The sequence below is a fragment of the Centroberyx affinis genome, unplaced genomic scaffold (assembly GCF_046629955.1).
Source record: "Centroberyx affinis isolate AG114_WGS23_722 - 3 ecotype Tasmania unplaced genomic scaffold, CSIRO-AGI_Caff_v1 ptg000532l_1, whole genome shotgun sequence".
Lineage (NCBI taxonomy): Eukaryota > Metazoa > Chordata > Actinopteri > Beryciformes > Berycidae > Centroberyx > Centroberyx affinis.
This window is the reverse complement of record NW_027279180.1, coordinates 1-55239: the sequence shown is the minus strand read 5'-3', so window position 1 is coordinate 55239 and position 55239 is coordinate 1. Positions and strand designations below refer to the sequence as shown.

The 55239-nt window shown below is 39.2% G+C and overlaps 3 protein-coding genes and 1 non-coding gene across 5 annotated transcripts; 2 read left to right on the top strand and 2 right to left on the bottom strand.

Annotated features, from left to right (window-relative positions):
* The first annotated feature begins 10724 nt into the window (after positions 1-10724).
* Positions 10725-10796, top strand: trnat-cgu (transfer RNA threonine (anticodon CGU)). Its single transcript has one exon. It is a non-coding gene; the product is annotated as a tRNA-Thr (tRNA).
* Positions 10797-19260: 8464 nt separating this feature from the next.
* Positions 19261-22429, bottom strand: pla2g10 (phospholipase A2 group X). Its single transcript, XM_071517871.1, has 4 exons — positions 22288-22429; positions 21022-21190; positions 20238-20344; positions 19261-19419 (listed from the first exon to the last, which is right to left on the bottom strand). The coding sequence occupies exons 1-4, from the start codon at positions 22322-22324 to the stop codon at positions 19271-19273; spliced, it is 462 nt and encodes a 153-aa protein (XP_071373972.1). The 5' UTR covers positions 22325-22429; the 3' UTR covers positions 19261-19270.
* A 5151-nt stretch (positions 22430-27580) lies between these two features.
* On the top strand, positions 27581-46040 carry zc3h7a (zinc finger CCCH-type containing 7A). 2 transcript variants are annotated; one of them, XM_071517865.1, is made up of 23 exons: positions 27581-27694; positions 29056-29159; positions 31867-31906; positions 32084-32287; positions 34477-34635; positions 36788-36868; positions 37014-37067; positions 37162-37201; positions 37298-37632; positions 37756-38005; positions 38453-38481; positions 38592-38736; positions 38866-39024; positions 39815-40020; positions 40257-40357; positions 40593-40774; positions 41583-41656; positions 43055-43188; positions 43936-44041; positions 44160-44268; positions 44374-44507; positions 45053-45216; positions 45309-46040. In XM_071517865.1, exons 2-23 carry the CDS (start codon positions 29092-29094, stop codon positions 45496-45498), a joined length of 2964 nt encoding a protein of 987 aa, XP_071373966.1. In that variant the 5' UTR covers positions 27581-27694; positions 29056-29091; the 3' UTR covers positions 45499-46040. The 2 variants fall into 2 exon arrangements, with proteins under 2 accessions (XP_071373966.1, XP_071373965.1); XM_071517864.1 differs by having other exon boundaries at positions 43052-43188; positions 45309-46039.
* Positions 46041-46204: 164 nt separating this feature from the next.
* Positions 46205-48431, bottom strand: rmi2 (RecQ mediated genome instability 2). The gene is made up of 2 exons (XM_071517866.1): positions 48083-48431; positions 46205-47465 (listed from the first exon to the last, which is right to left on the bottom strand). Exons 1-2 carry the CDS (start codon positions 48354-48356, stop codon positions 47305-47307), a joined length of 435 nt encoding a protein of 144 aa, XP_071373967.1. The 5' UTR covers positions 48357-48431; the 3' UTR covers positions 46205-47304.
* Positions 48432-55239: the final 6808 nt, after the last annotated feature.

The following is a 55239-nucleotide window of genomic DNA, read 5'->3' as shown; positions in this document are numbered from 1 at the left end:
AAATAACACACCAATGAATAATTTGCATGTCTCAATGCCAAAATGACTGCAAAAATAATAGAAAAATTATTAATAACAGTAATAATTGAAAAAATGAATAGTAATAATTAACAGTGAATAGAAAGTGCGCAAGCACGCAAAGGTTTATTTCCAATTGTAGACGCATTGCATTTACACTGTGATCGGATTGTAATCAGATAGCCCTTAACACATCTGCATCCACAATCCAGATGTAGGAGTTATGTTAATGGTAATAACCTTTTGGGTAGAGATCCAACCAGGAAGCACAAGCAAAACAAACAGGCAGCAGTCAGCTTGGACAGTAACATATTACCAAAAATGGATTATCACGATATTTGTGGATGGGGAAGCAAGATCAAAGTATTTAGAGTCAGTAAGGTATTGTTAAGTCTTGTTATGCGTTTTTTACTTCTAAAACCAAGCTTTTTTTCTGTTTTTTTATAATAATATTTTCTGTCTCAGGAAATTGAAAAAATATACCAGACAATTACTTCAGATTGATCTGAGGTGAATTTTCCTTCAATAATCACAATATAATATCACAAATAAGCATAATGCATTCTATTTTGTATCTCTTAACTGTGTTGATATGTATGCTTCTGAGCTGTGAGCCATAACAAAGACAGTTAGTGACCTGAAGCTGTTCTTTTGACTTCCACTGGCACCCCTTTTATATCTACCCTTAGGAACATCTTTGACAGTAAACTGCTATAACAGGAGGTTTTGATAGCCTAAAGGTCAGAGAAGAAAGCTTGTGACCGGAAGGTCACTGACTTGAATCCCTTGAATGGCTGGGAAATCCTGGGTGGGGAAAGTGAATGACAAATGCCCTCCCTTTCCTCAACAACTACCATCAAGGTGCCCTTGAGCAACTTCCCCAGTGGAGCTGCTCAGCAGACAGTAGAACAATAAAAACTGTGCAGCTCCCAAATGTGAATGTGTGTAACTCTGTCTGTGAACCTGACCAGGGCATTGCTGAAATTTGCAAATCTTATGTAAAAGCCATATTTTGAGTCAGAATAGTTAAAGAAATGTAGTGGACACCGTAGGTAATACTGTTATTGAATATTAATATTTTTTCTGTTCATTCATTCACTGATCTGTTATAATTACAGAAAAATGCAAAATCCATTAGTTGTAGTTAGTTACAAGAGCTGATGTAATCATTCCTCTAAAAAAAGGAGGAATCAGAATGTTTGAATTATTTCACAGCTAAACTCTCACTATTAGGAAATATGATTTTTAAAAAGTAGTTTCAAACCCTGTAGTATCCTGTTGTAAAGTCTTCACAGAGAAAGACTTCATATATCCCAGGCCTTTCAGTTGTCTTTTGTTCCACCTGTCAGTGTGGATTTACACCCCCTTGTAGGCCTTGGTTGAAATAGGCTTATCTTTGTTGAGGACTCTCCGATTAACAAAAGCCCATTAAGACATTTAAGTGAATGCTTCTTTTCTGAGTGCACACTATAGAGATTTCTGTTTTTTCAAACTGGTTGTCTTTAAAGAATTCACTAAAATTTGAAAGGAACAAAAGGAACAACAAACAGGACAATTTTATGTTTCAAAGCCCTCAAAAAGACACAAATAAAAATAAAGAAATTACATAGGACGTCTAGCTGAACAAATCTGACAAAATTGATGCTCTTAAAACCCTGCATATGATTAATCAAGTAACCAAAATAGAGAGGTTTTGAATGAAACTTTGTCTTTGGCATAGGTTGTATGCTGTTTTGTAAGTTCTGAGAATTCTTCAGAGAGTAATATCAAAAGACTGTCAGAAAATGTATTCTGGAGTCCTGCTGATGTCCTTTGTCCTGGCTGAATATATCATGACTAACAAGCCCAGGAGTGGATTAGGCACAGAGGATTTAACAATTTGCAGACTTGAGTTTATTTTGCAGGATATGCTGGCTCATAGAGCACCATATTCTTACTAGCATGGGAAAAACCTTATTTAAAGGCCCATATGTCTTATGGTGGCATAATAGAAATGACATACTTCTGTATCCATGCACCAAATAGTGAAAGTACCTTATCAGAGATCTGTTGGCTTGAAGAAATTCAAACAAATGTATCCATTGAGCCTATCATGGTCTTCACTAGTTTGGTCAAAGGATGCACATTAAGCAGTCAAATCAAATGATGTGCTTTGCCTTTGACGAGAGGCAGGACACAACAAAAGCAGTACGGCAGTAAAATGAAGAACGATTACGGCCACAGAGACATAATAGAACGATAAACAATATCATTTAAAGTTATTAGCAATAGCAGATTTCATCCGTGGTGATTCAAAAGCAGACATCATACCTGCTATCTTCATTTGGATTTACCTTACTCTGTGGATCTTGGTTTTGTTGTGCTGAAATGCAGACTACTCCCACCGTTTGTCTATGGATCGAGTATAGTCCTTCGCAGTCTGCAGTATGAACTGCCGCCATCTTTAATCACAACGGAGTCCATCTGTCGATGGTTCTTCCCTTTCTACCCTCTCTTTCTCTGTTCCAGTCTCTCTGTTCCAGCCCTCTCTGTTTGTTGTGGGGGGTTCTTATTTTCCAACCAACATCAAACTACCATATCGACAGGCTCATGGGCCGCCCAGTAGGGGGGCAGCATGAACATGCTGCATTGGCTGTTGTCCTTTTCCAAGCCGCAGATTTACTGACCACACTTACTTTTCTCAAAATCATATGGATAGCAAACAAAAAAATATTTTAGCTCTCAGGCCTTTGATTTCAACAAGCCTGGCCTCAAAGCTCCTCCATGGTGGCCACTGAATTCATCTTTTCCTCAGATGTCCCGAGTAATGAGATTTAGAGCACTCTGCTTATTGAGGCCAAATTTGTATAACTAGTTACAGAATCGTAAATTCATAGGTACGATAGTATTACATTCTGAAAAACTTGAACTGAACAAAATGACTTTGTTTTGCAGTTCTTCCATCGTATGTATTGTGAAAGCAGCATCTTGATAGTAAACAAGAGCTCAGCTGGAATTCTTTGATCACACCAATTGAAACTAAATTTGAAGTGAGCAGCCTCTGGCTACATTTTTTTTAAGTACGAGCACACTCCTTTTCTCTGCTTTCATCCAACTAATGCATTTCATTTAAATTGACACTACCTTTTTGTTCATGCTGGTCCCTTATTATGTTCAAAGACTGAACGCTAAGGCGGATCTTGTTTACTGTCACTGTTTTGTTCCGCCAAACACTCTCAATGAACAATAAGAGGAGTTGAGTTTCAAAATGGTAGACGCTCTCACCTTCCTCTCCTGCTGTGTGGGTCGTCGGATCTTGTTTCTGTGGTCCGCCATGACTGGGCGCAGTCCCCTGCTTGCCACTCTGCAATACTTTCTCATACTCATGAACCTGTTTCTGTTTCTTACTAGTGTGTTGCTGACAGATGAGCATCTTTACTTTATATTGCAGCTTCAGCCCTGCAACCCTATTGGAGGAAACAAGGACCAGATGATTGTCTGCAGAATTGTATTGTAACTATGGTAACAGACCCAACAGGCATGACTGATATGCTCCTAATTGCTGTGTACACATTTTCTGAGTCCAATTAATGAATTTGATCATGGTTCATTAGGATTTAAGTGTGTCAGTAAAACAAAAACAAATTCGAAAATACAAATAAATAAAGCAGTGCAAAATCAAGTCAATTTCTTAGAAATTACACATTCCAGCAATAAGGAGTCTTTTCAATCATCTGCATGGCAAAAACTGATATTTTGTTAAAACTTACATCCATTTGCTTTATGAAGTTGTGGAGAAAATAGCCCCAGCATCAATAAGCAGAAGAATGCAAACAAAGAAGGAGATAGAGGGGGGGAAAGAAAATTTGGAGAAAGGGGGAGAGATGATATTGCCTTTGTTGTGTAGCTTCATCAGCTGCTTACCGTTCAACTGGATTTCACACTTGCGTGTCTTGCTGTAGCCAGGGTCAGATCCAGCATACCCTTCTCACAATGACCAATTTTCTCCTCACACTGAGGCGTAGACCACTGGTGTTGGTTGCCACTTGCATTTGTCTTGATTGTGACACACTTAAACACATTTTATTTTCAGATGTTAACTTGTCAGTGGTCTTTCTGTCACATACACAACTGAGTTGAAGTTAAAAAATGTATTTTGACAAAAACAAAAATGCTGCTCAGATGCATATGTTAACATTACCATTTCTCTAAGAGACTAGCAGGAGGGAGATCACAAGACTAACAGGATAAACAGCAAGTTGCCAAAGGGATGATCCCTAAAAAAAAAAACCTCAAAGCTTATGGTTACTTAACTAAATTATCAGAAAGACTAAAACATAGACTATGTGATATGTTACGATGGATAGCAAGCACATAATGTATATACATAAGCATACATAATACATATTTGTAATTATTGCTTTAAGGATTTTTCAGTTCATAAATCCCCAATCTTGGATAAACTCACCAGTTATAATTATTTACTTGTAGGTTTTTAAAAAGGAGTACTAGTAGAGAGAAAATAAGGTCATCACAACAGGTTCTGTGGCTAGGTGCAAAGAAAATGTTAACAGCATCCCAACCTATTTAAATGGAAGTACTGCCAAGTTTAAGACTGTAGATGTGTTATTCTTATGCCTCAGAAAAAGGCTGGTCCAGCGCAGCACAAAACATTAACAAGTCTCTTCTTCTGGAAAATGCATTCATATCCCATGTTATATTCTGGGAGCTCTCACAGATACCTAGCTATACCTCAAGATGACTTGAGATGAGTTCTAAGATTTCCTAAAAAAAAATCATAATGAAGATATCTAAAGATAGGTTTCAAGACTGTCTTGAAATACTCTAAACTCCTGTGCAGATATGTCTTATAGATGTAACAAAATCAATAGTGTGTTGAAAATGTCTTATGAGGTATTCTTTTTTATTTATTCAATGATGCATATACACTTTTTTTATTTAAAATGATCTGAAATTATAAACATATACACTGGCATTATTATTATTATCATTAGTAGTATTGGTGTTGTTATAACTATGTATAGCACTTTTCTCAAAGTTATTTAGTGCTGTAAAATAAAGGGAACAAATCAAATGTATTAAACATCAGCTATTGAGGAAAGACTGCTAAAGCCATTAATGCCAATAGCTCATGAAGGCCAACTTAGCAAAATTTTAATCATATTAGACTCCCAGTAAACAAATAAGAAATACTGCTACAGCATAAAAAGAGCAAAAGCAAAGCGTCAAATCACGTTAAATGCACGCTCATAAAAATGAGTTTGCCGTTGTGATATAAAAGTAGATGCAGAGTTTGTTTAAGTTGTTTGAAAGTTTAGTGGCTCTGATCACAAATCCACCTTTCGTGTGGTAGTTATAAGAGGTTTTTCTGTAGATCTACAACTATGCTCCTGTACGTAGGGAATTTATTGCTTTAGAAATAATCAATGAAAGCAAAAAATCAATTCTACATTTAACTGGAAGCCAAATGGGAGTTTATATGATCTTTCCTCTTATGTCCAGCTGCTGAATTCGGAGCTCAATGCAGACAAGAAGGAGCTATAGAGTTACAGTAGTCAATGTGAGATGAAATAATGCCATGAATAACGCTCCTAGTCAGAAAGGGATCAAAATGACCTAATTTAGAGATATTTCTCAACAAACAAGACTTAACAACTCATATTTTTAATGACATATTCTGCTAGTTGGACTATACTTGCTGAGGTATAGAGCTGTTCTGTGAGCTAGATTGGATGGGGCTGATGATGTCACAGTTCTGTCTAGCATGAGCTGAAATCCATCGTAGCCAGTGCACTTCATTTAGCTGCTTTTGAAGATTGTTTTGATGCTGTTCCTTTTTAAGTGATTTGATGATAATAGCAATATAACAATTTAGGTTTTTCAAAAAAAGCATTGTAGTATGCATTTTTACGCTGATGATACAGTCTTATATCCCGTGGGCTCCATTCCAAACCAGGCTCTTACCAGATCACAGTCTGCCTCTGATGCTCTCCAGATATTCTCACCAATCTCAAACTTGTTTCAAACTGACAAAACAAAACATGTTATTCACTTGGACTTTTGCTACTAATATTGATAAAAGTGCACTATACTCAAACCTCTTACAGCGGACACATACCATAGGTATCTGGTTGCAAAGTGAATTGTTTGAATATGAAAAAATCTTTTCAATATGTACATTTTAAGCCATATTTGTTTTAATACTGCAGCCATTGGCTGTCATACAACTTTAATGGTTTCTAGAGGGCAAAGTTACAGCCGCAAAGAGTCTTTAAATCAAACTAGAAACTTTAAGGATTTAGGTGATTTCAAGTATGTTATCTTTCCAGGAAAGGTATCTTTCCAGGAAATGGAGTTACAATGGCTCTAAATTCATCAGAATTCCCCATTTGTCATAAATTGTAGATTTACCATTACACAGGATTTGATGTTGCAATCCTTTGTGCCATAATCCAAGATGAGCATTTAGAAGCCCAATTCAGATGTCAAAAGAATGATGTACCAATCCACAAATGGCAGCTATAGAGGACATCAGGCTCTGCTGTCATAAATCTACAGGACCATCAGACAAGCCACACCATTCACAAGCCATCTAATCTAAATGTTACAGGGTTGAGTGTGTGAGTGCAGGTACTGTAGGCTATGTCACTGGGGTTTTCAAGTGGACACGTCCCATCACAGATGTTTCGTTAAACAATTTCTTAACTCACGATTGATTTCGACAACAACAGCAGGCTAATGGGACAGCTGATTCCTCTGGCTCGGAACGACCCACTCAGCAGTTCGGAAATTGAATTATAGGCTAAAGCGACAGCTGCTTCTGCTGGCTCAGCAGATCAGAAACCAAATTGTATCAGAAAGCCAACATATCAACACTCTAAAGAATAAATATACCAGCAATCATGCTACTAACAAACAGCCACACCAACCAGATATGCATGCATTTTAAATTTGTAAAATTTGTAAAAGTAAAAAAACATAATTATTAACTAACCAGACATTCAAGGGGCTACCTGACTCCCAGCATGTTATTTGATGTGGTCAGTCGGTAGTGCTGTTGTACATCTGTCATCGGGAATTATTAGTCAAACTCTGCTGTCTAGTAGCACTGGAATACTGTCACAAAATAAACGTAACCCTCCTGTCATACATGAGACTTTAATGCTATGAACTGTCGGATCATTTCATGTCTCCAACACATTTAGAAAAAGTATACTTTAATGAAAAGTGCATGTTGCATGATGCACACACACTGCACACTTAGATCCATGGAGAATTTCACTTATTGCCAAGGTTTCAGTCTCATAAGACCTTTATCAAGGCAGACTTGGCAAACAAACAACATAACAAGAATACAGAGTCTTATATTCTCTTAATTTGCCAAACATCTGGGTAACCCAGTCATTGTAATATTTCTCCTCCACCTCACCTCACTGTAAACTCAGCTCTCACTGGATATTGGCAGTCTCCGCTCTTTGATTGAATCTGTAATCCCAATACACTTCAGGACCCGTGCAGACATCGGGTCGTAAATATCACACATTTGATCTAGCCCAGATCATTCTACCAGTTGATCAATGTGGTTCAGATTGAATCCGTAAACCCTCCCACACTACCAGATAATCTGTGCAGGCCATCGGTCCAGACCAAGCCTTAGATTGGGGATTCGCCTCCCGATTGTTGGGATGTCCAAATATGGTGTTAATCAGCCTGATAATCCTCTAGTGTGCCCGGGGCTTTAGTGTGACTCCAGCAGATCTAGAGGGATCTGGATGTAGATTCCTGCCCTGATGGTAAGTATAATAAAAGACCAGGGGTAAAACTGGTATCTAATTTAATCAATGGATATGTGCTGATAGACACTGCAATGGTTGCTTCTAAGAAATGCACAGTTCCATGTGTATAACCAGGCATTACACTTAACATAATATCACCAGTGGCTAAAGGACTATTCCATGCAGATATAAAGAGAGTTTATTAGAAAACACCACATAGAAAGCATGTTGCAGAAATCTGACTGTTTTCAAATTCTGCATACTAAAACAGCCTAGTGGTCAGCAGGTGCTTAGAGTCCTCAAAATTCAAACAGAAATAGTATTTCTTTCTTTACTGTTTACAGATGTTTACATAATGAAAGAGTAACTTGTTAAATATATATACTAAGGATATACTACGGTCTACATCTAACAATAGACTACGTAAGCCTTTAAACATGTAGCTCTATGTAGCAAATATAAATGTGTCTTTGTTCAACAAACAGTTAAATATTATTCTCATGGACTCAGTGCACAAGAGTATTCTTCCACATGCACAGCAAAACAAGCTGATTTTTCAAAGAGAGTCTATAAAACAGACTAATGAATAATTTAAAACATAGCTACATTAATACTTATTCTCTCAGGGAGTGAGCTGCTTGGTGCTCACCACATGAACAAAAATGCCCCAGAACAATGTGATCTCAGACTGAAAGATATCTCTCAGGTTACGGTGCTGGAAGGATTTACAATTTAAAAAAAGAAAAAAAAAAGAGGCAGAGCCACTCTACTGAACAAAAAAAAATCACTGCTGTATATGACATTATAAATTCCACCGTAGCACATCCAGAAATCTAAAAAATCTCCTAGATTCACTCAACAGAGAATGCACATGATTTTTGATAACTTTTGCCTAAGACAGTTGGCTACATATATTGTCCAATAAAGCTTCACCTTTAGGGCAAGGCTTTTATCCTGCAAAAAAAAAACCATTTACTATATACAATATGTTCACTCTGTATCACAATGACACCTCAACAATCAGCATTCATACTCCCATAAAACCTTGAGATTTGGAAATAAACTCCACAGAATGTAATTCAAATCACTACCCACAATTCAGCAAATCAACAACACAATAAGCATGAAATTGTCTGAAAGTTTCAAGTTGTTTGGCAAATTCCTAAGTCATCTCTAGACATCAAATCACAGCATAAACCTATCACATTTAACTGTTCTAGCTTTTGTTAATGTTCATGTTAATGTTCAGTATAAAAATAAGTTAACATCACCTCACTAGTTTGAGTTTCAGCCAAATGGACCTATGTTGTGCTTGTTCTGTCTTGGTGAGTATATGCATAAAAGATTGGACTTTTATGGAAACAAACAATGTCCCATCTTTGAATTAGCTGCAGCCGCCTATGAGCGGCTTATGCAACAGAAACCCTTCTTCTGGTCTGTGTGCTGCTGATGACTTGCTGTAAGCAGGTCAAGGTGAATACTCCACATCTGTGATTTTCAACGCTAACTCATTCCCAATGGAAATGAGTCTTATTCATTTTTCAAACAGCCTCTAGGATATCTGATCCAAAAAAAAAAAAGCCCCTCAGGCGAGCATTCATCTTTGATGTTTTGAAAAGAAAGACAGTGAAAAGCTCAGTCTGGCCTCATGCATATTGTATCGCTTGGAAAGGAATTACAGACAGCCTACCGGTTCTCATAGATATCAGCTATTCAAGCCCAATTTATAGAGTAATGTTCAGAGTTTATTATAAAGAAATTGACAAGACCATTAATTAAAACTTTGATTTGATCCCACTGCAAAATAAAGACTGGTTTTAGCAAGTGAAAAGCCTTTCTCCTTCCTCCGAGCACAAGCAATTTCTTTATTCTTCTCTTTAGACTTTCCCATTAATGTACAAGGGGAGATGATAGAACAGAAACTGACAGCAAGATTAATCATGTCCTTCTACAATATGTTACTAACTGCATGTTTAAACTGTTGAATAATCATCAAGAAGGCAGGAAAACATAACATGATCATAGCCAGATGGAATAGAAACAGAAAACTTGATCAAACTTCTACTAGTTTATAGAAAGTTTCACTGAAACTCAAAATAAGTGAAAGTAGACTGAGTCGGTGGTGAGGGACAGTGGGCTTCTCAACATTTTCTTCATTTTTTTTTTTTTAAGTTTCACATTTCTTTTGTTAAAAAGGTTGTTGAAAAGGTTTTTTACACAAACAATCATGACAAACAAAATAGATCAATATTTGGGAAAATGGACAGAGCAAAACACATTCACAAGTTGTAACTTACCACCATCGAGGAAATGCTAGGCTAGACATTTGAAAATTAAGGGTCAATAAGGAGACAGTAAAGACAAGAAAATGTCGATAAAATAAATACGTTGGGGACATCAAAGATAGTATATAGATTATTACAATAACAAATTGTATGTGTTATACAGTTCTAGAGCCTTTTTGTCACTCATTAGTTTTAAAGATTTCACATAGAATCTTAATTCAATTAGAAAGATTACAAAACTCGAAATAAGTGAAGGAAGACTGAGTTAAAGTGGGTTTCTTTACATTTGGTGAGAGCTCGTGCCCTTCCCCTCAGTTCCGGGTTCGAACGTCCCTTCGTTTGTAAAACACTCAGCGTTTCAGTGCACGGGCTCTTCAGGGTGGGACAGGGACATATGTGGGCCTGCTGCTTAGGTTTGCACACATACGTTAACAGCCTCCCCTTGTGGCTGAATGGAAAAGATGCAGCATCATTTCAGCAGCTTCTCTGGCAATATGTGGAGCTCGAGCCGTGTCCGCATAGGGACTTAGCTCTTATGCATCTTCGTGTTTTCAATATATCATTCCGACCAAACAATATAGCTAATCCCAGCTCCATTGGAGTGTGGTTTAGGTCTAAAGGCACCCGGAGTGCCGAGGTTAGCGCAGGCGCGGTGGCCAAGTGGTAAGGCGTCGGTCTCGTAAACCGAAGATCGCGGGTTCGAACCCCGTCCGTGCCTTTTGGACATGATACCTACCCCAAGACAACAGGTAAGCTCAGTGTGTGATGTCGACCAGTAACAGCCTAGATGTATCGATTAGGAAACAAAAACGAATCGAAGGAAATCCCATGAATCTACAGTGGTCGTATCACAGAAATCCACTGATGAAAGGGAGGCTGCACAGCCTGACGTGACGCCTTTTAATCCCTTTCGAGACAAACTCCTATGGACTCGTGTGAATATTTTAGGGGTAAAGCCCAAGCCACGATGATCCCTTTTTGTCACGTTTGCTTAATTTGGCCCCATAGATTTGGAGACTAATGCTAGTAATGTCTGAAAGAGAAAAGCTGTCTATGTCCATCCCTTTAGCTTACACTAATTGCCATGAAATCATCAAGGGATATTGTAGTTCTGAAGAGGTGGATTCATTTTCTTGAACACTTAAAATCTGAGAAAGAGTTTGTTTGGGGTGTGTCTTTGTTCATAGCATAGCCTGTTACAGCCTAGTCTCAGGGAAAGTCATCAAATATAGTGAAACAAAGACAGTCAGTGATGGTGCCACAGGGGGCGCTGTAGCCTTCTTCACCTCAGGGTGTCACTGTCAGCTGTCACCTAGATGTTTAGATAGGCCTGATGCAATCATTTAACACAATCTGAGACATGTTTAAATCACGTGTTATCTCCGTCACATGATGTTGGAGACAAGATGTATTTAATTAAATTAAATCTAAATAATGGTCTGAAATCTGCCCTAATGCAGGCAGTATGAGAGGCTTTTGTGTGTCAGTTTCAACCTGAGTGTGCATCTAAAAATCTCCCGTTGCCCCTGTGCTCATCCTCTACTGTAAATGGAGGTTGAAAGTAGGCTACAGGTACAATAATAGAAGTGGGTTGCTTGAAACGCCATGGTTGTGTTTTTGAAACCAAGAAAAGCAGCTGTGGCAAGCTAAGAATGAAGGTTAACCCACTAAATGTGATAAAAAATAAAATAAAAAAAACACCATTCAGGTTCTCAAGTTTGGTAAATCTGAATGTCTGTGTGCAATGCAGTGGTTAGATAAATCTTTTTTTTTTTTTTTTTAAATCATTTTTTTACCTCCAACTTAAAGAAAATAGCTATAATGTTTTTTAGTAGTCCTCCATACAGTAAGAAATTTGAGAATTTTTTACTTTTAGAAGATGCTATCAATTTTTTTCTGTCACAGTTAAATGTCAAGGTTTCAGCAGATGTAATTGAAATTAGGGAAATGTTATTTTTTTACAATATACTATTGTTTTAACATCACTCTGGAATAAAGATGAGCTTTGACTAGAAACATGCAAACACGGTTTAGTTTAGTGGACTACTGTTTCCTGGGAAACTGTCCATGTCGAGGCATCAGTGATTCAAATCTAGTTCATGCTGCACTGTAACGTCTCTCTCCCCTCCATCTGTTGAAGTGACCCTTTGCAAATGGAGGCATGATGGTAGGAGGGCAACAGTTGGCAGCTGACTGCTCTGACTTGGAGCCGGGGCTTGACAGCAGCCTCAGTCAACAATCTACTGCACATCACACCACACGACTGCAGGGTAATGTGATGTCCATCCTCCAGCTCAAACCACAGTGAGATGAAATGCCGGAGGCGACGTTTAGGGCAGAAATCAGCACTTTGGGCACTTAAAATGAGATCCAGATGGCAGAATTGCTGGTTATGGAGTCAGTTTGATTCGATATGGTGGTGTGTAGGGGGATTGTCCTTCATGATGCAATGAGCAGCTCAACCCATGTAAACAAATCTCATGTGCACCAAAGCTCGACGTGGAAGTAAAACTCCCCCTCAGGCTACCTCAACTCAAAATTTCATACCCTGGTAATGAGGTGCAGGGAGGTTTGTTTATGAGAAATTTACACTAAAATGGCCCACAATCATTTTTCACTACTCATCTTGTAAACACTGTGTGACGGGTGGCTTATACTCAACCTGTAGTCAAGGCCATAACAATGTGATTGACAGTAAGCTCAAGATGCTGCGCTGTCAGCTTGTTTCCAAGGTAACCTATGATTTATTTATTTTTTTAGATTCCCCCCCAAAAAGTGCTTCTTTGTTTTGCCTCCTCCTCAGTTGTATAATGAATCGCTGCCATTGAGCATTTGACAGATAACTTGACAGCATGAGACAGAAACACAATGCAGCAACAGCCTTGACTGATATTACACTAGTCAGTTATAGCTGTACGGTTGGTCCAAATACAAACAAATCTGGAGACAATTTAGATTAGAAGCATGCCAAATCAAAGGATGGTTACTTTACTATAAAGGTAGTGTATATACCTCTAGATAACTGTAATGACACAACTCACACCAGTGGAGATGAGAGTGTTACGTAACCTTTCCTCCTATAGGAAAGCAGTTAACAATATCCTTCTAAATAGCTTTGAATTTCACACCCACTGTTTAGATTCCAGATGTCACCAACAGAATGGGCATCTGCATTCCCTATGTTTTAATTCTCTTAATTTTACTGTCTTCTGCCCATAGTCTTTCCTTCTGGGTGGCTCAAGGCTTGGTGAACAACATTTACATGCGTCATTATTAGGACTGGTCTCTCTTACTTCTCCATGCATTGTAAATCTAGTGATAAAATCTGCCTTTCCGTAAATAAACTGAACACCACACACTGCAGGAATGTGCAATCGTAAGCAAAACGGTGTACCTTGAAGGAAAATGGAGCTAATTGGCCAGATGGGGTCACTACAAGCAAAGGTTAAAATTCCTCACCCACCGAACCCTTCTCCTCCTCTCTCTGCAGACAGTTTGACCACTGCAGCTACTTGATACTCCAGTTTTTTTTTATCCCGTCTCCAGGCCCCCCCAGGGCTTCTTCTGGCCACATACCCCATCATCTCTTGAACGAAATTGCATAAAATTTGGTAGGTACCGCATGTCCTGACCCATGACAAATGATGTCCCCTGCAACACAAAGGCAGTCCTAGAGAAGGTGGTGGAACTAGAGGCCAAAGTGGACGACTCTGATATGAATTAACTTGCTGCAGTCACCAAATACCAAAACAAATGTGTCTCGAGGAACATGAAGGTTTTTTTTTTTATCTAATTCTGACTTGAAGTTTGAATTGAATTTCAGTTTTGACCTGAAAAAGTTATATCTCATGGAATTTCTCATTTCTTGATCTATCCAAACCAAACTTGGTGTATGTAAATTCCCTTGAGCTCAGTCAACACATCAATAGCCTATAATTATTATGCAATCCTTTGTTCAAGTATACTTGTTTGGTGAAGACATTAACGAGTGCAGATGTAAAAAAACTAAAATACACAACCAGGATTTTACTTTCACTTATTTTCTGACATATTTCACATTAGTCCTCCTCTGTCCATAACAATGATGGTCATAGACATCAACATGGAGGTGTAATACCAAGTACATGCTGCTGCTGAGTTGTGCATGCTTTGTTTAAAATACATGTATTGTTTTCATCCTCCTAGATTTTATCTTTGATCAAAATTATCATCATCTCCATTAATATGATCATTATTATCACCTATATAAAATTGCAGCAAGTATTGTCCTCTTGTCAATTAATCCCAGATTTCTTCCCCACATAAATGTCCATAGGTGAATGAATGAATAAATGAATTTATTTGATGATTAAAGAACACATGACACTTCATTGCAGTCATTACATACATTAAAAATCGCCGAGGATGAAAACACAATAAAGCCTGAAGGCTTATTTCCATTGCGGTCCTTGCGGTATGACAGCCTATTTCTTAATAAAAATTTGACAAATACTTCTAAAATTATATACATTGTAATATGATATATAAGGCACTACTATACTATACTAACCTATGAATTTATTACATCAAGCTGTATGATTGAACTGCACGATTTCGCTGTCTTTCCTCTCATTTTCTTTTAAATAGGAATCTCCACTCACTCCTCACTCATCCACCTGCAAATGAAAAGGGCCTTCAAAGAAAAAAAGACACAAAAGAAGCAGAGTGAAAGAGAAGGAGCAGAGTCTGCCACATACAGTATGTGGGCAGCGTGTCCATGTCTGCTGTGCCCTCAGCACACAGTGGTTTCAGTGTTGGTGTGTGTGCAGTGGTGCAATCTACTATTTATTTTTTAAATTGTACATAATTTACTACACTTGATATGAAAATCCTACGGGACAGCTTTAATTCCTTCAATGTGTACTAACAGGACTGGTAGATAGACAGCAGATCAGTAGACAGGCCATCAACTTGTGTAAAATAAATAGACTTTGAGCCCATATCCACCCATGGAAAGCAAAAACAAGAAACACAGAGGCATGACCAAACACACACAATGTTTAGGCTACACAATACAAAATAGAGGAGACAAGCGGAGATTGCAGCATGTTCTGCTGTCACCCTGCAGCCTGGGGACAGCAGACATGTCCAAACACTATGCTGGTAGAAAGTCATACTTTGTTCCGCACGTGGTTGTCGTTGTTTATGTTTTCAGCTGTTTAAGCCAAGACTTCATTGTGGGCCATCTGGCTCTCGGCTGGGGAGCCAAACAGTTGATTAAAGAACGCAATTAGCGTAGAACCGGTTTTGTCAGCTTACCCGGCAGGGATTAAAGAATGCGCTCATTCACTGTGACAACCATGCTGTCATGCATATGTAGAATAGGCGACCAGCATTTCTTCAAAAAAGAGGAGTGCTCCAAGAGTGTTAAAAATTCCCAAAAATGTTAATATGAGGTCAGTTTTGTCGTTTTCACCCAGGTGTGGCGTGTCAGCAGCAGCCACTCCCAAATCAGTCTCTGCTGGTAACTCTGTAAACCAACACTGAGTCACCATGTTGCAAAATATCAGCAGCTAAAATTTTGCTACGTTGTAATTACAACCTGTGCAGTAACGGAAGACTCTTGACAATGTTTGATTTCAGATGCACTTTTCAGCTGCAGTATTACAATCAATGGGAACCCCAAGGTAGACGCTAAAAAATAAACTAGCTAGGTGTTCACGACAAAACAGGTGATATGGATATTCCCTGCGTTCTCCATATTGGGTGCAAGACTGATGATGTGCCCAAGTGTGTCAGAAGGTGAATGTGTAACTATTTGATCCTAGGCCAGTGACATCCACAGGCTGGAAGACTTCCATGATTAGAGTCATGATAGCTGCAGTGACGGAGAACAGCTCAACCAGAGAGACAGCATCCAGAACCCACAATCAGCTATAGAGAATCCCATAGAAAGAACCCAAGAGTGGGAGAGGATGAGCATCGTAGCAGTAGGGACCTAAAGGAACCGATCAGTGCAAATTCAATACCGAGAAGAGTGGAATGCATGTATGGCAAGCTCTGCAAGAACCTGAAGGTCCGCCGAGCCAGAATTAAATGCTTGGTGCACAGGAACCAGCCCTAGTGAGATGCAGGAGAGTCACGCCAAAGTGAACTTTCACAAGCCAGTGGATTCAGCCCCAAGCAGAGTAACCTAGGGTAATCGGGTCAAGTGGCTTCAGCCTGCAAGGAGAGCGAGTGGGTCCAATTTCTTGAGGAAATGGTGAAGAGTGACACAGACACAGGACTGTAGATAATGATGGCAATCACTCACAGCCTTGCTACCGAAAACAACAAGTCCAAGTGAGAGATCAGAAACCTCTGTGTGATGAATCGTACGGCAGTCAAGATCAGACAGTTAAGTCAAGAGCTGAGTCCTCAAAGCATCAGTTCAAGGCAGCAAAAGTGGAAGACAGGCGCACTGACAGAGCAACAAAGCACCGTGGCATCCTGAGGAAGAAGCTCATCAACCTTCACAAGGTAGAAAGGGGCAGGTGGCAGGGAAGAGAAAGAGCCAGGATGTAGTCTGCTTTCATTGTCAATCCCTTTGTGTTCACAAAACATTTGCTTGAAATGAAGTGGTAACCTTGCGTGCTCCACAGAAGAATTTGACCATCGTTCTTTTTTTTTTTCGTACACCAACCAGCATCCCTTCCTTTGCCCTATAAAGCACACTTTCAATCTTATTCACAAGTTTATACTTATAACACCAGGCACTATTAATGTAATAACCTGCACCTTCACAGACTGCTCACTCTCAATTTTCCATTACACCAGAAGGATCTTGAACGACACACCTGATCAATATAAATAACGTACAATAACTACTACCTCAAACTGAGGGTATGTTGCATGGAGTGACTGAAGACCAAACATAATTTCAGCAATTAGAGTGTGACCTTTGTAACATTAAAGATAAAAGGTATTTCTTGCTTGAGATAGCGCAGCCTGTGATACACCATTAGTGATGCTCAAAACATGAGAGCACATCAGTAGGAAATTTGTTTTGGCAGGTTCTGATCTCATGACCTATAACTTGTGCCCCCAAAGAAGCTGCTGTGCTAACTCCTTTGAGTGCCTTTTTCATTGTATAATACTGACTGAGAGGTAGTAGAGTAAGAGAACAGAGTTATTTTCTCATAACTCTTTTCCTCTCAAAAAGTAATTATGTTAAATAATTAATGAAATGTTTCTCATTTTTAGCCAAAAAATACACAAAGCACCTGCATGTTTCTCTGAATTATTTCACACAGTATGTTCAAATTCTTTAAATTGATAATATGACATAATTTGTAGCAAATAGGACAGTAGGGCCGTATCTTAGCACCCACACCACGAAATTCAAATTTTTCATTTGGAGAGATTTGGAGCAGACGAAAACACACAAACAAAAAAGAGAATGAATTTGAAGTTCCCTCCCTCCCTGCCATGTGGTGGACGGAGCATATGACTTCCATAACTTCATTGCTCATACCCACTGAAGGTTGGACACAATTGGGCAAGTGTTTGTGGGCCATGACCTAGATACGTATTTCCAGTCTTGGACTTCGGACACTGCAGCACAGCATCACCTCCCATTTCAGGACACACTCATGAGTGGGACGCTGATTCTACAAAGAAACTGTGTGTCCTGTAGGAACTCATACATGGCACATACAGTAATACCTCACTAGAGCAGTAATATCTGGGAGGGCGTTGTTTACTGTGATTATGGGCATGATGCTGTTTTTACTCGCTCTCAGAGGGAAATCAAATCATTTTTGATGGGGCAGCAGGACCTTGTTCAAATTAGATCTGAAAGAGGTTCACTGCTGTAACTCCAATGACTGCAATTGCATTGGAGCAAAATAAGGGTATATATACTCAAACTATAAAGCATTCAAAGCCACAGTGAATAACATTTATATTTTTCAAATAACTTCAATACATCAAATCCAAATCCACTTTTGTGATAATACAAATAAATTAATGACATCAAGCTCATTGTTAAGTACAAACTCTGTCATTGTTTATGTTGTGGAAAAATATGGGCTTGGTTCCCTTGCTGCAAGTGTGCTTCGAGTTTAATATTTGTGTATATGGCACCATCTACGGGTGAGTATCCTCACTTCACACTTCATAGACCAGGTACAGCGTCCTGCAGGTTTGATGCCATTATTCTTTCAGCCCTCAGTACAAAGCATCCAGATGCCAGCGCCTGCGCTTGTTTGATAGGACCGAGAGGAAAAGAGTGAACACTGGGTGTTCACTGCACTGTGGAGGAACCGATGTGCTCATGTGCATGAAATGTTTCATTACATTACTAGCTCACAATGCTTGTACCATGATGTCATGATATTCTAGACAACAGTTGTTCTGTAGGTTCCACAAGAAAGTTCCTTAAAGTACACAATCCATAACCATATTGTAAATATTGTGTACTCTACTTGATGCTTTAGTCATCATATCATAGCCTCAAAAGGAAAAGAAAAACATTTAACAAGAAATAGTTCCCAAAACAGTGTTCAAGTCTTCACAGAAACATGGAAGTTGTGAGAATAAAATGGCCAAATAAAGTGTGAACCAGAGTTGGTTTTCTTAGCATGCCTTTGCCAAGCTGCCATGTCACTAAAGTGGAATTTAATCAAATTCACAATACTGTTGAAATATACAATACTGTTGAAGCAGGAAAACCTCATTAGGTCACTGCATTTCCAAATAGCTTTTTTACCCCAGTGAATCGAGTACAGCCGAAACATTGCCAGAGCATAGGAAGTTGACTCCAGAACTGTAAGGCACCGCTCTGTACTGTATTTCAAGAAACAAAAGTGCTGTTGTGAGGACCGGCTACCTGATCTTTCCCTTGCTGCCTGTCCACTGGACAAAACTACTGCTGTAATTCTCCTTATTTTCCTGACAGTAGTGGGGCATTTTGTCAGAATTCAGTAAACTGTTTTGGTTTTGCTTTACACACCTCACTATGAACTGTCACATTATAAGAGAAAGAGCTTGATAATGAGATACATACAGATTAAAAAAAAGAAAAAAAAAAGCCATAGCCAACTGTTAAATGTGCACTTGACAGCTGATGAACAGCAGTGCCACTTCCAGTCTCATTGTAATGAGGATGCAACCGACATGTATTGACAAAAGAGACACGGGGAAACGCAGATGTAAATGTGTGTATTTATTGAGTCAGTAAATATTACATGTAGGGTGATCACAACCACAGAGGAAATCTGGCCATAGGGCATATTTCTGGATGAAAGGTGCCTTTCTTAAGCATTTGGCAGCCTCCCTGTCACACTTGCAGAGCAGCTTTTCACATCTGTCCTTCAGATCATCTGGAATAAAGAATAAAGTTACTACATGTCTTCTTTCAGTGACAGCCTGATAGTATGAAAAGAGCATTCTTGCTAATTATGGGAAACCGTTAGATGATGTGTGTGGGGCGTCCTCATTAGCATACCATTGTGAAATTTGCTGTGATTATTCATTCTAATGCTTGCAACATCTTGGCTGTTAGCGTTACAAACAGCGCCAACTTTTCTGTGTTTTGCTTTCTTATGGCTCATTTGGCTCAAATCCTCTCAAAATCAGGGAAATGTTGAAATCTGGCAACTCAACAGGACGCCACAGCAGCAGTAGAACAAGAAGTACTGTTACTGTGGATATTATCAATTCATGCGGCATTAATATATTTAAAGAAATCCTAAACACATCACCATTAAATTTCTGGTGCTTCAATTAGCAGTGTAAACCACATTAAGGCCGTTGCTATTTATGATCAGCAATTACTGTGGTTTATGAGAGCTTAAAATACTATAACTGTGGGTTATAAACTATCCCTTCCGCACTCATCCTTTCCTTCCCTCCAATCAACAGTCTGCATACTGTTTTCATAAACGCCACGGGTGTTTGTAGATCACACATCCTGCACTGTATTTCACTTTCAGTGTGACCCATGGCGGTGTATTTTACTACCATATAACATATGGTATTTTGGTTTGCTACCATACAGACGGAAAACAGCAGCTGCTTTTATTTTCAAAATATTAAATCTCAGTCACACAGTACTAAATAAACTGTGAAAAGCATTACCAGCCCAGTGCACATGCATTTATGATTTGATTAGTCTCTGAAAATTAAAAAAATGCAATACCACACTCAGCTGTCTTGTCCTCACACGTCCATTGATACTTGTCTGTCTTGGTTTGGCAGCCAGCAAGTTCTGCTTCTCCATAACAGCAATCGTGCTTATGACAACACCTATATTTAAACAAAGAAAGACAAAAAAAAAAAAAAATAGATATATCACTGTGAAGGCTGTAGCTGTCACAACAACTATAGAGAGTATAGAAAGCCTAACGCTGGGTGGATAGTCACAGCGCTGTGGTTTGAATCACACCACGTCTATTTTAAAAGAAGGGAAGGATCACCACTTGACTTAGCAAAACAGATATTTAGCAGTTAACTGGTTTTGGGGAGGGCTGATGTCTGTGGTTTGGAAGGAAAGGAAGGAGACCGTAATTAGGATTTGGGTGTGGAATTTCGGGCCTATTTTGAAGCACTCATTGGACCATGTGAGTCGCTCCCTCCTTCCGTCCCGTCGCGCATCATTTGAGGTTCAGTCGTCTCATTAAGAACCGGAAAGTGTGTGTACACCGGTGGGATGTATAGGATGAGTAGGGAGGAGACTGGAGTGATTTCTGCGCACGGTCCACGGAGTGAAGGCCAAAACACCACTAATGCATGCAAAATTACATCCTTTGCACCTCATGATGTATAGTGGTTCATGTAGTTTCTCCCGGCTGAATGTTTACATTATGGTACACACTGTCATCAGGCGTTCAGGCATGCTATACTTAAAAATAATAAAAGGTGTCGTGAAATTTGATTTTTGATTTTTGTTTTTGCGATGAACCCCCCCTGTCCCGCTGCCTCACCAGTCCGCTCTGTCTCTGGGCCAGCCTTGACCACCTAGTCCGCAGTAGCAGCCGTACATCATGTAAGCCAAGGCAGATCGTCCTGTGCTGCATTTGATGACTCCCGCCAGCTCCAGTAGCCCTCTTTTGGTCCGTGGGGACCTGCGAAGCGCCACAGAGGCCGTGCCCACTGCAGAAGCAACAAACAACAACAGAGAATGGACAATCTCAGCTCTCTCCATGTAAACAATCCTCCCTCCCCACTTCCACTCTGTGTGAACCTGTAAAAAAGTTCTAGCCCGCTGTTGTTTTGTTTTGCTTTGTTTTAAATGATTTAGGGTGTGAATTTTATATGTGCAAAGTGACATTTTTGAGTAGCAACAGAATCTAGGATAATCTAAGAAGGTACACTAGTCAAAAGTTTGGACACACCTGATTGAATGTACTATGTTTTTCATTATCTTCAAGCCATTTTGATCTAAAGGCGTATGCTTAAATGCTTGAAAGGGTGAAGTTGATGCCTATGTATGAATTTCTCTCCAAAGCCTTTGGCTTTCCATCAAGGCAAAGGGTGGCTACTTTAAAGAATCTAAAATGTAAGATAGTTTTGATTTGTTTAACACTTTTTTGGTCAGTGCATAATTCCATTTGTGTTATTTCACAGTTTTGATGTCTTTACTATTATTCTAAAATGTGGAAAATAGAGAAATAAAGACAAATGTGGTATGTCCAAACTTTTGACTAGTGTATATGCACACTTATGGGCCGTTTCTTCCCAAAACCATGCCATGTGTTCCTTATGCCACAGTGGCTGTGTTACCCACACTGCCTCAGCACAATAGTGAATGGAACTGACTCAGAGGATTGACTTTATACTGTCTGACATCTCACACCTCATGAATACCAGAAGGCTAGCCTCTGCCTGAATACCTAGATGAGACATGGAAAGAAAGGAAGGGTGAAAAAGTTGTGGAAGGAAATTTTGCACACACAGAATGTACACAAACACAAAATAGTTCAAGAACCAGTTTGTCACATAGTTGTTTGAAGAGTTGTGAGGACACACAGAAACAGCAATATTAACTATGTAAACAAGAGAGTTAAATTGCATTTTTGAGGCAGATTCTTGGATGAATTCAGGTAGTTGTCTCTGAAGGCTTCCTTACCTGGACTGATTCCCTCTGTGTTGTTAAAATAAGTATTCAAATCTGTTGTGTTTCTTGAGAAGTTCCCTACATGATACCCTGCTTCAGTGAAAGTAAATCGCCTTCTTGATAAGCAACTTACCAGAAAACAGGAGAAGTATCCGGTAAAACCCAGTCATGGCTTGCAACAGGCAGCTGAACTGTTCGGCAAGTGTCGTCTACCTACTCCCTGTGACTGTAGGCATTCAGTGGAGAGCTTTTTTTAGATGCTGTCTTGAATAATCTCATGAGCATCACTATTGGCCAGAGACTAATCCAATGGTTCTCCAACTGTGCGCCCCCTAGGGGAAAAGGCACGGAGGAATTCGCTGCTTCCTCCCCACGCTCTACTACCAGTGATGTGTGTGTGTGTGTGTGTGTGTGTATCTTCTGCCTTAAATATTAATGCTGCAATAATGTGCTTTCTACAAAACAAAACAATATTTTTTTCTTTTCTAGAGATATAAGACATTTGGAGTCTTATGAAAATCAAATATGCATAAGCTACAGTAAGTAACAATGAAAAGACATGTTTGTCTTTCATTACATGTATGTCAGATGAACATACAGATCACTGGAGCTCTTGATACACCATTCCTTCACTAGTTTCTGCCTAAATTGCACTTTCCTTCTGGGTTCACTCTAGAAATATCCCAGAGAAGGGAATTGTGGGATGCTGCGCTGCTCCCAAACCACTGCAAGATTCACCCAAAGATAAGTTTCTGGCTCTCTTACTGCATTGTGTATCTGACAGGCATCAGGACAGGAAACAAATCACATATTACGATATTTAGACATTTGATACATTCTGGCTGATACTTATAATACTAGATTGATGAGCCATGCATCAAATTCAAGAGGTTCTGAGCTTTCCAGAGATTTCTTACATACATATAGAGGGAAACAGAATCCAAGTGGTAAATTAATAAAACAAATCAACATTTTCTCAGGATGTTTCGAACACACAAGCATGATTTATATACATGTATGTAGACATGTAGAGTTGTCGGTGTTGTATGTGCCATTTGTGGGAGGATGAAAGGTGCACAGATATGTTCATGCTGAAAAGGTAGCATGGGTGAAAACGACTCAGGGTTAATTATTACTCACACAGCACGTTCTCAGTTATTGTAAGCAGTGGCCTCCAGTTCATCACAATAAATGCTCCTGGACTTCCAAAATGATGGTAATTACACTCTAATAATATGCTTTCTCTCCATAATCACAAAGAGAGCTACTCATGCCTCCCATCCATCTCCCTACCTTAGTATAAATATATGACATTTCAGGAGGGGAATAGAAAAGACCTATTCTCCACAAAAAAAAAAAAAAAATACTCAAGGCCTATAGCTACCATTAATGTCAGCGAGATGAACTGAACAGTGCTCCACGTGTCTGAATTTAACGGCTAAGATAGCTTCGTTGACAAATTGAAGCGTTAATCTGAAAGTGTGATAAATTGTATCGTATCTTTACTTTTAATCTTTTTATTGTGTTTTCTGAGAAGGTATATTCTCAGCACTCCAGCGCTGTATGGGCTCCATTGTCATCCGTAATGTGGTTATGAGAAGGCATCTAAATCATAAAATGCACACGGTTCAGGTTTTGATAAAAAGGGACATATTCACAGTTTTCTGACACAGGCTTCCTCCCTGATGCCTCTTCATTTGAGCTCACAGTATGAGATAAGCGCCTCCTCCTGGCAGGTCCTATAGCTGTCAAGATGATTGCATGGCATTGGAGAACCTCATGTGCACTGCCTGAGAGGAGATAGATCGTATATCCGATTATTGTTCCGCTTCAGCTATCCACCGCTACAATAAATCAATCCAGCATTATTAAGAACATATCCAGCCGAACACACCTGACTGCAAAAATCTAAGCTTTACGTGAAGCCTAAAAGTGTTGGAATTGTGGAACGCATTGACAGGATCACAAAGGAATATCCCAGCCCATTTGTGTTATTTTTATGTTGTTTTTCTCAATATTAACCTTTGGTCCTTCCAAAAGGATGTGGATGAGATAAGCTCTGATTCAAACAAACTGTTCAAACAGTGTAGTGGGTTGGGTTCTCGCCTTATACAGAAAAACTTGGAAAACCATTCTCGCCACAAAAATTCATAAAAGAATTTCTGATATGGCACATGAGAAATGGGCTGAATTCATGGAGATGTTTAGAGAGTTTATATGAGGAAAAACCCAAATAGACGACAGGCAAATGGAGTTTGATCATGTCCGTCAGACTGGGAAACATCCAGAGAAAAGTTCCTGAGACTTAAGGACAAACTGGCTGTGCTTGAAAAAGCCCCAAATCTCTAAAACACACCAAAAACACAAACATTTCTATCACAGAAGACTATTCTGATGCTGTCCAACAACTCAAAACAACAAAATTCACAACATTTCTAGAATTGCATTTCCACTTCAGCAGAATGGACTGATTTGCATTTCGCCCCTCACAGACAAATGCATTTTGAAATCATTTTGTTGCACACAGTGTGCAGACACAGAGAGAGGGCAGGTGCTTTCCAAAGTAAGTGTTTTTTTTTTTTTTTGGAGTACCTGAGGAAAATTACTGCGATGTTTTTGTTTTTTTAGAAGTTTGAAGAGTCAGGCCAGCTGGGAGTCTGTGGACGAGCTCCTCTTGAATCAGAATTAGGCAGTATAGCTCCAGCCTAATCTGGGGGAAGAAAAAGACTAAAACGAATGTAGAAATGGAAGCAAGTGGTTGGCTGTCTGCCTCCATGAAGACACCTGTAGATCTACATCTGCTGTACAAATTGCCACTGCGTCTAACGTTTTTATACTTGTTTTGATCACTTGCTTTGAATCGTCCCCATATTGATGATGATGTATTCCTTGCTCAAATTAAGACTACTAACGGTGATTGTGGAGAGACTTATCTCTCAGACACAACTCGTCTTAAATCCTTTTGTTTGGAACCACCACAAAGACACCAAAATAGTATTTTTTACCCAGATGCTATAATTGCTTGAACTCTTCTCATCTGCGAGTCAGCTACTTGTGTCTACTTTGGTGGGAAGCAGTTTCGATAACCTATTCCCTAGCATGTCTGACCATTCAACAACCCTATCCTCGGCCTTTCATCTTGACATCCAAAGTCTTGCTAAACCCAAGACCGTCTTTAAGGTTACATTAGTTGTCTTCCCCTTTAATCGTGAATTCTCCGCTGCGGCCTTCTCAGAAGCTTGGTTAATGGAGGAGCCTATACCACTCCTCGTGATGCGCCTAACTGTGATGCTGTTCATTACTGTAGACAGTCTGAAATTGGTGGGAGACTGTCTTTTTTTTTTTCTTTTACAAAGGGATTTTCTGCATGCTGAGAGAATAAACCGTACTCTCAAATCGGATCCTATTGAAGTTGAATCGCTCTTTCTTGAAGCCCCCTGTCCTGCCCTCCCTGTGGCAGCCGAAAAAGGGGATAATTGGTTGTTTATACGTGCCACCTGACTCCAGCATTTACATGCATTGCATTATTCATTACCGCATTAACAGCTTTGCATGTTCGGAAAGTAAAGTGTGTTTTCTTTTGAGTGACTTTAACATCAGTGTATTTAAAAGTGACACTCATTCACAGCAGGTTTTTGAACACTATGAATTCTAACTTTCTATGCTCAGTCATAGAAAATAACCCTCTTATAGGCAATATTTTTTCCAAATCTCTAAGTAATGTGGTTAAGTGTACACTGTTTGATGATCTCACATGGGACACTATTTAGTTTCAGTGATGTAGAATTAGCATTAGAGATATTTAACTCTTTTAAGAAATGCTTCCATCAATACACACTGCACGAATGGATACCAAAAACCTTGTTTTGCCGCAGGCCCCCAGAAATCTGTCAAAAAAAATAACAACACATTATACAAAATGGAAATGTATTAACTCATTACCACACTCACCTCCCTATGATTTATTTCCTGCATTATTTTAGTTTATTTTTTATTTCCCTTGTAATTTGATACTGTTGTTCTGCTACTTTTCACTGTGTTGTTCCAGCTGTCATTTGCATTCTGTTATGCAGCGCAGTTGTTTTCTTACCTCATCACCTTGATTTTTTTGTATTTTGGTTTTAATGATTGCATGTGTTATGAGGTGAAATGTTAAGCTGCTTGTTTTTTTGTTGTTCTGTTGTTTATTTTTTATCTCACCTGCAAAGTTTCATTGCATTTCTTGTTTATATGTAAACTAAAGCATGTTCTACAGGAATGTATGTTTTCCTGAACAAGAAAACAAACTGTCATAATTTAGTGTAGTTTGACATGACCTGAGAAGGAAAGAAAGGCATTATATATCGAGGCTAGGATTAGTGCTGGAGAGTATAGGGGTTTACTTTTTCATGCCAAAGACCCCTAAACAGGTAAGTGTTAAGCCACGGAGCCCTGTTTGGTAAGATTTTGCTCCAGTGACCCACATGTACTGTTGCATATGCTTTAATCCAGAAATGGGGAGATAATACTGGGGAGAGTGAAACCGCTGATCAGAATAATAATTATTCTATTCTCTTGTAGGGCTAACCTCTAGTAAATGAAATAATTAATAATTTAGGAAATCAATAAATACTTAAATTAAATACTAAAATTTTAACTATTCCTTATTTTACCTGATGACCCCCTGGAGCTCTCTCAAGGAGCCCTAGGGGTCCCCAGCCCCTACTTTGTGAACCACTGTTCCAGAGCATCATTTGCAGCAGCAAAGAGTCAGAGAGGGTCGAGATGGTGATAAATTCAGACAGGAAACCTTATTCAGTGATATTAAAGTGTGTCTGTCAGGGAGCGATTTGCAGGAAGGTGAGAGAGAGGTGAGAGAGGAGTTTCCACTGCCTCAGGCTCCAGGATCTGAATGGTGATGCTGTGTGGTTCGCTAGATTTGTTTAAAGGGATGGGGTTAAGTGTACATTTTAACTTAGACTTCAGACTGAGTTTTTTGTATGGATGACCAAGCCTGCCATAAAAATAAATAAATGCACAGAGAAAATTAAAAATAAGTTAATGAATGCACAAATAACTATATGAATAAATGTATTAATTCCCTACTTCTGTATTTATTTATACTTTTTTATTTATTAATTCATTTATTGCACTTTTTATCTATGCGTCTATTCTTTATTTGATTGATTCATTCATTTATTTCCCCTTTTCTCTGTGCATTTACAAATGTATTTATTTATTTATTGTTATGACAGACTTGGTCCTCCATACTTTTGAAGTTTTAGTTTCAAAGTCTCTTTATACAGACCGTAATACCGTCTGTGGCAGTTTCACAGGTTAGTGTGAAGAACAGGCATACCTCTTCATTTCCTGCAGGGGGCAGCAGCGTGACTTTGACGTCTGCTTTCGGCCTCAAACCCCACGAGAAGAAGAAGTAGCAAAGGGCGGCCTTCGGCGACAGTACCAGTATCTAGCCAAGTTATTTTAGCTAAAACGGAAAATCATTCTTCCTCAATTTAGATAGCCACCGTAAGGTCTGTTTAACAAAAAGATCCATTCATGTAAGTATGTGCGTCAGCCATTATTCACTCATTTATGTAATGTTTCTTACGGCTGGAATAGGAGCTAAATATCTACAACTCGCTATTGTTTGCGTTGAGAAACTAGTTTAAGTTGGACAAGAGGAGAGACATGCCTTTGCTTTGTTAGGTCCAGTCTACTTCCTAGAATCTTCGTCGGCTGCCTAGTAACGTCCGTATCTTGCCAACAACTGAGGCAACCGTTATGTTTTTCCAAATCAAATGAACTGTTTTCGTGTCGTTAGCTTGTTAACGTTTTCAGCTACAACTTGCTAACATTTGCTAGCAGATGATGATAGCTAACATTAAGTCTACTACAGTTTGAGCTCCCCGGCCGCGGGTAGTACACGTGCGCTAACATAAATGCGCCCATTATCGGACACGTCCCTGCCTGAGGTGCTCCTTTCCCGCACAAAATCGGACGACGACCCCACAGCGAGTCCACAGTAGTCAAACAGCATCCGGAGAGTTACCTTGTAATGATTCATATGGTCTTAGAACAAAGCCAATTTGATCTCTGTTTACCGAAACCGGTTAGGCGCATCCGCCAAGGCTAGCGCTATTTTCCCGATTCCTACGCCTTGTATGAGCGGGTAGTGCAGTAGCCCAGATCCTCATCTGGCCAACAAATAGTTTTGGAAGAAGTGTGAAGTGATGTCGAGAAAAGGCCAAAACAATAACAGGCAATGAGCATTAACTACGAAAGGGCTTGGCTGCATTTCTGATATTGGTTTGCGTCGACAGTCGTCCATCATAGGAAAAAATGGGACAGATGCTTACATGTTTAGAGTGAACTACTTTGACACAATCAGTGGTTTGTTAGCGGTTCTAATGAAACATTTGATGGGCTTATTAGAAAGTAGGCGGAAAGGCTTAAATGTTCGTCCGAGCTAGCAAAACTGTGTCCGATAATGGACCTCCTGGCGTTAAGTGTCAAGTTGAATCGTTTCCGAGTAAACTTGCTATCACCCAGTGGTTCAAATAGTTGTCAGTGTAACGCGAATGTAGTAAACGGTAAACCATGGGGTTACTGAAGTCATCGGCTTGCTAGTCAACGAAATATAAGTAACATTAATTGAACTTATTGTGTTCCGGATCTATACGTGTGTCGTCATTGCTAAATGCGGAAGCTGTAAACGAAACGCTGAGGCAAGGGAAGAAGGATGAAGCTCATCAAGAATCTGCCAGTAATATGATGGCTGTCAACTTTCTTATCTTAATTGTGTCAGTTCACCAGTTGGACTAGCCACAGATGGTGATTCATGAAACGGTTGGCTAATGTTCATTTTGCCAGTGCCGGTCATTCTTTGGCAGTGACAATCAGTGTGGTGTCAACATTACAGGTGCTGACTCCCAGGACTGGATATTAACACGCAAACATGTCTGGTGCGTGTCAGGACAGAAGGAGTCGCTGGCAGGAGATTCAGAAAGGACTACAGTTCATTCAGTAAGTGTCATGTCAGGTCACTGGGTCCTAAAGTGGGGAAGCACCCCCACGTATCACTATTATTTCACTCCGTTCAAGTTGGCACAAGTATATAAAGTATAATGATCACTATTCTGATGATAGGTGGCCCTCTCCCTACTATTGCCATCACCCAGCCTACAGTATAGAAAGTTCTGGAAGTTGTATAACAACAAAAACCTCAGATGGGGTTCCTTGGGTGCAGTCTTATCAAGTAGGAGTCTGTCTGTTCGAAGTTAGGGAAGCCTATTTAAAGTTGTCACCGAATGTTTCAACAATACTGAAGACTAGGCTTTTTTTAGGATACTGATATTAAGTTATTGCCAATGCAAACAATCTTCAAAACAAGTGTACATAAAATGCCATGTTATGCATTCTTTTGCATGCATGACATGACAATGAGGACAGAAGAAGTGAATCTCCTATAAATTCACACAAAGTCTGTTTCTACCAATAGTAAACAACTTTCCCACTAGCCATAGTTAAGTATTCATCAGCAGAGTAGGACAAATCAGTCTTGCATCATGCAGTGTTTTCCAGAAGCGCTGGCTGCCGGCCAGAAAGCTGATTGCTGACTCCTTTCCTGCCAGCTAGTTTTAATTTTTGTTTTTAATGTGGGATATTCTCCTGATTTGTTAATCGTATTCATGTTAGCAGCTTTGTAATCATGCTCCAGACAGACCTTCAGTATTTCCACAATTTGCTTTAGAACAGTGCCAGTGCAGGGGAAAGGATCTTTGCTCTCGTTGCATTGCATCCAATTCAACAGATGCCTTTTTTGAGAGCACAAAAGTGAACACTGAAATTTTGTAAATTTGCCCAAGACTATTGCCCCTACTCACCAGTTTGATTTGATTTGACAGTCTTCAGATTAGCATGCATATCGTTAGGCCTTACAAGATACAGTTGGATTTGTTGAAGAATACTATTATCTAAAGTCTTTTATCAAATTCTGTATATATGATTTACAAAAAAAAAAACTTGAAGAAAACATATACACCTGTGATTGCTATCTTGCTTGGCACTATCCGGACTGAATTGACCAGCTGATGCCCATAGTGTGCTAAGTCTTGAAGTAAATGACATCATACATGCAGCAGCGTTACACCCTCCCTAGTGTTGGTGAGATTATGCTTGAAACATGAGCTTAATGAACATGTTTTTTTTCTCAAATTAATTGTGAGAGAAAGTTGTCATGCTGGCAACGTATTCCAGTTCGTGATTTGCAAGAGAAAGCAGTCCGATACGATTTGGATACTCCCGATGGGTTTTTAATGCAAAGTGAATGAAATGCAGATGCGTGTTAATGCAAGGTGCACTGGGGGCCACTGAGAAAGTCGCCCCAGGAATCTAACTGTGCAAAGAAGTCTAAAGTCTGCTTCAGTCAGGAAAGAAAATACCAAATCTGCTTTTACAATTTTCAAACTTCCAGGTTCACAGTTTTATATTATGATATTTTGAGCAAAATCTGAATGAAGACAGTTGTGACTGAAAAAATACCTTTTTTATTTCTGAATGAAAATAAAAAACAAAAACAATTCTGTCTAGCATAAGTAGCATCGACATCAATTCACACTTGAACTTTTAAATGATAACCAAGAGACTCTTGAATATTTTTTGAATATCTGTTTTTTCTGGCAAATCCTTACTACCACCAGTTGAACCTAGTCAAACAATTCCAGGGTTTCCCCATATAATGTTAATATTTGGGTGGCCCACCTAGGGCTGTCGAAATAACAGCAATATTGCAATACCGCACTATAGACAAGCCAACCACAGTGGATGGCAAGCAACCGTCACAACCGCGCTATGTTCAAGTTTTTTCTTTTTTTCATGATTTAGCCACTTTTCAGAACCCCCTGGTGACTTTATTTCTGAAAAGCGACTAGTGACAAATCTGGCGACATTTTCTGACCATGGGGAACAATGTTAAAGTATTGAATCCCAAAGCATTTGCCAATAAACTGGTACGGCTGATGCCGGTTTGCTCTACTCCAGAGGGGTCTCATGATCACAGCGCTTCCCACACACAGCGTAGCCCCCCTCCCTCTGCTGCGAGCGGAGACTGTAGGTTATATATTCATATTAGCATATTAGATATGCAAATTAGCATGTGGTGTGTCACATACACCGCATACCGCGCTGTTGAGCCACCCTAAATCACCGCAGGGGAAATTCCTTCACCGCGACAGCCCTAGGCCCACCCAAGTACATTTTAGATTAATTTTGGGTGCTATGATGCTGGTGTTCAGATCTGGTATTTCACCACATGTCCACACTGTGACCTTGTATGTGGTGGTGATTCCTTCATTTATTTTGGCCACCTGTTCAGCGTTATTGATATGAGAGGACAGACTACTAATATACTATAGATCTCCCATGTAATGGATCACAGGCTATGGCTAAAATGATAATACCAAATATTATGATTTTAGGATCACAGTTTTTAATCTCGATGATTTGAGAAACAAAATGAACTACGTCAGACATTCAAAATGAAATATATCAATATGCCAATATTCTATGATTTTATGAATTGTGGAAATTCAAATGGCAGTGTGAATACACAATTTTGCAGCCTCACACTGAGCAGTATTAGTTTTATGTTCATGCATGTATTTCGCAATGTCCTGTTATTCTATTTGATCACATGAAACTTTAATGATCCCTGTGTGTTGTTTGCATTTAGATCAACCCTGCCATTTCCTGGAACTCAAGAACGGTACGAGGTGAGGATGCGTAAATTTTGATGTGCTGTCACAGCTTTAATTTTGTGTCCCTACTAGTATGTATTCTGTTTAATTCATTTAGGGACATAAAATAGCACATGGCTGAAAGGGCAAATCAGCCTCATAATGTACTACTTTTACATTTTCATACTGATATGGTTGCTTTTGTCTGTTCAGGTGTTTATTCAGGACCTCGTGTGGAATCTTTTTGGAGAAGGAAACGACGTATTTAAAGAAGGGGAATGGACCAAATCCATTGAAATGTACACAGAGGCCTTGAGTATAGCAGAATATGCTGACTCGGAAGATATCTCCGTTCCGACAGGATTATTGGAAAAGCTGTACGCAAATCGAGCCGCAGCGTACTTGAACGTTGTTCCGGTAAGTAAGGTGTGACGGTCACATTGGGACCCCTTTCACACACGACTTGGGGAATACTACAGAAAGACAGACTTTTTCCATGAGTAGTAGGTAGCAGCTTGTACTCTCATATTAGGAAGAGAATATTATTGATTTTGGTTGTCAAAGAAGTGGCAGCCGCAGATCATATATCACCATAACAGTCTGATTGTTGGTTGTAATTCTGTTCATTCATTTGATCAAATTTTATTGTTCCGTTATGAAAATGTAATTGGCGGACCGGGTTTACATGAAAAACACACAATGACTCATAATAAAAATAAAATGAATAAGATGAAAGAGCAATAAAACACATAATAAATCACTGCACCATATACCGAATGTACAAACATCAGCTGATAAGACCAGACGGAGAATCTTTGATCGGTGCAAAAACAAAGCACTCACATAGGCACAAGAAGCAACATCATTTCATGTGTAAATTAAGCCCAAGTCTAATTGCAGTGCAGATAAATAAATCCCTTGAGTTTCGGCACTTGAAAGCGGCGCCCAGGGCATTTGAGAACAGCATCAGCCTTCCTCACCAAAAGCCTCTCAGAGATTTCAATTACTTGTGCCTGGCTTACACCAATAACCTCACTGGCTATTTTGAAACTCCCCAATATTATTGCCAGGGTGGGAAATTAACTTTTTGATTCATGAGCCACTCTGTCTGGTAGATTCTTAAATTCTTACCAGCCACTCACATTTTTTACCAGTGACTTTTTAAAATAAGTGTTAAAGGCTTGTTTAGGCTATAGGCTACAGTTCAAAAACCAGCCAGTCACGTATCTTCCCTCACTCATCATGACGTTACTTCTCATGAAATATCGCTTTTTTTCCCCTTTGGCTCTGATGTCTCCTTTGGTTGTTGCAACACACCACATTTCTACTTTCTGTGTCTGCTGGCCTCTTAATCACAATATTACATATAATTGCTCAAACTGGCAAGCCAGGCTACAATGCAAATTTATTTGCATTGCAGACAAGGTCATCATTTGTCACACATGCTAGGAGGTCATTTTCCATAGGAAAAACAAACAACCACTCCTGTGCCTTGTTGCATTTATGTTAGCCTGAGAGCAAAACAAAGCTGCTGTCCACCACATCTGCCAGATATTTATAATTATCCACCAGTTAATTTCCTTGCCTTTTTATTACAGTGGGTTTGGGGGTGGGGTGTAAGTTTTGAGAACATAATGAGAGATGCAGTGAGATTCCATGAGATAGAATTTGGGTCCTAAAACCGTTGAGCTCCACAGTTTAATGGATCAATAAAAATAAACTGACAAGGTAAGAAGTTGATGAATTGCTTGTTTTTATGAATAAATGAAATGCTTGTTTTCATAAATAAATGAAATGGCAAATGATCAACCTAAAGGTATGAGTGGGAGGCATAATGATGAATGGATTTACTTAATGAAGTTTTAGCATTAATATTTTTCCTACTCTTCTCACTGTTTTGTGAGACAAGTAGTTATGCAGCTGCCCTTATGTGTGGCTTATCAGAAACACAACTGAAAGAATAATGAAATGATAGAGTACTAAGATACAGTGGGCAGATGCAGTGAAGTGAATTAGTCAAAACATATTTATACAGGTTCCTACCCAGGAATTTCATATTTCCCAGGTCTGGAATTGGGCAAAAAGTTTGAAAAGGTATGAGGAAAAACAACTGCTGGTCACTGGCAAATCATTGACTATATTTGTCACTGTAGACGCGCTGTAATTCCACATATGTTTTATGCTGTAATGATTAATCTCAGATTTTGGAGTGATATGGCCTATCTGACAGCCACTATCAGCATGTATCATATTGAATGCTTCCCAAAATCCTAATCTATTGAACAAATGAAGATCCAGGGAAAAAAGATCCTTCATTTCAGGAAAGATTGATGCTTTTGAAGTACAGCCAGCTCCTTTTTCTTGTCACTGCCTAAGCAACATTCAACAATGTGATCTGGCAGGAAAAACCGCTCTGCCGTTTCCAAGACTCCACATGCCACGCCTATCGGTTCCTACCTGACTCACTCAACCTTTAAAATCAATTTGTGATTGAACTTAGCAAAAGTGAGGTTTCTTGATTCACATTGTGTCCTTTACAGCACTACTGTTGAATAGGTATACCTGTTCTGATTCTGAGAAAATTAAATAAACTTTTTTCCCCTTAGGGACTCTATGACCAAGCATTAGAAGACTGTGAGAAAGCTCTCCATCTGAATGAGGGGAACTATAAAGCGCTATACAGAAAAGCAAAATCCTTGAAAGAATTGGGGAGACATCAAGAGGCCTATGAGGCTGTTGCCAAATGTTCTCTAGCAGTGCCTCAGGTAAGATGTAATAAAATATTTATCAGCGTATTCATGTTAATCCCACCAAATGTGCACAGAATGTACTCGCTAGTTTTTTGTTTGGTTGGTTCTTTGTTTTATTTGTTTCAACAAAGTTGACAAAAGTTAAGCAAATTGAAATGGGCATGCGCCAGCCGGGGCCCGTGATGCCGCTGGGCACGGCTCGTCCAACGCAGGCGGAAAGTGTTGCTGTGTCTCTGGCGAGCTGCCTAAAGCGGAGAGGGGATTCTGGCTGCATTTGCTCAGCATAAAAATACATTTGGTTGGTTCCGTTTGTACAGTTTTGATTGCTACATGGATACTGCCAATAATGCTAACATTGTATAACATAAATAGTCAGTTTGTTAGTGATATGGTAAACCACAGTAATACAGGTCTTACCCATATTCGTTGGCAGTCTTTGATTGGATGGTTTATGGGAGCCTGCTAGTTTAGCTAGACTTGAGAAACTGGAACTGAATATCTAACTTCTGGTGTCATTGGCAGCTTTATTTGATTTACGTCATACTCTTGGTGGGACACAATGCGGAAGGCACCAAAGCAGATGAAACAATAGCTGACCTCTGGACATAAAATGTACACCAAAATTATCCTTGGTATCATTGAGAGATGAGCAGAGCTGTAAACAAATTACCCAAGCTACAGCAACTGGATTGAAGGGTACATTGAAGCTAAAACCTGCTCATATCAGTGCTTCGGTGTTGTTAAATGTGTAAGTTGTAGCCTATAACTATTTTTAAGTTTTACCTGGCTAAAGTCACCTAGTGTATATAGGGATTTTCCTAATACTACCGATCAAATTGTAATTGCTGTCAGTTAATAAGAATTACACCTGGTTGGGTTAGAGATTAATGTAACATTAACAAGTAGCTGACTGCTGACATGAGCTAACATTATAGATAGGTGAACCATTTGTGTGAGCAGGTCCTGTCTTCATCATCGTGGACGTTCCCTAATTCCCCAGTCCAGTTGTTTTCTCATTATTGTCCCCCACCAAAGGGGGGACTATGGATCGGTCTCTGTCCGTTCGTTCGTTCGTTTGTTAGTCACACTGTAACGTTGACTTTGTGCCGCTAGGGGGCAGCATTGACAATGAATGGGGACTCAGTGGTGAAGCAGGTCATACAGTTAAAGTTATCATACAATGTGGGGGACAATGAATGGGGACTCAGTGGTAAAGAAATACAGTTAAAGTTATTATAGGTAAGATAATAGTCTACACACGCTACACACTTGGAGACATCAGACTGGGTTGATGTGTTGAATTGAGAGTCAATGGAGAATTTTTGGGCAAACCTCTAACCACAAGACACTGTAGTTATTATACAGTTGTTGGACTGTTGTACTGTTATTGCATCATCACTGCACTACCACTGTGCCGTCAGTGTTGACTACTTATATTACTACTTACCTACTGTGCAATACCATATATCACTTATCATTTAGCATTTACATTATTTATAACACTCGCGCTCCTGGTGTGGTATGTTATATTGTATTATAAATTGTATTGTAGTGTACATTGTGTAATGTACGGATTGTATTTATTGCGTATTGTAGTTCTTATATTTTGTACTGTATTGAGTAAAAACAGGACAATTACAGTTACTATGTCAAGATACAACTTGTAAGCCTAATTCTGAGGAGAGTAGGCAACAGAAATATATGGTCAATCTGTCCTTTCATTGTCCCATACGAAAATGCTTATACAGTTTCACTCATATTTCAAGTACACTCAGCAATCACTGACTGACCCAAGGGTGGAACCTACATCACTAGTGGGGGACATCATGTTTACTATTTGCATGTGTTTGCTATTGGATATATTAAGCTACCCCACTGCCTGTAAATGAGACAGTTTTATATCATTTGCTCCATTTGCATATGTGATACTTTGTTAAGTTTCTTTATTTGTTGCTAAAGATATGGATGGAGAAATGTTGCTCAGAACCCCGTACTACAGGTTAAAAATGGAAGTCTGAGCAAATTTGCCCCAAAATTTCTATTTATCTCCAATAATCACTTCACAATCATTTTGTTGCATAATAAAATATGCAAAAAAAATCAGGGCTGGTGAATACTGTCCAAGTTGTCTTTGAATAACTACTGTGTATGTGATTTGTTTCCCTAGGATCCCAGTGTCATACAGCTGACTCAGGACCTTGCCAAAACATTGGGATTGAAAATCCGTAAAGCTTATGTTAGGAGTAAGGTAGGTGTGTCTCCAAACACAAAATCTGACTACCATATCTGGCTTTTGGAGTTATTCATGTTCACATATATATGCTGCCCTAGCCATATAAGCAACATAATGTATTCATAGTTAAAGTAAACTGAGTGGTGTTCCCCTTTAACAGCCTGCCTTGAACGCCCTGCGTGGATCAAGTTATTCAGACGCATCATGTGACAAGGTAAGGGATATGATGCCTATTTCCCCTGCACAGTAGAAAATATACTATTGCGATAAATAAATAGTTTAATTCCATTCTTTTTGCATTCATTCAGTTTTCTCATGGCTCTACTTCAGTGGAAGATATAGAAATAGGTAAGTTATCGTAATTTGAACAGCTATGATTTGATCATCGAAGATGGTGGGGGAGCAAAATCATTTTCTTCTCCCTCCCCCCCCTATGTGTTTTAGAAGTGCCTCAGCTGGGTCAGGATGGTGGAGCTTCTGTCCCAGTCCAAGTTCCGGCGGCAGTGCACCCGCCTCTGAATGATAAAGTGGTGGATGAAGTTCCTCCCAGCAGCAGTATCTCCTCTGTGCCGGCTCCCGAGGCACCCAGCTTCGAGCCTGTCCCCCTGCCTGTGTCTGCGCCTGCGTCAGTCTCTCTACCCGTGCCCACATTGGTCAACGGATCTAGAACCATCAAGTCTTGCCCGTTGCCCGAGTCCAGTCAAGATTACGATGCAGAAATCATTGGGGATGACCTCGATGATCTACTGGACCAAGCCGGCCCCCCGGAATCTGCCATGGTTAGTGCAGATATGACCGGAGGATCTCGCTGATGAATACGATGTGACAGCGCGTCTATCTATTGACTATCGCTCTGGCTCAGACTGACATAAAATGTGACTTTTGTTTCTCTCTTCCTTTAGGGCATACCCACAGTGAAGGGGCCGCTCCCTCTGCCAACCAGTATTGCCTCAGGCAGTTCCATGCCCAGTCCGTTCCTAATGCCATCTCACATCAACCCTTTTCTCCACGGTGCCCAGCAGTGTACCGTAAATCTACCCCCACTGTATCACAAATCAGGATCAAGTGTGTATTTTGGTATGGAGACTTTGGACTCGCTCCCCTCGCCACTGGACTCCCTGGACAGTCTCTCGATATCAGAATATAAGCCAGGTATGCTACTGCGTTACCTGGTCTGCTCAGTCACGTCTTTTGACTATAAGGATTAGGGATTTTTACTATTTAGGTTTGGCAGCAGGGTGGCCTAGAGACCGTCTTTCAATCAGAGGACCCACATCTGCCCTGCTGAAGTGTCCTAGAGCAATACTGAATCTTTTACCAGCTCCTGGGCCTTACTTATGTACTCTAAACTCCCTGTGGAGAGGGTCAAGCGAAAAGAAAATTTCCTTACAGACATCAATAAAGTATCACATTAATATTATTTATTATGACTACAATTCAAATTCACAAAGTCAAAATAAACAGAAGTTGTTGATGATGCAGTTATACCTTATATATCATTTTCCCTGCGCTAAATAAACTATTTAGACTGTAGCAAGTTGAATTAGCATGTTGGATATTGTTTAACTGATTTTTTTTTCTTTTCCCCATCTCTTTCAGAATATGCTCAGAGTCCATTCATTACACAGGTACTTAACTGTCTGTTCATGTTATGAATTATAGCTAGGCATTGTCAGTTTTGACATTCATACAGACTTCTATTTGCAGCATTTTAAGATTTTTTTTCCCCCAATTACAGCTGAACAATAATGACAACCCCATGGGAATGGCTGTGGGTATGCCTGATATAAAGGGCCTTCCTGCTGCTGTGGATCTGGCAAAGAACCCATTAGCTGAAACGCATGAATTCAAACAAGCGTGCTCAATCTGCTTCGTCAAAACTGGTGAGAAATCGCTCTGACGGTACAGTTGTGTCACTGTCCACTTTCAGAAGTGCAGTGTCTTAGTGGTTGATGTCTGTGGGATACGGCTGTATTTCTTAGTTAGTTATTTTCTTACTTTGATATCCACAGGGCCCGGGGTGTTGGATTACACACTTCATACCGAAGACCACAAATGCAAGAAGGATGCTTTACTTGGCAGAATCAAGCACTTGCCAGACAAAACTTGGAAGCTCATTCGACCTAGACCAACAAAAAACCAATACGTTGGACCTTATTACATTTGCAAAGGTAACTGTTATATAATTTCAGAGCATATAATTGTGATATATTTGTTTTGGTCGGCCCTTTTGGAGCCACAGTAGAGCCTTGCTTGTTTTCAAAATCACAGACTTAAGTCTCCCAAACAGCAGTAATGTGTTGATGCAGATATATGTTCTGTTGATTGTGCTTAATATTCAGAGATGGTGCATACAACTGAAAGAATTTTAGTTATAAATGACAAAAAACAATGTCAAGGGTTTTCATTGTTACACAAGAAAACAAGCGGATTCAAATTGTAAAAAGTAGTTCTGCCCCATTTACTTATTTTGATTCTGATGGACTCATTGGGTTTTACCTCAGACTGTCCCCTACCAGTTGATAAAATATACCGACCTCATCTCGGTGGTGGCGTTGAAATGAACAGTCGATGGCTAAGAGTTAAAACCCCAATTTCCGAATGTGTGCATGCATGTTAATGTCTTGTTTGCTTTTTTTTAATCCAGAAATGTAGTAAATTTTGGTGTGAAATATATTTAATCTATACAAAATTACATCTAATCCCCCAAATAATTGAAACAAAATTATTAATTCTAAAGCCTTCATATGTTTTTTTTTTATTCTGCACGGCTCGTATTTCGTTACCCAGCACTTCACTATTATACATGAATATTATAGGAACAGGAATATTTGTAACATACGTCGTCTAGGTGCTTGACTTCGATCCTGGCACTATTTACTTTAAACTTTACTATTGTTGCACTCGTGAGTCGTCCTGGATAAGAGTCAATGCTTAAAATGGTACCTTTTGTGGTTTTAGAGGTCGCCATTGGAGAAGAGTGCCTATACCCTGGCCACTGCACATTTGCATACTGCCAGGAAGAGATTGATGTTTGGACCCTGGAGCGAAAAGGGTTTATCTCCAGGGAGCTGCTGTTCGACCCCTTTGGGCCCAACTGCAACATCAGGTTGACTGTCCCCAAGATCCTACAGGAACACCATGGGATATTCATGTTTCTCTGCGGAGTGAGTAATGGCTTTTTACCAGATAATGCATGAAATCAAGGTGTGGGTAGCTTAATTATATTTAATAGAATCACAGTGGTCTAACATTCCCAGCACTTTTCGTAGTCCATTGGAGGGGTGTTTAAGATTTATCTTTAACATGTTAGTATTAAAAGAAAAAAGCCTTAAAACATCAAAAATGTTATTGTTACAAACCTTAATGAAATATTCCAATGTATATATTATCTGATCTACAGGTATGCTTTGATCACAAACCCAGAATAATCAGCAAAACCAACAAGGACAACCCTTGTCTTTGCTCTCATCCAGTGACAAAGCATGACTTTGAAGATCATAAGTAAGTAATTTCACATTTCTCTGAAACCATTGTTTGGTTTATTACTATAAGAAATCTGCTAAGTAGTTGTCTGTATCAAAACTGTTTAATATTGTAATGCAGCATGGTTGCATCACTCACTGATATATATATTTAGTTAACAATATACTGGAATGTCTGTTCAGATAAACTACCATTCAGGGATGCCAAGAAGCAGGAAAACATTGTGAGCATTATACTCGTGTTTTTCTTTCAGGTGCCTGGTCCACATTTTAAAGGAGAATACGGTACGTTATTCCAAAATCAGACCGCTGAATCCACACTGCCAGCTGGACCTTTGTCGTCACGAGGTTCGCTACGGCTGTGTGAGAGAGGACGACTGCTTCTACGCCCACAGCCTGATCGAGCTGAAGGTCTGGATGATGCAGCAGGAGCTTGGTGAGTCCGCTCTTTGAAAGTACTGACCTGACCGCTGGCTGGGTCTGCACTTACATATGGTCCTCCTCACATTTTCTCCCTCATTTACATTGTCACTTTCAACACCCTCTGGCAGCATTTTTTCCTGCATAGAAATAGTTTAGGCGGCCGCCCAGCTCATGTTCCCCGCTGCCTGTGGAAATTCATGTAAAGAAATGCAAATTCATGGTTTTGTGTTGCTTATGGTGACAGTTTTTCTTCCTCAAATTGATTGACAGCTCATGACAGAGACTTATCTGTATGTGATGGTAGGGCTGGGCGATATGGTTGAAATCAATATCACGATAATCATAAGGATTTTTCTCGATATCAATATATATCACGATATGGTTCATGTATGCAAAATCACGTTAAATAATCAAATTAATGTTCATCTCATTGAACCGAATGGTGATGTTAGGTGTGATGGCAAACAACAAATATTCAAATAATATTCCTACCATACCTCATTTTATGAGAGTTTTTAAGTAAAATTTGCTTGTCATCATCAGTTTAGACAGCAGAAATGTGTGTCACAATATTAAAATATCTTCATATCATCACGATATGATTCCACTGAAAGACGATAAATGATAATATTGAATTATCGCCCAGCCCTATGTGATGGTTAATTGTGACTATTGAAAATAAGTGTTAAGGTTAGTGACAGCACTGCATTAGCATTTGGAAGTGCCTTCAGACCTTTTTCTGGCCCCTGTTTTATTTTTGCCTTGTTGATAATTCTCTCTTTTATTAGCATTGACTCATTTATTCATTTTGCATCACACAGGCATCACTCATGAAAATATTGTCCAGGAAGCAAGGAAGTTTTGGAGTATGACCGCTACCTTGCAAGGAGCCCAGGTAAGGATCCTCAAACATCAACACTGTAGCCACGGGTGTCTCATGTTACTGCTTGCATTTCCTAATTTCTTACCACTCTCATAGGTCACCTTTAACATCATTTGCTGGAGCTCTAATAATATATATTTTTTTTTTTACATCCTAAAATGACCATCGAATATAATCGAATGTCATGAATAATTGGTAATATCAATAAAACTCTTTCAGTTGGAGGGGAGACACCTACGCCTTTGAACTTGTCATTTTCTGTGTAGTCTTCAGTGGTATTTGATGTTTTTGACTGTATAAATGTGATCATGGATATATTTACCAAAGCAGGACCAAAGAGATATATGGGTTAAATACTAAACATCTTTAAACATTCAAAATGCCTCAGCAAGCCACGCACACTATTAAAACATTTAGGCCCATGGATAATTTCCCTTTTTAAAGACATTAAGCAGCCTTTAACATGATGCGTAGGCTTGTAATAAGTATGGAACGTAACCAAAAGAACAAATTAAGATCCTTTCACATTACTGACATCTTTCATCCTTTCACATTACTGACATCTTTCATCGCTGCAATCTGCCAGGTAAATTAGTAGCATCAGGCTCCACGCCACAGCCAGCACCATCTAATATTGAATATATTAAATATTAAAGCCTTGAGATGCTTCAGGTGGTTGTGTTTTGAAAAGCATCAGTTATATCTCTGCCTCACTCACAGTAGTTTGGCTTGGATTGCAAGCTGCTATTTTTTTTTTTATCCCATATTGGTGTTCTCCATCAGTGCTGTTGGTTCAAAAAACATCACCCAGTAAAAATAGCTGCAGAAAAAAACTATCTGCCTCATCTCTTCACTCTGATTCTGTACCAAAATTTGGAAACAACAAGAACTATTATTTTTTTATTCTATATTTTCTCTAGTGTCTAAAATGTCATTTCAGCAGCCCAGTTACCCCTTGTTGAGAGGCCAAATAACTGTAGTGTTTTTACAGTTGGCTGGAGAAAAGGCTGAACTGTCTCGCTTTTCCCACAAGGCTGTGCTAGCTCTAAGCTCAGCAGGTTTTACTGAGAGGAGAAAGGTGTTCTGCAGCACAGAGATATAATCTCATGATGTCTCTGTCCCTCATGTTGCATCAAACGAATTGTAAACAAAACAGTCAGGCTGCTGTGAATTAACTGCCAGTAGGATATGTGTTAAGTGCGTTTTGCCTGCTTAATGCCAAATACAGAATTTGGATTCGATTACATCTCATCCTTGTTTATGCAGTGTGTGTCAACAATGTGAAGCTATATTTTGCTGCATGAATGGCTGATCAACAATATATAAATTGAGCTCTGCCACTTGATTGACTGTTGAAATTGTAGTTTGATTGTTTAGTCACCCAATCCTACAAATTTATCTCATCAGCAGCTTCCCAATGCACAAAGGAGGTTTGGACCCCCAAATCTGAAGATGATGTTCGTCTGTGGGCAGTGCTGGAGAAACGGCCAACTGAGTGAAGCAGACAAGCAGAAGAAGTATTGTTCAGCCAAGGCCAGACACACGTGAGTATCTGTGGCTGTGACTGAATTTGGTAGTGACAGCTGAATTTATGAATGAGAGTGAATGTGCATATGTATGTTTCACATTGGAGCAGATCGGAGTAAACTGACTAGACTGTATGTCTACTGTATGTCGTTTGCTCCTCCGATCTCGTGATGGCTGTAAATATCTGTAAGCATAGTAACGTGTACTTAAGACCAATATGGCAGCTACCAGTGTTTTCATTTACTTGACAGGACTGACAGCTGTATTTTGCTGCAGTGTGTACATAGCCTGTATGTCTCAAGATCCTGTGAAGAGCAATATGAATCATGTACTGCCTTCCATGCCTGTTCTGTCATACTGAGGATGTCTCTCCACCCAGCTATATATTCTGTATGAGCGTTGACTTGATCCCACCTAGCTAGGTGATGTGGATCATTCTTCGGCCTTTAGGAGCATCCTGCTCTTACTTGTGGAGGGGGCCTGAAACGTTGAGAGGGACACGCTTTGTGGATCCGCTTTCATACACAGTTTAGGTGATCCCATAGTTCTGTAGGAGCTGTTGGAGGCATTGAAGTCCCTGATGACACTCGGAGAAAGGGTTGCAGCAGTTAAAGCATTGGAAAATGCAAGCTAATTAAAGACCGCATTAACTTGGTTACAGAATCTCTCATTTGGAGCATGTACTGGTTGGAGAGGTAGTCTCTCGACTCAGCGATGGTTAAACTGTAGCCTTGACCTTTATTCACAAATGATCTGTGTCTCAGGTGGTCAAAGGACAGACGGGTGGTGCTGGTAAGTTCCAATGAACGGAAAAAGTGGACAACTGTTCGACCGCTTCCAACCAAAAAGCCCATCCCATCTCAGTTTGAGGTATGTGCCTTCTAAACCTAAGTTTAGCAACAAAACTATTAAAAATACATTTCCTTCGTGCTGCTGATATAATTCCCCTGCAATGGTCACCAAAGTATTATTATTGTTTCTTTTTTAGATTTGCATGCATGTGACTGCTGGCAAGAAGTGCCAATACATTGGGAACTGCACCTTTGCTCACAGTGTAGAGGAAAGAGACCTTTGGACCTACATGAAGGAGAACAACAGTGAGTTTGTCAAGGAGATGGGCTCTCTAACTAGAATTGAATTCATATGTGTTGCACCACAGCTATTGTGGACAAGTAATCACACTCAACTTACCCTTGATGTAGTTCCAGATATGGATCAGCTTTATGAGCAGTGGCTGCAGTCTCAGAAGCCTGGCTGGGGCGAGGAGACCTCCAGTAACTCCATGAGGGAGAATGGCAAGCAGATTCACATGCCAACAGACTATGCTGAAGAAGTGGTGAGTTGACAAACCAGCAAATGTCTGAACAAAAATGGCTTATGGTCAAATTCAATCACATTTGGATAATATTCCCAAGGGCCAAGTTTTAATCCAAATCTTACTGTTTAATTTATTTCCTTCTCAGTTTTCATTTTTCTGTTGTAGAAATTGAAAACAGCGATACGTGTGCTAGTACTGCTACCAAAGCCTACATTATGTAGTATGCTTTTGTATTTGCTTTTGGTAGATAATCAAAGTTTAGTGGTCAGAATCTGTATGTAATGCAAAAAATGGTGCATTCCTAATGCCTTGCTTTTACATTGTGATAAATCTTACTTTATTTTAGTTAATTTGCAAAGTGATTAAAATAAGCATTAATAAATAAATGAAAAGAACAGAGATGCTAATCACTAATCTTAAAAAAAAAACTTGTTAATTAAAACCTCTTCTCAAAGCAAACAAAAGAAACTAACAATAAAAAAATCAAGATGACAAGCAGAGACAAATGAATTGTATAACATAATCTAAATGACAAAATTATTTGTTCTGTTGTGTTTTGACAGGCTGGCAATCACTGTTGGCTGTGTGGTAAAAACTGCAACAGTGACAAGCAGTGGCAGCAGCACATCACTTCAGAAAAACACAAAGACAAAGTTTTCAACTCTGAAGACGACCAGAACTGCTGGCAGTATCGATTTCCCACAGGCACTTTCAAAGTTTGTGAGAGGTAAGGTTGTCGGCCACAAAAGATCCATCTCCGGTGACCGATTTTGATTCCATTCGTTTTTGATGGCTGACATTTGATCCCACGTCTGACAGGTTCCTCAAAGGCACGTGCACGGAGGACGACTTGTGTAAGCTGGCGCACGGGAACCAGGAACTAAAAGAGTGGATGGAGCGCAGGGAATTCCTTTTGATGAAACTTGCCAAAGCTAGAAAAGACCATCTAATAGCACCAAATGACAATGACTTTGGTAAATACAGTTTTCTGCTTAAAGACATTAAATAAAATTCACACTCACTCGCAAAGTATGTCGCAGCATTGTATGGCACAGTCTTGAATCATGTGAGCCTTGAGGGCCTCTGTGGAACAAAGAGCCTGATCACAGCATGTTTTTAATGGAGGGCACTCAGGACCGGCTCTAAGAGTGGTGGCTGGTTACTCTGATCAGAGACAAAGGCGCATTACAGACTTAAAACGGCAATCATTTGAGTGAAGGACACTTGAAAGCTTTGCTATGCACCTCTCAGTAGAATGTCTGAACACGGTGACGAAAATGGCATGCGTACTTTGATCAGAGACCTGTTCCAGTACTTACAGTTGACTTACAGTTGGAAAATCATTTATTTTTCATAAGCAGTCTATATGTTAGGACTTGTTTTCCCCCCTATCAAGAGGTTTTTAAGTATGGAATACTTAAAATTGACGGTTGAGTTCAAGTTCTTTTTATTTTATTCTGTCTGCATAGGTCATTTTCACTTTTTTTCCATTCATTTGATAGTGTTACAAATGTAAAGGGCAGCAACCCAAATAAAGGCTTCTTTTTTAAACTCCAGTTGTGTGTTTAAATAATTACACATCTCAAACATGTCAGACAGCAGCAATTATTGACTCAGAGAAAATCATTTTGTCATCACGGTTGCAAAATTGATTCCTCTATGCAGAAATCAAGATGGAGCAGTCTTTTATTTTCTTTTTGCCTTTTTATTTTAATAACTGGTTTAGAACCCAACACGTTTGCCAATTTAAATACACGACTCCAGACTTAAATGTATTCAAACAAAATTCACTCAGCTTAATTCAGACAATTTTCAAAAGAGGAAATCAGGCCAGCTTAAAAACCAGAATGCATTACTTACTTTGTAGAGTTTTATGGAAGCAGCTGGCCTCTCGCAGGAAATCAGTTACTTGCTTTTCATAATTGGCAGCTTAGTAGTGGGAGATGGCTCCTTTTTATACAGTTTTAAGTTTGCTCCAAGTGTGCACTACATTCATACAAAAGGATTATTACAAACATGCTGCTGTATGCAACACACTGTATGAACCAAAGACCAAGCTACATCCAAAAGGTAGGTGAAGATGTGTTCAGCTTGAAGTAAAATCATACTGCAGGTGTGTATCTGGGTTTTGTTCATGGCTCAGCAGATTTCATTTTATAACTGATAACTGAATCAAGATGACATGGCAGACTGCAGAAAGGTCATCAAGATGCGGTGCTGCAGGGGCCTAGCGGTTAAGAGAGACCCGGTCCCTCAACCGGATGACCGAGAGTTCAAGCCCCGTGTCGGCAAGCAGCTGCTGAATTGTCCTTGAAGGCCTGCAGCTCCGGAGGCTGCTGCTTTGTAGCTGAGCCTGACCTCTGACCCCTGACCTGTCTGTAGAGTGGGGTCAAGCAAAAAAAAGAAAGAAAAAAAAAAAGCTCTGGGGGATTTTTAAGCATCACATTTAATTATGTACACGGTTCAAGTAGATGTTTGCTTTATTGATGTGATAAAGAAACAATCAATCCTCCAATAATCTTAATTATAATGGTCTGGTCCATTCCAAGGGGGGTCACTCTTCAGTCCTACTCCCCGATCAGGTGCTTGTTCAGGTACTTGACATCCAGGACGCTCTGCTGTGGTGATATTTCAACACGGGGAAGTATTGAAATGTACTTTGCCAGCTCCAAACGTCTCAGTACGCTTCATGTGACGGAGCATCCTTCCCTCTGCGACCCATGTTCATTGAGAAGAATGACACTGACACACTGCGCCAGCGTGCGACAGGGGCAGGTAGTGCAAACACCACCGAGGCAATATTTATACACCGACATTACTGCATTCCAGTCAGCACCTGCTGCAGATCCTCCACCTCCAGCTTCCACATCCTCCTGTGAAGTGCGGCACGCTGGGACAGGTCTGCCATTTTCACCGCACGGATGACTGGCTCCGGGGAGATGGCCTGGATGGCACCCATCACCATGACATATTTGCCTGTAAAAACAGGTGGAAGTGGTTGCTCAGATTGAAAATGGACTCTTCAAAAAGAAAAAAAAAAAGAAAAAAAGGTGGGGGGAGCGATGCAGGCAGGCAGGCCATTCCTGACTGGAATTAGGAAATGTGATGCTTTCTGAGATCAAGATGTTCATGTAGGCCAAAGTACTTTTCTTTTTTTTTTAAGGTTTAACTATGTAAGTTAGCCTACCTGCTTTAACAAAATCAGCATTCTCTAGACTGGGCTGGTTGTGGGGGATTTTGGTAACAGAAATGAACACTTGTGAAAAAAATAACTATAGTAAATCCTACACTACATTTTATAAAGATACTATACAAATAAACAAACGTGCAACTACTGTAGGTCAAAAATGTATATCAGAAAATCATAGTGATGCCATAAAGTACGACAAGATCACTATAAACTCATCAATAAGTACATAGGGTATACATTTTAAGTTTGACATGAATATTATACTCCTTTGCCGTTAGGGAAAATTAAGAATATTATCCAAAATTGTGCACAACCGTTTTTTTGGTATGGGAATTGTAAAACTTAGTAGTAGTTACACACGGTGGTTCAGGCCCCATGGTGGTTCATTCAAAGACTTGGTTACCTTGGGATAAACACGGTTTCCCTTTAGGAATGTTGTTGACACCCTGAACAACAAAGGTGCCCGTCTCGTCCAGCAGCAGCACGGTGTTGCGGTCCAGCTGGACTTCCAGCACGGTCCCCTGCATCCACACCATGGACACCGGGACGGAGCCGCCGTGCCCGGCCCTGACCAGACACTCGTCCCCGCTGAGCTTCCCCTCTCTCAGCTGGCCGGACAGGAGTTTGACAGGCGGCGGACGTTTTCTCTCCCCTGCTGTTTTCTCCGTCTTATTCATGCTCACTGCTGGAGTCTGTCGAAGCGGTGGTTCCTCCTCCCTGAGTGAAGTGACTCCGTTTGCGTTACCCGCGCATTAATTTGACGGAAGTCTGGGGTAAAAAGAAAAGTGTTTTTAACGTTTCCGGGGTGGAGTTCCAACCCGGAAGCGAGGGTTTCGTTTTCACCACCAGTGCGCTTTCCATCGGTTTGTCACCACTTATTTTGAGTTTCAGTGAACTATACATCATGATACATGTATTGACAGTGACATATCCTTCTGTTTGTGTTGTCAGACAAGTGCATGACCGTTAAAGGCGACTTGATTCAGGGACAGAAAATGCTCATGAAGATCCCAGTAATGTTTCTGTAAGCCTTTGCCTCCCTGATGTAGTAAATTTAGAAATTGCCAGTGAGTTGCTGTAGGCTACACTTTTCTGGACTGTCTGCAAATACACAAAACTGTCCAAAACAGCATAGGAAAATACTTTATATCAACACTCATAGCTGTTACCATGTTAGTGAAGTGGATTTTAATGGTAATGCATTTGTTTCTCAATAACATCGAACACAATATGTAACAGAGGTTAAGATAAAGTTGTTTGTTTTTGTCAGAACATGAAAAGTTCTGGAAGGTTTTTTTTTATCAGTAATATCAAGTTTTCCTACATAACCTAGAATCAACAATATATTTGACCATGTTACTGAATAGATTAACTTGTAAATGGAAAAAAAAAAACTATTACTACTATAATACTATAGTATAGGAAAATATAGTATACTACTATAGTTTAGTTATAGTTATAGTTTTAACTATAACTAAACTATTACGTTAATACCAACTGTAACTCAAAATAGAGGTGCACTTAATTGTAATATATATATAAATGTAAAACAATCTTTTGTAGCCTCAAAATACATGTCATGCTTTGGTTTAGCGGTCACATTGTCAGTCCTCAGTGTAAAAAGGTCAGAGAATGTATGTCAAATTGAAAACAATACCTGCAATCCATTAAATCACTGTGTAAACAAAGCCAGAGGTGGGAATCAAAGCGTTTCAAAAGAGGGTAAACATCAGTTTTGCTCACAAACCCCTTACTTACCAAAAAACTAAATGTGTGATCCATGAGTAAACTTTATATCTTCCCTTCAGGTTTTCAACGAAGCCTAAAAAGTACCAAAAAATATGTAACGTGTAAGGCTAAATGGACAATTATATCCGTGACTCATTGTGCAGGCCCTGCAGTAAAAAAAAAAAAAAGCACCGGTGAAAAACCTTTGCCTTCTCATCACCATTCCTCTGTGTTTCTTTCACAGCGGGGTTACATTTAAAATTCCTCTGCAGCTCCATGAAGAACCCCGCTGCTGCAGTGAGGCTGCAGTCTGAGGTGTGATGATACGAGGGCGAGGGGTTCGGGCTGGGACGTGACCCTCGGGCCTGAACACTGTGTTAGTAAACCATCCATGTATCACACACACACTGTAAAAGTGATATACCTTTGACATCCATAGAGATTCAACAGGCTGCATTTCAGCTCGGTAAAGTGTGGAAGATATCGGTCGTGTGGTAATGTTAGTTCTCAGACTTCAGGGGCATGTGATCAATAATGATGATTAATGACTGGTTTTAAGGGTATTTGTCCCTTATATTCACGTAAAATCAGGGGACTGCCCACAAAACTTTGATGTTTCTCTACAGTGTTGGACATGAAAGTCAAATTATTACAAAACTCAATAGCTGATAGTCTTGATTTTGTTCTCATATGTTTTAGTATTATGTTCCAAGGCATTTCTACTTTATTAGACAGGATAGACCTGAGAATGACATGAAGGATGGGAGATGGAGCAAAGGTGTGTGACGTGTATCCGGGACACTGAGCCGTGAAGACACTTCATTTCCTGTAAGAACAATTTTTATCAGAGATACAAAATTTAACTGTACTGTCTCGATAGTTGTGTCACGGATTGTCCCTGTCACTAATCAAATGACAGTATGCATTACATAAATATAATTTCAACGCACTCAAATCAATACATTTTTTTTTATGTCCACATTTTCATTAGAATCCTTAGAGGAAGACGTGTTTATTTCAGTGAGTTGAGAAAAATGAGAAAAGGAAAGAAATGAAGTCTCAGTTAATAAAGAGCATAATAATGGGCTGTGCCTGTGCAGACACAGTTGATTAAACATAGAGCAAATAGGCTACAACATAGAAATGTTAACATGACATCAAATATATGACAGTATTCTCTCAAATCTTTCTCCATCTGCCCTCTTTAGTTTTACTTAGATGACTAAACATTCATAACTTTTGATTTAGTTTTGATGCTAGTATGGTTTGATGCTATTGTACCAATTTATGCTAGAAGCGACTCTGTCTGATTTATGATTGAGATGATTCAGTACTTTTGATGAATCATATTTGCAGATATACTTTTCAGGATGAACTCACACCACCACCACATATATTTTTGAGTATCTGAAAATTGAAAGGTCTCTCAGATAGCAGATACATTTACTAATACTCATACTATTAAATATTTTTCTTGTTGCCAGGTATTTTTTATGGACTATTGACTGTTGAATTATTTAGTTAAAATGACTGATGGCATACCTGTTTTTGAAACATACAGTATATTGTCCAGCAGAAAAGGCCTGTGGCTGGATTTGACCCAAATATCTGTAAAGGGCAACATGGAACTCACCAATGGAATTGAATCAGAGGTGTGTGTGTGTGTGTGTGTGTGTGTGTGTGTGTGTGTGTGTGTGTGTGTGTGTGTGTGTGTGTGTGTGTGTGTGTGTGTGTGTGTGTGTGTGTGTGTGTGTGTGGTGGGTAGAGGGGGCAGGTTTATTTACACATCAGCTGTTAGAGATAAAGGGACTGGATCACATGCTACTCCTGTCAACTAGAAGCTGTAAGAATGTGACAGTATGCATAATGCATTAGATTCCTCTGGTAAACAATCAGAGACACTGTTTACTTTCACTTTTAACCACTGAAGCTGTTTGGGTTGGGGGGGGGGGAACAAACAAAAGCATACAAGAAACAAAAATGAATAGATAGATAGATAGATAGATCAGAGGTAAGACAGGGTAAGACAAACCATAGTGTCTCATTTCCCACCATCAGTGGCTAAACTGGGAACTTTTTAAATAAAAGTGTGACTGTGAATCTAATCAAATTGGTTTGAATGATGTTTCATAATATAAACATATATGTACTCATATTTCAGTGGCAAAGTCCAACAAATTGACAAAAAAATATTAAACAACTATCATATCATCTTTCATTATCCAAACAGTTGGTTGCAAGAAGCATTTTATTACAACAGCATTTTTGTAGCTTGTTGTTTTAATCTTTAATCTACTTCCAACAAAATGAGCAAAACTGGGGTACAGAACTGATGCGCAATCCAGAATTAGGTTGTAAATACAACACTATTCTGTGGAAATAACTTCTGAATCCCTGGGGAGGAAGACTTCTTCACTTCATGTTTATCAAGAAAACAACTGATGCCAAATATGTTCTTTAGTACTGTAAGGTCCTATTCAACAAAAGGCTTGGTTGGATGAAGTATTGGTTGCATAGATGATGTTCTAGATGTTCATTTTCATCTATCTCCTATTTGGTGGGGATTAAATAATGCCAATCCATCACAGAGAGGGGAGACAAAAAGCCATATACAGTCGCTTCAAAGCAGTTGAAAACTATTTGCATTTTGTCATGTTCTTCATTATATAGTCTTTTTAGACACATCTTTATGAACAATTGTCAGGGGCAGGACACTGCATGCAACTTTTTTTTTTTTTTTTTTACATTTTTTGAGTGGTGTCTCCCTTTAAAAGGTGTCCTATGCAGGATGTTATCTGCCAAATGAAATGTGAGAACAGCATTCAGTGCTAGATATTCTGTATCTCCTGTGGACTGGTCTCCATTGGCATGTTTGCTTGTGATGTGTAATGGCTAAAGGTAAATGAGCTCAAGGACTCCCAAATTTGACCAAATGAATCAGAGGTAAATCATCAGGGCTACTGTTGTAATGGCAAAGTCATGCCTCTAATTTCACAGTGATATATTGATAAGAAAAGCCGAGATGTAAAATCTTTAAGTAAAATGAATTCAGAACCAGAAATATAAATTTGGGCAGAAAATTAAGACAAACACATAGATATATGAGATATATAGGAAGCAATGGTTGTTAAAAACATTAAGTGAAAATGACATTTTTGACTGATATTATAAAAGGGATGATACAGAGACAATTACACCTATGAGAAATTTGCAATCAACAGGCCAAACTTTTGTTTTCTTCAACAATATGGAAATCATGGGAACGTATGTGTGTCAATATCTAAGAGACTGCAATTGATACAGTAAAATGTCAAACACATTAACAGGTTATTCATGCTGGTAACATGTTATTAATAGCTCCATAAGGCTTGTGATAGAAATAGGTGTTAAATGCGTCTATGGTCAATACAATTCCAGAGATTTTACTCAGCATTTCTGTGTTGCAGTCTAACTCCAGTAGAGATGTTTTGATCCATGGGCTGCCGATGGATCTGCCAATAGTGTTAGATATATCCTCTAAATATTAGATCAGAGGTTGGCATACTGTGATAGTTTGATCTGGGTTTGTGAAGCAGAAAATGGGGCTTATTTCCATTATCTCACAGCCACAAAGCAGCATGCCAAGTGTCAGTGCAGGATTTTATATATTGAATCAAATCGGTTCAAGAGTAAAAGTTTTTACAGTAAACGATGGAAGATGATAAATTGGTATTGGCTGCTTTCTTATCCAACAATAAGGGATTACTCAAAAATAAAAAATCCCAAACAGACCAACTTTAGGACTAACCTGCACATTGTTTCAAGACACGCACAATTTAGTAGTGTATTACAATATTAAGTGTAATATCACTGGCATAGGTCTCCATTTCTAAGCTGTGGAACTATTCTTTCAAAAATGTTTACTTCCCCTCTCAGCAGATTAAATGCCTGCTGTCATTAGGTTATGGATATTCCTCTTGCAGAAGAAAAATGTGGTTCGAAAATAGGAGATAACATGCTCCATCAGCAGAAAGCCATTAGTGTATTATTGCAGCTGATATGGCAAGGGGAAGTTGTGCTGCCCTCTCCTGACACAAGTAATGAGCCCAACCCAACCATGATGCATAACCTTTGTGTTTAACAGATCTCTATGCAGAATTTAACTCCCTACACTTTGTTTGAAGTTTTCAACATCTAGACAGCTCCCAGTTGCCTACTGTTTATCTTCCTGAAGACAACCTCTGAGAATACTGATGAAAATAAGTGCTGGTACTCCAACAGACAAGATTCATCAGATACATTCTTATCAACAGCTATGCATATTTCTATTTTATGAAGATACTGTCATGAGCAAGAAATGTCTCAGGGTTCCTCAAATCATGATATTCACTCAGCCAAAATTAGGGAACCAACATGGAGCTAAAATTAACGTTGACAACATATGGGGGGATTTTACAGTGAACAGACAAGACAAACAAAAAATGCCCTAGTGCATTCATTTCCTTAAATAAGTTTTATTTCTTTAAGAATAACTGAGGAAAAGTGTTAGCAATTTCTGTACAATTGTTTCATTGTTTTCCCTTGCATTTGCTGAAAACCTTGAATGATCAACTGGGCTGAGAGATGTGATGCTGCCACATAGTGCACTTTTAACCTAAAAAGAATATGATTAGTCCACAGGCATCCTTCAGTTTCCTTCTAACATATTCCAAGAAGTTCCTTAAGCCTCACTGTTGTCTCCAGTTTCATTTTTCATCGGCTCCTCTTCTCAATCCCAGTTCGTCATTGTCAAAAATAGAGGCACATTAGAAATACTGCCATTTTCCAAGGACTGTGTCTTTGATTGCATCGACAAACTGTGCAGGCACCCAGTAGACCCAATATTGAGAAGCTTCTGTCGGACCCAACTGAAATGCCTACAAAAGTGAAACACAGGTAAGAACATCAAATGGTCACAGCTGTTAACAGTTCTAGAAAATATAAGAGTCTATAAAAACCAACAAATAGGTGTTAAATGTGAATCAAACACACAGGGCATCCGTGGGTATTAACAAGTTACATTTTAAACAGTTTAAAACCATTTAATGCCAGTTAAGACAATTGTAATTCTAGAGGAAAAATAGCAGAACCAACAACAATATATGTGTATATTAAAGCTTTTATAAAACGGTTACTACATATACCTGGCAAGGTTTCATAAAATAAACACACAGCAACAAAAAATGCAATAATTTATTTATAACAAATAATCATTCTTCCGCCAAGCAATGTAGTTCTTCAGCAACATTTAGCAGAATGGTTGCCAAGCAACACACAGACGCAGCAACACACAGACCCCGTGGAAAGCATGCTTAAAGATTGTTTGGCGCAATAATACTGATGTGATGCGGTCACAGGTGTGTGTGTTTATAGAGTATTTTAAAACGGCTTTGAACACGGTTCAGCCAATCATAATCAAGGACCGGAACTATATACATATATATATATATATATATATATATATATAAATAAATAAAGATATGATCATCATTTGAAATTATTTAGTGTATATATGTATATATATATCTATATCTCTCTCTCTCTCTCTCTCTCTATATATATACACACACACATATATATATATATATATATATATATATACACAGAGATATATATATATACGTATAAACACTAAATAATTTTAAATGATGATACAAGTAATTCCCCAATACATTAAATGATAATATTTTAATAATTTGATACTTATACGATGTACATTAATAAAATGTCAGCTGTACATGCAGGATTGCATCTTGTATTTCAGGATGTTATCATTTTACTCATCTCATGTTTGCTATGGTACCAAGCAACCAG

Bases quoted from the DNA above. Each gene is read 5' to 3' on its own strand.
- pla2g10 (XM_071517871.1), bottom strand. From the start codon at position 22,324: ATGACTGGGTTTTACCGGATACTTCTCCTGTTTTCTG. The intron at 21,191-22,287 runs GTAAGTTGCTTA...TTGCTTCTGCAG, and splicing joins GATACTTCTCCTGTTTTCTG to TGGGCACGGCCTCTGTGGCG. The intron at 20,345-21,021 runs GTGAGGCAGCGG...GTTTAAATATAG, and splicing joins CCCAGAGACAGAGCGGACTG to GTGTTGTCATAAGCACGATT.
- zc3h7a (XM_071517864.1), top strand. From the start codon at position 29,092: ATGTCTGGTGCGTGTCAGGACAGAAGGAGTCGCTGGCAGGAGATTCAG. The intron at 34,636-36,787 runs GTAAGATGTAAT...TTGTTTCCCTAG, and splicing joins GTTCTCTAGCAGTGCCTCAG to GATCCCAGTGTCATACAGCT. The intron at 44,508-45,052 runs GTGAGTTGACAA...GTGTTTTGACAG, and splicing joins CAGACTATGCTGAAGAAGTG to GCTGGCAATCACTGTTGGCT.
- rmi2 (XM_071517866.1), bottom strand. From the start codon at position 48,356: ATGAATAAGACGGAGAAAACAGCAGGGGAGAGAAAACGTCCGCCGCCT. The intron at 47,466-48,082 runs GTAACCAAGTCT...CTGTTTTTACAG, and splicing joins GAAACCGTGTTTATCCCAAG to GCAAATATGTCATGGTGATG.